The sequence below is a fragment of the Hemicordylus capensis genome, chromosome 11 (genome assembly GCF_027244095.1).
Source record: "Hemicordylus capensis ecotype Gifberg chromosome 11, rHemCap1.1.pri, whole genome shotgun sequence".
Lineage (NCBI taxonomy): Eukaryota > Metazoa > Chordata > Lepidosauria > Squamata > Cordylidae > Hemicordylus > Hemicordylus capensis.
The window spans coordinates 21,463,031-21,533,709 of NC_069667.1; the positions used below are offsets into that span (position 1 = coordinate 21,463,031).

At 44.4% G+C, this 70,679-nt stretch overlaps 2 protein-coding genes across 10 annotated transcripts; both read left to right on the forward strand.

Moving 5' to 3' along the window:
- The first annotated feature begins 22,664 nt into the window (after window positions 1-22,664).
- On the forward strand, window positions 22,665-46,754 carry FMR1 (fragile X messenger ribonucleoprotein 1). 8 transcript variants are annotated; one of them, XM_053273869.1, is made up of 16 exons: window positions 22,665-23,222; window positions 29,248-29,300; window positions 31,070-31,163; window positions 31,966-32,037; window positions 32,267-32,415; window positions 33,332-33,425; window positions 33,509-33,625; window positions 34,827-34,997; window positions 35,096-35,174; window positions 37,560-37,669; window positions 39,350-39,412; window positions 39,844-39,930; window positions 40,603-40,798; window positions 42,097-42,240; window positions 44,246-44,328; window positions 44,868-46,754. In XM_053273869.1, the coding sequence occupies exons 1-16, from the start codon at window positions 23,172-23,174 to the stop codon at window positions 44,976-44,978; spliced, it is 1,674 nt and encodes a 557-aa protein (XP_053129844.1). In that variant the 5' UTR covers window positions 22,665-23,171; the 3' UTR covers window positions 44,979-46,754. The 8 variants fall into 8 exon arrangements, with proteins under 8 accessions (XP_053129844.1, XP_053129847.1, XP_053129842.1 ...); XM_053273872.1 differs by having other exon boundaries at window positions 22,667-23,222; window positions 42,061-42,240; window positions 44,822-44,957; XM_053273867.1 differs by having other exon boundaries at window positions 22,668-23,222; window positions 42,061-42,240.
- Window positions 46,755-50,695: 3,941 nt separating this feature from the next.
- Window positions 50,696-58,847, forward strand: FMR1NB (FMR1 neighbor). 2 transcript variants are annotated; one of them, XM_053274455.1, is made up of 6 exons: window positions 50,696-50,831; window positions 51,968-52,045; window positions 54,333-54,449; window positions 55,130-55,270; window positions 55,854-55,947; window positions 58,535-58,847. In XM_053274455.1, the coding sequence occupies exons 2-6, from the start codon at window positions 51,979-51,981 to the stop codon at window positions 58,701-58,703; spliced, it is 588 nt and encodes a 195-aa protein (XP_053130430.1). In that variant the 5' UTR covers window positions 50,696-50,831; window positions 51,968-51,978; the 3' UTR covers window positions 58,704-58,847. The 2 variants fall into 2 exon arrangements, with proteins under 2 accessions (XP_053130430.1, XP_053130432.1); XM_053274457.1 differs by lacking the exons at window positions 50,696-50,831; window positions 51,968-52,045 and adding an exon at window positions 52,902-52,955.
- Window positions 58,848-70,679: the final 11,832 nt, after the last annotated feature.

Genomic DNA, 70,679 nt, shown 5'->3' on the forward strand with positions numbered 1-70,679 from the left:
CATGAAAGTGATGGCCAGGAAATTTCGGACCAACTAAAGGAAGTACTTTTTCACACAGCGCCTAATTAATGTATGGGATTCTATTCCATGGGATGAGGTGATGATCACTCGTTTGGATGGCTTTAAAAGGGGCTTAGACACATTCATGGAGGTTAGGTCTCTCCATGGCTATTAAGCTGATGGCTAGAGGCCACCTCCAACTTAAGAGGCAAGATGCCTCTAAATACCAGTTACAGGGGAGCAACAGCAGGAGAGGGGGCATGCCCTCAGCTCTTGCCTGTGGGCTTCCCGGGGGCATCTGGTGGGCCACTTTGTGAAACAGGATGCTGGACTAGCTGGGCCTTGGGCCTGAACCAGCCAGCTTGAAATTGTTCAAGAAAAAGGTTAAATGCCGGACTTGTTTTCATTTACCTTTAAAACCAATCCGTGACTGCAATAGTGGGGACGGCAGAGGTGGTAGCAGCTCTTTTCTCACACACCCCACCAGCCCCTCAAGTGATGCAGTGGCCCGTTTCGGACCTCAGTTGGCCACTGCGGCTTCAGCAGGGGGGGTGATGGAGGGGGTAGCATGGACCCTTCTAGCTCCCCAGGCAGACCTCCCAAATGACTGGGCGGCCATGCATCCCGAGTCCCTTTGCTGGGAGTTTCTGCGTGTAATATTCAAAGATATTTCATTTTCTGCAGCCTCTACTTGCCATCGATAATCCAGAAAAAAAGCAATATATAAGAAACAAATGAAATGTAATTCCCAAGCTAATTGCACCAGATGCATTCAGCCCTTTGTCATCTTTAGTTTTCTATTCTATCGTTGCAATATAAAGAGCCAATACGGTTAAAATGAACAATTTACATGGACTCCCCTGCCCCCTGCTTGTACTTGCTCTGCATGGTGTAGCCATTCCCAGAAAATGTTTAGGGCTGAATTATGTCTCAGCCAAGGACACAGGAAAAGGAGGCAGTGCCCTAGGCAGGCAAGGCTTGTGGTCATGGTAAGGGACATATGCTAAAGAGAACTGTGCTAGCTGTTTTAGGAGAACAAGAAGAAAGTAAAACATGGGCTGCATTCGCACATAATGCAGAACCACAGGTCCAACGGATCTGCGGTTATGCACACACACCCCATCCCCCTGCTGTCCCGTCCGAATCTGGACATACTGGAGAGCAGTCTCCCTGCAGTCAGCAAGACTGCAGAGTAGAGGGGGAGGGGAGCTGACTATGTAGGCTTCCTTCTTGACTGAAGGACAGCCCACATAGCTAATTACGTTGGAGTTGAGGGAAAAGCTTCCTCCCTTAACTCCAATTCCATGGGACGCAGCCTGCTGGTTCCTAATCCAGACGTTCCACAGGCTGCATGGAACCTCAGGTTGCAGTCACTGTTACCTCTAACAGGGACTCCCAGATGTCGTTGACTACAACTCCCAGCATCCCCAGCTGCAGTGGCCTTAGGCTGGGGATTATGGGAGTTGTAGTCAACAACGTCTGGGAATCCCTGTTAGAGGGAACACTGGTTTCAGTGATGAAACTTATTACGACCCGAGGGTTCGGATTGGAGTTCCAACTCTGAACCTTCAGTCTCATCACCCTGACAAACCCTATCTGCCCACATTCTAACATAACATCCGTGGAACCGAAAACCCAATCAACTGAGGTTCTATGTTACATGCAAATTAAGCCATTGGGTGGCTTCATGGGGCCGCTGGCGAGACTGGCCAGCTTCAAATCTTGGTTCCAAGTGGGCGGAGAATGCTGAGTGAAAGTTGGTAGAATGCTGGGCAGATGGCTCAGGATTCTCAACTTGGATAGTTTTGCATGATATACTCGCTGGAAGTGTATGTGTGATGCACAACCTTAGGAACATAGGAAACTGCCATATACTGAGTCAGACCATTGGTCTATCTAGCTCAGTATTGTCTTCACAGACTGGCTTCTCCAAGGTTGCAGGCAGGAGTCTTTCTTGGCCCTATCTTGGAGATGCTGCCAGGGAGGGAACTTGGAACCTTTTGCATGCATGCCAGCCAAATAAATATTATTTATTTATCTTATTTGTCGCATTCAGTGCAAAACCTCCTGTATGATTGCATACCTACCACAAACATCAACACGTATTTTCTAACTGAAATTCTAGGCTAAGCAAAACCCTGGTTTTGTCATGGGTGCTCTTGGGTCTTGGGATCTGCAAAGGCACCAGACACGCCAACGGTCACATGATGCCACCAGTGTGCCCACTATGGCATATGCGTGTGCACACACTCACATTTTTTTGATGTCCGTTCAGTTAATTTTAGATCCCACTCAGGTTGAATCAGGAGGGCCCCACTCTGAATGCATGTGTGCACACCCTGCCTTGATACTGCCGCCCAGAACAAAACTCATTCTGCACACAAATTTAAAAAAACCAAAATCACTGGATAACACCCATCGTCCTTTTCTTTTTCTTAGCACACATTTATTGAAATAACTGCAGGGGGGAAATTTCAGGCATCAAATATCAGCTCTTAAATAAAAAGAAAACCAACTAGAAAACAAACATCCGGATCCAAGCACTCACCAAAATATAATTCCATTCACTTTGCACTGAACATGTATACTGGAAAGAAGGCTACTCCATCCATTAAACATCTGAGTCGACCTCTACACCTACAGCTGTATGCATAAAGGGCTCTGGGCTTATTTATTTATTGTGTTTCTGTACCACCTGATATGTGTGTCCCTAGGCAGTGTGCATAATTTAAAACACAACCAGCATAGAACAGGATCAAACGATTAAAATGATTTGACAAAATAAAAATGCAGTTTAAAATCAATTGAATTAACTCAACGCCTGAGAAAGCAGATATTTACTACTACAGATATGTCTTTACTACAGATGCATCACCCCCTGCTAACCGAGCAAAGAGGCACCTTTTAAAAGTGGTGATTCTCTTTATTTAGCAGGAGAGCTATTGACCCTATCCATCCCCAGCACAGCATTTCTCCAGTGGCTGTTGCTGGTGTCTATGCTTCCTTTTTTAGATTATGAGCCCTTTGGGGACAGGGAGCCATCCTATCTATCTATCTATCTATCTATCTATCTATCTATCTATTTTTATTTCTCTATGTAAACCACTTTGGGAACTTTTGTTCAAAAGCAGAGTATAAATTTTCGTAGTAGTAGTAGTACTACTACTACTACTACTACTACAGATATTGATATAACACTATTCAACCAAAGTTCTCAGAGCAGTATACATAGAAAAAGAAATACTGTCCCCAAAGGGCTCACAAAACATAAGGCAGATACCAGCAACAGCCACTGGAGGGATGCTGTGCTGGCGATGGGTAGGATGGAAGGAGAAGCTCTTCTCTTGACGGGCAGTGCCGTCCAGAGCCCTGGGGCAGCCACAGAGAAGGCCCAGCCCTGAGTAGCCACAAAACCAACTGGTGGTAACCATAATGAGACCTTCCCAGATGATCTTAATAGGCAGGAGGGTTCATGACAAAGACAATGTTTGTGAGATGGTTTTCGCCTCTGCCCTCGGGTGGGGGAACCCCATGCTGATTTCACATCTCAGTTCAATACAGAGAGAGCTGAATTCAAAGCAACATCACGTAAGACTTGAGGCAGGGGGGAATCTCCATTAAAAGGGAAATCATTTCAGTACTGTTTCAGCCCAAAGGCAGAGGAAGTTTAGAGGGTGGAGTCCATTCATCATCACAGGTAGTCCAGACCTCGTTTATGACCTCCCATGCACTTGCATAAAGTGATGCTTGCTCATGGCTTTCTCCTTGCTTACTGAATTATCACAGCCGGCCTTCCTTTTCTATACACAGCAAACGAGCGGACTCAAAATCCCAGAGCAGCTCCAGAGCCCGAATGCAGCTGCATTCATTTTCGTCTTGCGTTTTGCGCGGGGATTAGAGGCAAAGAACGCCGGACCCTTTCCTTTATCAAAGGCTGGTTAATAATTCAGCTAGTTCATGGCCTCCCATTATTTATTTATTTTGTAGGATTTATTAAATGTGCCCATCCATCAAGGCTTTCCAGATGCTTTTGCAAAAGTAGGAAATCACACAGCACTTTAAATGACACTTTAAAAAAGTGTCATGCCGGAGCACTCCCCTCTGGGAAATACACCTTCCCAACCTGCCCCAGAGAAGAGAAGAAACAGATGTGCCTTCCAGCAAGAATAAAGTTTTTTTTTTTAAAAAAAGACCAGGCACTCAGTATGTTCTTGTACTGTCAGAACTTCAGGGCAGGCAAAGCGGGCTTGCAGAGTCTCCACATTAATATCTCCACCAGTAGAGAAAGACAATTCATAAGAGGATTATTGTTCCTGCTTTGTGAATTTAACTACTGGAACCAAGCCCATAGGCAGAACGCACAGACCATTCCTACAGTAAATGGGAGACATATAAAACTGAGGAATTCCTAGCAAACAAAAAATGAATAAGAGAAGAGCGATACGATATGATACGATACGATACGATACAGTTGTATCATGTTGAGAATAGCAGATTTAAGTCACGACTTGAGGGTCCATAGCTCAGTGGCAAGCACACCTTTGCATGCAAGATGCTTCAGTTTTAACCCTCAGTATCTCCAGTTAAAGGATCCGGTACTGGGAATGACCCCTGCAAAAGACCCATCAAAGCTGGATGGAACAATAGTCAGGCTCGGTAAAAGGCAGCTTCATGGATTCATTCAAGATCCAGCAGGGCTTTTGCTGAGTTCTTGTGTCCCATGTGTGCTACAGCCAGCAGGAGGGTCCTTATGGGAGGAGAGCTGGTCTTGTGGTAACAAGCATGAATTGTCCCCTTTGCTAAGCAGGATCTGCCCCTGGTTTGCATTTGAATGGGAAACTACATGTGTGAGCACTGTAAGACTTAGGGGATGGATCCTTAGGGGATGGGGCTGCTCTGGGAAGAGCATCTGCATGCAGAAGGCTCCAAATTCCCTCCCTGGCATCTTCAGATCAGGCTGAAAGAGACTCCTGCCTGTAACCTTGAAGAAGTTGCTGCCAGTCCGTGTAGACCAGGGCTGCTCAACTTTGGCCCTCCTGCAGATGTTGGCTTACAACTCCCATAATCTCTGGCTATTGGCCACTGCGGCTGGGGATTATGGGAATTGTAGTCCAAAAAACAATTGGGGGGGGGCGCTAAGTTGAGCAGGCCTGGTGTAGACCCTACTGAGCCTGACGGACCAATGGTCTGACTTGGCACAAAGCAGCTTGCTGTCTTCCTGTGTCCTCCTCCTCCTCGGACCAGGTTTCATCCAGATCTGATTCCAGGTTGGTCATGACAGAGAGGTAGCAGGATGTGGCACAAGCTTCCCCCCCACTCAAAAGTCTCCTGCCCATGAACTGAACCCTCCCAATTCAGTCCAGATTCTACCCTACGCAAAACTCAGCAGCAACTTCTTGCTAGTACTGCTTTATCCTCACAGTCTGCGTTAATTCTAAATGATGTATCTGTCTGCCTATCCAGCTGTCTCAATGTGCTGTGATGGTGGATCGTTTCTGGCCGGCTCCCCTCACTGGTGATCTGCAAGCAGATGTTGCGAATGAAGTCAGGAACCCGCTGCCTCTGGCATGTATTATCCCCAGGCCAGATGGCAGGAGAAGAACGACACTACCTGCCGAGAGAAGGGAATTGTGTTTGACATGTCCTTCATTTCAATGAGCAACGTGGCACTCCTGGCCAAACTCCTCAGCTGGTCCATCAAATGGTATTTGACAGGACCAGACATCTGCCTGCAAGGGTGGCGCGTGTCTGGCGATGCTTATGTGGCATAATGAGCAGAAGTGTGGCTATGCAGAGGGAGCGAGGGAGCAGGAACCCAGCACTGGAGACAGCCAGGAAACAAATTATTTCAATTATTCACCAGGTTCTATACTCTGTTGACCTTTCTCCCCGCCATGTCTTCAATGATAAAAGATTGCTCCTCCCTCTCTCTCCCTCCCCCATCTCTCTCCCCCCCTCTCTCATCAACTTCCGTTCTCTGTTTTGACTATTAACTAACAAGTTGCAGGTCATTACAATGGGTTTGGGGTATCTTTAGAGAGAGGGCTACTGTGTTGCAAGGACTTCTGGAGGGCTGGATGGAGAGATGGATGGGAAACATTTCTGTCCTGCCCATCCAAGGCAGCCAATGACAAAAATTAAAACTATAAATGTAAAACAAGAGAGAGAGTAGTAAGAAGAGGCCGTCAAGAAGAGATCATTAATCAAACCCTCATCAACAAACCAGAAACAAGGTGAAAATTCAGCATTCAAATTATCCACTTAACGCTCAGAAGAATTCAGTGGCCTTCACACAGCACCTCAAATAAGTGTCAATGAGTGGGAAGAAGATCTCCCAATCAGAGTGACATCACTAAAGGGCTTTGTTCCTTCTCAACACCCACATAAATTCCACCTAAAAGGCAGAAGTACCAAGAGAAAGGCCTCTGATAAAAAGCTTAATTAATTAGCCCTGCTAACTGAGATACCTTTTAAAGCTGTGATTATTTTATATTTAGCTGGAAGAAAAGCAACTGACCCCATTCCTATCAGCATAGCATCACTCTGGTAGAAGCATAGCAAACTGCCATATACTGAGTCAGACCATCGGTCCATCTAGCTCACTATTGTCTACACAGACCGGCAGCGGCTTCTCCAAGGTTGCAGGCAGGAATCTCTCTCAGCCCTATCTTGGAGATGCTGCCAGGGAGGGAACCTGGAAACCTGTGCATGTAAGTATGCAGGTGCCTTTCCCAGATCAGCCCCATCTCCTAAGGGGAATATCTTGCAGTGCTCATACATGTAGTCTCCCATTCAAATACAACCAGGTGGACCCTGCTTAGCAAAGAGGACAAAGGATCCTATGGGGGTTTGAAGAAAAGGTTTAAATTTTGTTTTATCTATGCTGACTCTTCAACAGGTTTAAGGGTCCTGCCAGTTCTAAGAAAGCCCACAAAGTCTGAATTTCAGTATTACTGAACCTAAAGCATCCTATTTAGCAAAGGGGATTAATGCTTACTACCAGAAGGTGAGCCGCCTAATGGTGCAGCGGGGAAATGCTTGACTAACAAGCAGAAGGTTGCCGGTTCGAATCCCTGCTGGTACTATATCGGGCAGCAGCGATATAGGAAGGTGCCTAAAGGCATCATCTTATACTGCACGGGAGGAGGCAATGGTAAACCCCTCCTGTATTCTGCCAAAAGAAAACCACAGGGCTCTGTGGGCACCAGGAGTCGAAATCGACTTGACGGTACACTTTACCTTACCAGAAGACCAGCATTCCTGGTGGTTGTTGATGCCTGCCATGTTTTTTGTTAGATGGTGTGCCCTTTGGAGACAGGGAACCATTTTACGTTTGCTTATCTATGTAAACCACTTTGAAAACTGTTGTTGGAAGTGTGATATATCAACTATTTGGGGGAGGGGGAGGAAGAGATTCATTTGGGAGCAGGCAACCCTTCAGATACCCGGTTTCCAAGCCAGATTGGGCTTTATAGGTTAGTACTTTGATTTCAAGTACTTTGATTTCTGACCAGAAATAAATGGGATAAGACAGGGTTTCTTAACCTTGGGCCCCCAGATGTTGTTGGACTACAACTCCCAGAATCCCCAGCCACAAAGGCCATGTCTGGGGATTCTGGGGATTGTAGTCCAACAACATCTGGGGGCCAAAGGTTAAGAAACCCTGGGATAGAAGTTTTAGCAGCACTTCTTCCTAAGAACATAAGAATAGTCCTGCTGGATCAGGCCCAAGGCCCAACTAGTCCAGCATCCTGTTTCACACAGTTGCCCACCAGATGCCCCTGAGAAGCTCACAGGCAAGAGGTGGGTGAGGGCATGCCCTCTCTGCTGCTGTTGCTCCCCTGCAACTGGAATGGAGAGGCATCTGGCCTCCAGTGTCCCCTCTAACAGGGATTCCCAGATGTTGTTGACTACAACTCCCAGAATCCCCAACTGCAATGGCTTTTGCTTGGGGATTCTGGGATTTGTAGTGAACAACATCTAGGAATCCCTGTTAGAGGGAACACTGCTTGCCTCCTAGGCTGGAGGTGGCCTAAAGCCATCATAGTAGTAGCTCTTGATAGACCTGTACTCCATGAATTTGTCTAAGCTCCCACTTCCACAAACCTTAATGCGAAAGTGTGCCCTTGGGTGGGAAGCACCATTCTCTAAGTTTTACAGGTTCCAGGGAGAGCAAAAGTCACTCCCTTGCAAAATGAGTTTGGAATGCTAATCGCTTCTAGAAAGGGCTATGTCCGATTCAATATGAAAATTCTTACTCCTTATCAATATTGAGCGAGCCTCTTGGAAGCCACTAACGAAGGGAAAGAATTGTCATTAGACTCCAAAGGATTTCAATTTTTTTTAAATAGCCTTTGGCAATTAAAGATGGTCTTCATTAAGAATGCAGCCCTTCATCCAACTAAATCCCTGGTAGGATGCCAGTGCATATTTTGTTTCTCCAACAAATGTCAGCTTCTGTAAAGACGTTTGTGCCCATTGAGATATTTCAATGCACGAGATACAAAAATTGATTTTTCTAAAATAAGTATTTGTGCAATTTGGAATTGGATTGTAAGGGCATCTGAATCGCGAGCAAATCCCGAGGAGGCAGCACCTTTATTCATTCACATCTGTATGCAGCTCTTCTTTCAATTCTCACATTCCTGAAGTGTATGATCGAGAGAGAAAATGTAATTCTAATTCGCTGCTGTTGGCTCTTATGAAGTATCAGTCCAACTGGCATTTCATTTCCATCCTTTTCATACTGTCCCTAAAATGAGAAGCAAGTAAAGAAAAGACTATAATGATAGACAAGGGCAATTGTTCTTTTTAAAAGGTATCACAGATTGACAATTGCTTCATTTCGCTATCGGTCAAAGTAAAGGAGGAGGATGCCTGGAAGAACTGACCAAATACCACAATTTGTGAGGATCCGGGGTTTTTTTAATCATTTGAAATGGGATTACTCTACAAGAAGCTGTTTCAAGTGTATAAAGGAGGAACTCTCACTACTGCTACTACTACTACTACTACTACTACAAACATTTATATACCGGTTTTCAACCAAAGTTCTCAAAATGGTTTGCACAGAACTATCAAATGCAACATTAAAAAGATGCCCCCATGTCCCCACTGGGTTCACAATCGAAAAAGGAACTGAAGGTAGACACCAGTAACAGCCACTGGAGGCATGCTGTGCTGGGACTGGATATTTCATGTATTATTTATTTATTAAATGTATATACCACCTGACTCCAAAGGCTCTAGGCGGTTCACGAAAATAACAAGAGGATAGGGCCAGTTGCTCTCCCCCTGCTAAAAAGAAGACAATCGCCACTTTCAAAGGTGTCTCTCTGCTCAGCTAGCAAGGTACCAGAATCTTTATATATATATTCCTCTAAGGCATACCCATCGCTAATCCCATGCGTGGCAACTCTCACAAGAGTTCGCAAGCAGCTGCCCGGATAGCGACGGGGAAGGAAACAGTGATGGCGGCCGGTGGCAGGCCGGAGGAGGTGACAGGCCACCCGGCCGCTGGGATGAAGTGCAGTGGCTAGTGGGAAAAAGTGGTGGGCCGGCCAGCTACCAGGAGGAAGCACTGCAGCGGGCCGGAGGAGGCGACAGACCAGCTGAGAGGAAGTGCGGCAGCCGGTGAGAGGAAGTGGTGGTCTGGCTGCCAGGAGGAAGTGGCAGGCCAGCCGGCTGGCTGGAGAGCAAGAAGGGCGGAGGAGGAGGTGGCCAGCTGGTGAGCCAAGGTGGCCAACAAGAGAGTGGGTGGGTTGCTGGGTGGATGGCCGGCCAGCCGGCCAACAGGAAAAATAAATGCCAGCAGCGAGTGGGATGGGGAGGAGAGAGAGAAAACAGCTGTAGCAAACTAGAGGCGCAGATGCTCTGCGCCCGGCCCAGCTAGTAGCTAACTATTCTCTTTGTAATGGGGCTACTTTCAGTGGTGCACATCACAAATTCACTAGGTGCTGTGGATGCACCTTAATTTTGACATCCCAGCAGGGAGGGGCTGGAGCTGAGTGAAAGAGCACATCTTTGCATGCAGAGAAGGTCCCATGTGGAAGGCTAGTGCCCCATGTACAATGTTGCCTCAAAGCAGAGGACACTCCCCTGCAGATATGGAATTGGCTGCCATTTCAGTGGGAGAAAGGGATGCATTCAAGAAGCATGACGGAGGTATAGGCTAGTCTGGCTCCTTGCCCCAGTGATGAGGATGAAGGTACGGGTTTGCGCTCTCTTGACTGCATTCTGGACAATTGCCGATGCCTCGTGGAACTCAGATGGGAGTCGTGAATCACTAACGATCTGTACATGCTCAGCTTGCATCCGTTATTTTGGCATGACAGGAAGGGGTGGGAGTTAATGGAAGCTTGCCTTCACTGTTCTTCCCTCCTGATAGAGCAGGCCAGCTCAACTTCCGCCCCCCCAGCTATTTTTGGACTACAACTCCCATAATCCCCAGCCACAGTGGCCAATAGCCAGGGATTATGGGAGCTGAAGGAGGAGGGCTGAAGCTGAGCATGCCTGTGCTAGAGGAATCCAGGGTCTGCTCCAGAGTGGGTGAGCAGGCAGGTCCCACAGAGAAGCAATACTGATAAGCTGGAGGGGTGATTTTCAGAGGTACCTGTAAGAACAGATTCCAACAGCAGCTGCTACAGTCACTAGGAAACCACGGGATACCCTGGCGACTGACGGGTTCACAGGCTTCTGCGTGAACCTGACTTGAGAGGGCCCTCTGACCCAGAACTTCTGCAAAAACTTGGACGAGAGCTGAAAAATTAGCTTTTCAAAGTGAATCCTTTATTTCTGCTGGCACAGCTTCTTAGGTGGTAAAATGCTGACCAGGGTCAGTAGCCATATGCTCAGCAGAAGCAAGAGTGGAGTCAGAAATAACCCCAAGGCACTAGAGATTTGTTTCACAATGTATATTCATTTCCCCAAACTGCAGACCCAAGCACCTTCTCTTCTCCTCCCCGGTGCAACAACCTTCTCTCACTGGAGCTCACCACAAAGGCTCCAATGTTGACATTTCTCAGTGTAGGGCTTTTTAGTTTCTGAATGTTAAATATAATCCCTGACCCAAATGCTTCAGTGTTGGGGGAAGCTGAAAGCTGAAGCCAGAACTTGGGGGTCTAGATAGAGCTAACTGGGGGCTTGAGAAGACCATTCTTCCTCTCTTGCAATAGACCAGCATTCTTCATGGTAAAACCTGGAGGTGAGTGGCAACTCCCATCAAGTCTAAGGGCTGCTCCTTGACACATTGGCCACATTCGCACATAACGTGCAACTGCAATTGAAAAGGGCTGAGGTTTTGCAGACATTACATCTGAATATGGGGCACCTTCTTGAGCTTTGCTGAAGAAGGATGTACTGTTACTACTATATCTATATCTATATCTATATCTATATCTATATCTATATCTATTACTTTCCAGTGAAAAGGTTCTCAAGGGGGGTTACACAGAAAAGAACAACAGGAGAAGATTATAGAAGAAGAAGATGGTTCCCCATCCCCAAAGTTCACAGTCTAAGAAGAAACAGGGGAGGCACCAGAAACAGCCACTGGAGAAATGCTGTGCAGAAGTTAAATAGGGCCAGTTCTCTCCCTGCTAAAAATAAGAACGCCACTTTAATCAATCAATACATTCATGTAATGGATAAATTTAGAGCCACACAGAATTTACTCTGGCACAATAGTATTGCTCGGATCAACACTAGGAAAACCTCATGAGGAGTACTGGACCAGATATGACCACAGTATTTCCCAGGTGGGCAGCAAACTGAAGAGGAAGGTGGACAAGTTAGGAAAGATTCTGAGAAGAGCTTTAAGACTCATAAAGCATCCAGACAGCAAATTTATGGACAAGATGAAGGAATGGAGTGTATGTGTCTCAATATGATCTTCAGCGGTGCATCGTGACCCACAACTGGGTTGCATCCAAGTCTAGATGTGACAACATGCACAGCACTACTGCAGTTTTGTGCTCATCATAAGCAAGAAAAAGAAAAAGAACCTAACTGTAGAAATGTTGTAAAGAAATAGGAACACAGGAACATAGGAAGCTGCCATATACTGAGTCAGACCCTTGGTCCACCTAGCTCAGTATTGTCTACTCTACACAGACTGGCAGCAGCTTCTCCAAGGTTGCAGCAGGAATCTTTCTCAGCCCTACCTTGGAGATGCTGCCAGGGAGGGAACTTGGAACCTAGATGCCCTTCCCAGAGTGGCTCCATCCCCTGAGGGGAATATCTTAAAGTGCTCACATGTGGTATCCCATTCATATGCAACCAGGGCAGACCCTGCTTAGCTAAGGAGACAAGTCATGCTTGCTGCCACCAGACCAGCTCTCCTCTCCAGCTTCATTTACTAATCTAGATGAAGGATTAATGTGAATATGCTGATTGGTTTCAGATATTTAAAGGGATTTAACAACTGAGGTGCCTGGGATCCAAACACTTTGTAACCTCATGCAAGCCAACAAAAATGGCTGGTTAAATGTAGCGATGATTCATTACCTCTGCACAGCAGGCAGGATGCCAAATGTCCCCTGCCCTCCCAGGGCACAATCTCCCCCTCCCCTTTTTAAAGGGGGGCAGGCATCTTGCTGCCTCACACACCAACGTTCTGCTGTCTGAGGCTAACCGCTCGCCTCGCCTCATGGAAGGGTCGCCCTGGCTCAATGTTTTTCCAGTTCAGCAGTGAATAGTCTAATGAGCTCAGTCATGATGTCTGTCCCAAATACAGTTCCCTGACATGGCGGGTAGCTTTGCCAACTTGGACATAAGGTAGGCACGGAGAACCTCTTTTTTTTTTTCAGATACAGAAGATCTGCTGTGTGTATTTTTTTTTCCTTTAATGGAAACAGCAACTCCTATATAAAAGAAAACAACACAACCTAAGGGAAATGTTGGCAGAGAAAGGAAAGACTTCATATACTGCATTACATTATATGTCCCTCTGAACTGCAAGAAAGGAGGGGAAATTAAAAACATATATTTAAAGTGAGATAGCACCCCCATGTGGTCCCATGATGAACTGAAAATGTACAGTGGTTGAAGCTCTGTTAGGAAAATGTCAGATGCAGAATAGGATGCTTTAGGCTCAGTAATACTGAAATTCAGGCTCTGTGGATTTTCTTAGAACAGGCAGAACCCTTAAACGTGTCAAAGAGTCAGCATACATAAAACAAAATCTTAACCTTTCCTCCAAATCCCCACAGGATCCTTTGTCTTCTTTGCTAAGCAGGGTCCACCTGGTTGCATTTGAATGGGAGACTCCATGTGTGTGAGCACTGGAAGATATTCCCCTTAAGGGATGGGGCCGCTTTGGGAAGAGCACCTGCCTGCTTGCATGCAGAAAGTTCCAGGTTCTCTCCCTGGCATCTCCAGACAGGGCTGAGAGAGACTCCTACCTGAAACCTCGGAGCAGTCGCTGCCAGTCTGGGTAGACAATACTGAGCTAGATGGACCAATGGTCTGACTCAATTGACAGCAGCTTCTTCTGTTCAATTATCTTATCATTCATGATATTACTGGTTCTGTCCAACTACGTGCCTGTTCAATTGCTCGGGCAAAACCAGGAAAACTGGGCAGAAGAAACGTGGGTTTAATTAGCAATCTTCAGTGCTGATTTACATGCACAGGGAAAACAATAATAGAGGCAGGACCTGAAGAGGAAATATTTCTTGCATGCCCTACAACAACAACAACAACAACAACAATTTATATACCACTTCTCAACAAAAGTTTCCAAAGCAGTTTATATTGATAAATAATAAATTAATAAGATGGCTCCTTGTCCCCAAAGGGCTCACAATCTAAAAATCACAATCTAAACCAGCATCTGTACACTGCCTATAGATTTACATATCAGGCGCTATAAAATAAGATAGATAGATAGATAGATAGATAGGGAAGGAAGGAAGGAAGGAAGGAAGGAAGGAAGGAAGATACCAGCGACAGTCACTGGAAGTACTGTGCTTGGGGTGGATATGGCCAGTTACTCTACTCCTGCTAAATAAAGAGAATCATCACATTAAAAAGGTGCCTCTTTGCCCAGTTAGCAGGGGTCAAATATCACCCCCCCCCCCCCGCCCATAAAAAAAGTATTTCCTGCCACAACCATCTAAGAACAGCAGCTATTCCTTCCCAGATAGGAAGGATTTGGGTGGGTTTTCCATATGCTAAAAAAACCTGAGTTATGCTTATTTAAATAGTATCTAAATGAACTGGGTACAATTCATCAATGTCACTCAAGTTATCTGAGAAAATTCATAGCTGTCTAATAGGCCAGAGGAATTCCTAGTGAGACTTCTCCAGGAGGTTTCACACACACCCTAGAATTAATTTAAATTAAGTGCATTCATGGAAAAGGGTATGATGCATACATTTCTTCTGAGGTCAAAATATGGGTTCTCCTGATATGGAGTGCAAAGTTGTATTGGCGCACAGTACCTCAGTCCATGCCAACAAGCCCATAAATATCTGTGTGATGAGGATGAGGGGCAAATAGAAACTCGCAGAGAGAAAAATGAACAGGAGTGCAGACTCTAAAGAGAAATTCATGCTGACTGTGTTTCCTATTACAAGTTTCTGCTCAGGCAATAAAGACAGATGTCTGCCATAAAACCATTAATGTTATTGCCATCTTTATTAGTATATTTTTACCACAGGAGACAAGATCTTATTCTTTCTCATCTCAAATATGATGTTTAATAGGATCATTCCAGACACGTCTCTTCTGGTTAGCTATTTTACTACATTTGCTGCAGATGATGCAATACTCAATTATCTGCCTTGTTATTGCTGCTGCAGCCTCTGATTTAGAAGCCCAAATCACCATTTACTGGAATAAGTTGATCTTATGACTTATATAATCTTCAGCATGGCATAAAATATTTTCCAGACCACGCCCCTCACTACCACTAAGAAAATGTCTTCCAGCCCTTAAAAGTGGCAACTTCATATCTACATAAATCAGAAAATTTCATGAGTGCTTTCCGCAATCTGGTACCAACCCATGATTTTGTAGGCAATCTTTTTTCTAGGTGGTGATCTGTGCTTGGAATCAAACATCAAATCATCCACAGTCTACATGCATAGGATGCCAGTCCTCATACTGATGGCTGCTTGTTAATATGGAATAACATTAACAAATGTTGGCATAATCTGAAATAGTGTACGATTCCAGTTTAGAAACCCATTTGCTGTGCAGTTTGCCCTAGAATTGTCATCTATACAAGGGTTTCTTAACCTTGGGCCCCCAGATGTTGTTGGACCTCAACTCCCAGAATCCCCAGACATGGCCTTTGTGGCTGGGGATTCTGGGAGTTGTAATCCAACAACATCTGGGGGCCCAAGGTTAAGGAACCCTGATCTATACCGTGCTGAAGTCTTCTGAGAATTAAGTGCTAAGACCTAGTTCAAATAACCCTTGAATGTCTAAGAAGTCAGTTTGGAAACTATTTTCCAATCCATACTCGAAATGTGCTAATTTAATTGTGAAAAGTTGTTGCATGTGTGAAACAGGCAAACTCCAGTGTTCTTTGACCACAAGAATAATTAGTTGTCCTGCTTCCTCTGAGCCATCCACCAACATGGAAACGCCAAATGCACAGTTGATTCATATGTCACCAGGCATACAATGAAACATAGGCAAGCATGCACACATCATTGTGAACAGACATGTGCAGTTTTCATTATCCTTCCGTAGAAAGGACAGCATATGCAAATGTTGATGAATGCCTCTCTCCAGTGTAAATGTATACTTGGGAACTACGATTTATTTTCTGCTATATTATAGGTATTTGATTGACTTACAGGGGGTATTTTTTTAATGTGATTTTTATATTATATTTTACGGTTGTTATCCACTCTGTGGATTGAGAAGAGGTTAAAAAAGGTGGATTATACATTTATTCAGTAAATGAAAGAATATTCTATTTATGAACCTCTGCGTGTGGGATATTTGGCTGAAGGGATGAAAGACAGGATCCGACATCCATGAAGATCTAAAAATAAGCCCCAAAAGAGAAGAAAGAGAAGCAACAATTCTCTGAAGATAATGCTAAGGATATACATTAGGAATGAAAAGCGGCTTATGAAATTAGACTGACAGGCGAGAGACTTCTGTTGATGTTTCTATTTTCACATCTTGTCCTTTTGAGCCGGCTGCATTAAAATCCCTCACCCAATTTTCAGTTTAAATGAGGGACATGAAGGTAGCGAACAGCTCCTTCCTTGATCTGTCCTGCAATAAAGGAAAGGCTTTTCCCACATTACAGAGAGACTCTCACTCATTAAACAACTGTGACAAAAAATGGGCTCTCCACCTCCACCCTACATGATTATTCATACATCTGCCTATACGTCCATAGCTCTACTTGAGGAATAGATTGTGCTGGTTTGTAGGCTCTGGATGTAAATCGAAGATACTAATGAACACAAAGCAGTTCTTTGATAGAAATCTGATTGTTGGTTTCATTATGAACTTCAGGCTTTCAGCTAGTAAATCAATCCACTCAGGCTTAAGTTGATTAACAGGGCATCAGTTTGATGGGACAATCAATGGGAAAACAACAGTAACTCCTATGTACTGGCAGTGAACATTTTACCTTCCTATCATCTTCGGTATCTTAATTGGTCGCCATGGCCTTTTTTTAGAGAAAGAGAGAAGTATTGTGTGTTTTCTTCTATTCTAAGTCGCCCTTGGAACTCTTGTCAGGCAAAATAGGCATATTTTAAACAGAGCTGCCTTAGAAAATTAAAGTGAAGTGTGCCGTCGAATCGGGGTCGACTCGTGGCGCCCACAGAGTCTTTGGTAGAATACAGGAGGGGTTTAGCATTGCCTCCTCATATGCAGTATGAGATGATGCCTTTCAGCATCTTCCTGTATCACTGCTGCTCGATATGGGTGTTTCCCATTGTCTGGGAAACATACCAGGGTGGATTCGAACTGGCAACCTCTGGCTTGCTAGTCAAGTCAGTTCCCCACTGTGCCATTAGGTAGCTGTCCTAGAAATTTAGGGCTGTGTTATTATGCTCATCACATGATGGGAAGCAGAGGCCAAGAGAACAGGGGCTTGAATTCAGCCATCCAGAACTCAGCCATCCGGTGAGTCTCATAGGAACAACCTAGGAACATAGGAGGCTGCCATATACTGAGTCAGACCCTTGGTCCATCTACCTCAGTATTGTCTGCACAGACTGGCAGCAGCTTCTCCAAGGTTGCAGGCAGGAATCTCTCTCTCAGCCATACCTGGAGATGCCCGCATGGTGTAGTGGTTAGAGTGCTGGACTAGGACCGGGGAGACGTGAGTTCAAATCCCCATTCAGCCATGAGACTAGCTGGGTGTCTCTGGGCCAGTCACTTCTCTCTCAGCCTAACCTGCCTCACAGGGTTGCTGTGAGGAGAAACTCAAGTATGTAGTACACCGCTCTGGGCTCCTTGGAGGAAGAGCGGGATATAGATGTAATAATAATAATAAAATAACAATAACAATAATAATAATAATAATGGGAAGGACTCGATGTCTGGATAAAACAAACCAGTCAATAACACCTGTCTGACTGTGTAAACAAGAAATAATAATAATATGTGTAGTTTGGCTTTATTCTGCAGTGTGCCTCTGTATTCATTACCTTGCCCTTTGTTCATGGGTTTTGTGATATTGTTTTTGCATCTTGTACCCATGTTCCCCCCGTTTTTTCTCTCTCTACTATTACTTGTGGCAGCTAAACAGAGCTCTCTCTTTCCTGGAGGCCTTACACCACAGTTCCAGGTCTTCAGTGGCACGTGATTTCATTTTACTTGAGCATTTCTTGCTTGCTTTCACCCACCCTTTGTCAATATCTTCCACTGCACTGGATATCAACATCTCAGGACCTTCCTAATCCTCTTTCGACTTCCAGGTGATGTGGTTCCTAATCAAGTGATGTCTTGCAATTGATTCCCCCCAGCAGCTTCAACTCTGATTGTGTGCTACAGATTCAATAAAGAGGGTGAGCAGCGAGCAAAAGTCCTTTAAAAGCTTAAATGAAACCAACGTCCAAATGTGGATTGCTTTTTGATCCCTTTTGCCAAGAGCACTGGCAGATGCAGCTGATTCTACAAGACAGCTCACCAGTCTGAAAATACAAATTAAAAACAATGAAGGCAATACAGTGCAACACCACAGAACCATACAAACTGGCCTGGCCACACTGATCAATTGTATTTAGAGTTAGGGCTGTCTAATTTCAAAGACACGGTTTTGGTAAATGCGGCCAAGTTCTGTTTTATGGGCTGTAAGTTTCGTAAAGTTTGTATTGCTCAATTGAATGCTATTGTGAACTGTTGATTTTATGCTGGTCTTGACCGAAATAAACTTTGATCTGGTCAGAACACATGAACAGTAAAGAGAACAGCCCAGACTCAAGCAGACCGTTCCTCAGAACAAACCACCAAACCACCAGAGAGCTCCAAAGGCTCTCTGAAAGATGACCACCTGAGCCAACCTCAGTCTGTGCAGAACTCACCTTCCCCCCCCCCAGACAATTCTCCCTCGGTGCGGGGAGCATAGATTGTGCTCCCACACAATAGGGATGTGGACGAACCGAGGTCCATGCTCTGGTTCGGTGCCACGGGGAGAGGAGCGGGGACATTTTTTTTAAAGGAGAGCAGATCCTTACCTGATCTCCGCCTCCACCTGCAGCTTCCCACTCACCCACTCACCGCTCCACTCCCCATGGTGCCGAATCGGTGCATGAACCTCGGTTCATGCACATCCCTACCACACGATCCCTGCTTCTTGAAACAATGTGGATCTCTCTCCGGAGGCCAGGACAATGCGCCCCGGCCTCCAGATATCCCACAATGCACTTCATGATGAGCACAGTGCATTGGAGGAATCCTCTGGGTGTTGGGCGTTCTAGACGCCCAATTCTGAAGCTGTGTATGGGCTTAAGGGTTTGTTTGCAACCTTTACCCTGGCTAAAGGCAAGGGTTAAAAGCAGGGTTAGATGTGCGGGCAGCACCAGGAACCACGCGGATCTCAGCACTGCACACAAGCAGCTGCTCGTGCAAATAGCCTCATTGTCTTTATCTATGAAGAAAGGATGCAGGTGAACTTCAACCAGAAAGGAGGCAGTTGGGTTCAGTGTCCCCTCTAAAAGGGATTCCCAGATGTTGTTGAATGCAACCCCGCTGCAGCTGGGGATTCTGGGAGTTGTAGTCAACCACACCTGGGAATCCCTGTTAGAGAGAACACTGGTTGGGTTCACGGGAAATTTAGTGAGCATTTAGAAACATGTGGACGTACTCAGGTAATTGATGTTTAATAACTAGGGGAGCATTGCATAGCACACACACTACTTTCCCTTCAGCAGGTACTAATGAATATGGATGGATGCTTAATAGGAAAGATACCAGATAGTATCTAACCAGAAGCTGAATGATAACTTCAACAGCCTCAAGACACAGTTGGTTTCCATGGAGTTAGTCAGGCAGCAGGACCCTGGAGGCATTATCGGCAGCAGGGGTGGGGGGCGGGATTGATTATAGATTAATTCAGTTAATTTTCCCTCGAACATCATCAGCAGTTACTCACGATGGTGATCATTCTAAATTACTGTAAATTGTATTAGCTATTTTAGAATATAATTAAAGAATGTGGAAAAATATTAGCATTCCGAAGCCAAAAGTGTATTGACTCATCTTCCCCATATTTCATTTTTAATAGTGCCATAGAGAATGCATTAAAAGGGACGATTTATCTTGGGGGGCCATCTTGTGGTGAAGCTCAACCATTGCGTGGAATAGTCTGCACAGAATTACCATAGTGCTAAGGCAAATGAGAGAAGGATGCAGATAGTCTTACTTACGCCTGCTTGGAAGAAGGAGAATCCACCCTATGTGGAGCAAGAGGACAAGGTGGACATGGCTGGGTGTCACTCTGTTTCTATAACCCAGGCCATCGCTATCTACATTTTCTTTTTTGGGGGGTGGCGACATTTTTTCATAGCCACCTTAAGTGGCACAGTGGGGAAATGCTTGACTAACAAGCAGAAGGTTGCTGGTTCGAATCCCCGCTGCTACTATATTGGGCAGCAGCGATATAGGAAGGTGCTGAAAGGCATCATCTCAGATTGCGTGGGAGGAGGCCATGGTCAACCCCTCCTGTACTCTACTAAAGAAAACCACAGGGCTCTGTGGGCTCCAGGAGTCAAAATCGACTTGACAACACACTTTACTTACTTTACATTTTTTCACGACTGGCTTGATATGTAGGCATTTGTCATACTTGCATATCATTGTCATGCCTCTCAGGGACATGCAGAAGCTCAAGGAGAAATTTCACTTGTCTCACATACACTTGTAGGGTTTCCCTTCAAAATTCTCAGAAGTTTCGCCGGGAGGAACCCTGGAATTCATTTTGAATTCACTTGTTCAGCATGTTGAGGCCAACCCTATCTCAGATCCTTTTTGCCTATACAAATGCATAAGTATAACAAGACGCACTGAAATGACATGGAGGTGCACAAGAAGTATCTATGCCCTTCACAATCCACTGAAGTGAACTTTATGGAGCAGTTCCAGAAGTACACACACAAACCTGGCCATTCTATCTAGTAGCTTTATGAAGAGGTTGGAATGTGGTCACTATATTATGAATGAATTTCATAATTAACGTAAAGACTACCTTCCCACCCACCCCTGGCCAGCAACCCCTGGCCTGACTGGCTGGTAGGATGGCCAAAGAGGCAGGAAAGAATTGATTTTCGTTCAATCTGATTGTAACTTTTTAAAAACATGTTTTTTAAGTTGTTTTGTATTGTACAGTGGGTATTGGAAAGAATCACCGCCTTTGATAGACCTTAAATTCTGGTTCCCTTACATCCTGAAATGAAAACACAAAGAAAATTCCCTTCACCAGCTGTACTGATCCAATGCAACCTATAACATCCAACTGAAAAACATCACAATTACAGTCCAGAAAAAGTGTCAGAAATAAAAAACAAGAATTACTGAGATTGAAAAAGGATCACCACCCCCCCCCATGTCAATATTTTGTTGAACCACCTTTTGCTTTAATAACAGCCTTGAGTCTGTTGGGATACTTCTCTATCAACCTTGCACATCTAGACGGAGCAATATTTGCCCACTCCTCCATTCACCCAGCATTCCGTGTGTGTGTGTCCATCCATGTGTGTGTCCCTCACATCAACTTCTCAATGCCTGGACCAATATGAGCCAAAGTGGGTACAGTTGTAAGAACACACAGGGACACTTCAACAGGGTAGTTTGTGATGATGTCATCCACCCCAATTCAAGATGGCGGACACGTAAACCTTTGAGGTGCAAGTGGGCTAACTTGTGGACCATTCACCTGATTTGAACCAAATTCAATACAGCTGTAGGGACACATAAGGATGCCTCAGTGGTGAAGTTTGCAATGATGTCATCCACCCCGAATGAAGATGGCAGACACATGAGCATTTGAGATGCAAGTGGGATAACTTGTGGACTGTCTAATTGATTTGCACCAAATTTGATACAGTTGTAGTGAGTGACAAACAGGGACACGTCAATGGCTTGGTTTGTGATGATGTCATCCACCACGATTCAAGCTGGTGGACACATGAACGTTTGAGGTGCAATTGGGCTAATGTGAACCACCTAACTGATTTGAACCAAATTTGCTAGAGGTGTAGGGACACATAGGGATGGCTCAAGGGCATAGCTTGCGATTATGTCATCCACCCCGATTCAAGATGGCGGATATGTGAACATTTGAGGTGCAAGTGGGAACCGATTTGGACCAAACTTGGTACAGTTGTAGGGACACATAAGGACACCTCAAACACATAGTTTGTGATGATGTCATCCACCCCAATTCAAGATGGCAGGCACATGAATGTTTAAGGCACAAGTTGGCTAATCTATGAACTGCCTAACTGATTTGGACCAAAGTTAGTCCAACGAATATGAGACATTTTAGTTCAGGATAAATTGTCATCGCTTATCAATGCTTCTTTGAGTCTGAATTGCAAATACATTTTTTTAAAAAACAGATTCTATTCCAGACTTGATTTACAATTTTAAATCCAATTATTCTGGGCCAGACCTCTTTCCCGACTCTGGGAGAAAAGAGGGGCGGGAAACAGGCCTCGCCACAAAGCCACCCGCGAAAAATCCCCACTAAGCCCGCCATTTGCCGGGCACCGCGCTTTTTAAACCCTCGTACTCCCACCCCCTCGCCCCGTCTCCCCTTGATTGGCTTCCGCTTCCCGGACTCGCAGGTCGTTGGGAGGAGCCTCCGTCACTCGAAGGACTTAACGGGGAAGGATTGGACCGAGGGAAGAGTGAAGGGGGAGGAGTCTGGAGGAGGAGGCGGCGGCGGCCAACAAGCCCTTTCTATCCTGCTTTGAGTTTGCTGGCGGCGCGCGGGCGCGACTGAGCGTTCGCGCGCAGCCGCCTTCTCATGGCCCCGCGCGAGAGCATCATCCGCTCTCCTCCTCCTCTCCCCCCCTCCTTCAGGGCGGTTGGTCGGCGGGTGGGAAAGTTCAAGGCGAACTCTCGCGAGAGAGCCGGCCGAGTGTGTGTGTGTGTGTCTGTGTGCGCGCGCGCGCACGCACGCACGCGAGCCCGCCTCCTCCCCGCCAGTTCCCTGGTCGCTCTCGCGCGCTCTCTTCCCCCCCCCGGCCCCTCCCACCCCGGCTGGCCTCTCCTCGCGCCGCCCTGGGGGCCCCGCCGCGTCACGTGACGGCGCCGAGCTTTTAATGTTTACATTCGAAGCGGGCGGCCCGCGGCGGCGCCCCTCCCCGGGTCCTCCTTACCAGCGCCGCCGCCACCACCCCCCCCTGCCTCGGCCGCCACCAGGCCTCCCCCTCAGCAGCAGCAGCAGCAGCAGCCCGGGCCGCGCCGCCGTTTCGCTTTCATTTCCGGGCAACGGGCGACAACGACGACGGAGGCGGCCGAGCCACCCCCCGCCGCCGCAGCCGCCGCGACGACGGCGGCCGCCACCACGACCCGCGGCCGTGAGGAGGAGAGGGAGGAGGAAGAGGAGGCCGTGAGGAAGCCGCTGCCGCGCCGCGCGCCGCCCAGGGAGCCCGAGGCCGGCGGCCCCAAGAAGGCCAAGAAGGGCAGCGCGGGCCGCCTGGGCCGCGGCGGGCCCTCCTCCTCCGCCGCCGCCCTCTCCCTCGCCATGGAGGAGCTGGTGGTGGAGGTGCGCGGCTCCAACGGGGCCTTCTACAAGGTAGCGGAGCGTCTCGCGACGCGGACACGCGCGCGCCTCAGGCGGCGGCGAGGGTGAGAGGGTGGCCGGCGCGGCCGTCTCCTGCTCGGGATTAAGGGCGGCGAAGGCGGCCCCGCCCCCCTCCCCGCGCCCCACGAGGAGGCCTGAGCGCGCGGCCTAGTGCGGGGAGGGAGGGAGGGAGGCCGCGGGTGGCTGCAGCGGGGAGCCCGGCTCTGCGGGCCAAGCTCTCGGGGGGCGGTCGTCGCGTCCTCCCCTTCATTCTCTCCCCCCCCCCTTATTCCCAGGGCTTCGGGTTCGCTCTGCTGAGGCAGGGAGGACACTCACAGGTCGCTTTGGGAAAGGGGGCTGCTTGGAGGGAAGGCCCTGCTCCTCCTCCTCGCATCGGCCCGGATCTGCCTCTTGCTTTTCTTTTGGGGGTGAGGGGTGCACCACCCGCAAGGAAGGGGTGTGTGTGCATGCAAGTGCGCGCACTTCCCCCTGGTGAGGCTCTCTTGAAAAGAGGTTTAGTAAAGGGGCAGTTTTCAGTGGTTTCCCTTCTTGCATCAGTCAGGTTTTGTATATCTTGCTTTTCTCTAATGGGTGGGTGGGTGTACACACCTACAAGCAAGAGTTGTGCAAGTGGACACACTTCCCCCTGCTTTTCTCTTAGAGGGTCGTGTGTGTGTGTGTGTGTGTGTGTGTGTACACTCACAAGCAAGAGGGGTGTGTGTGTGTACAAGTGCACACACCACTTCCCCTGGGGTAAGGCTCTTTTGAAGAGTTTTAATGGGGCAGTTTTGAATGGTTTTCCTCTCATCAGCCAGGATTTGTATCTTGCTTTTCTCTAAGGGGTGTGTGGTGTGTATGCACCCTCAAGCAAGATGTGTGAATATGCAAATACACACATTTGCTGCAGGAAAGGCTCTTTTGAAATCATTGTGGGATGGAGAGAAGTGGAGTTTGTGGGCTTCCTGATTTGGGGACGGGGCTGGGATATCAGTGGTTTCCTTTGAGGGGAGGAACAGAGTAGGATTTCTGTAATACTTCATTTATTTTCAACTTATTTCCAGTAGCTGACATGATAAAGAAAACTACTCAAAGTAGCCCCATTGAAATTAAAAGGGCAAGTTAAGCATTGCTGTCCTATTAATAGATGTCCTATTAATTTCAGTGGGGCTGCTTTGAGTCATTTTTCCTCCTATCAGCCAGTGTTTGTATCATGTCTTTCTGGAAGGGGCATGTATACACACAAACAAAAGGAGTATATATACAAATATATACACTGTGAAGGAAGGGCTCTTTTGAAAAGAGTTGTGGATCAAGAAAGTTCCAGACTGAGGGATAGTTAATGGAGTAAGCTGGTGAGAAGGGCTTGGTTTTATTGGTTTAAGGAGAGAAAGGATTAGGTGGTAAGGGGAGGCTTTCTTTATCTGCAGTGGTAGGGTCAGCATTAAGAGAGTCTTAAAAGGGCTGTTGCTCCCTTTGAAAAAAGTGAAACAATGGGATCCAAAAAGTGGCCAGTAGGAAGCAAAGGGAATAAGTATTCCAAAAAAAGAAGTCTGAAAAAAGGAAAGATGAAGAATGAGGGGGCTTTTGTACTTTAAAAGGCAGATATGCCTATCAGGTGAGTGGGTTCTAGTGAAGGAAATGAAAAGAGATTTGCTTTGCAGCATAAGATCACCTGCAGTAAAGTGCATCCAAAAATGAGATTTTTTGCTGTTTTAAAATAGGGCCACTGAGCACATGAATAGTGTAAAGTAATACTATCACTTGCATCTGTGGTTCAGGGCTATAAGCTTACATGGTCTAGGTTGTCTTCTGCTGATGCAACAAATAGTTGACTTCAAGCTGTTAATAACTTTCTGCAACAGAGTTCCACTTTACTGGCCCCTTTTTCTGCAGAATCTTCTAGGTGTGTCTTTGCATATTATTCTCAAACAAACATGAATGTGTGGGTTCGTTAATTTGGGGCATATGTTGAAATCTAGATCTGTATTTTTGTGATTCAACTTTGCTACCATATTGAAGTATTATGCTCCATTTGATAGAGTAATGGACACATAAAGTACAGTTTATTGTGAATCAAATTCGTATAGATGACTACAGAGAATTCAGAGATGCTGTCTTAGCTTATCTTCTAGACCTCAATTTTCAAGGCACAATATGACAAGAGGTTGCCGGTTCGAATCCCTGCTGGTTTGTCTCCCAGACTGTGGGAAACACCTATATCAGGCAGCAGTAATATAGGAAGATGCTGAAAGGCATCATCACATACTGCGTGGGAGATGGCAATGGTGAATCCCTCCTGTATGTTACCAGAGAAAACCACATGGCTCTGTGGTTGCCAGGAGTCAACACCAACTCGACAGCCCAACTTTACTGTTATAGGTGTGCACAGAACTGGTGCCTGCTGGTTCAAAGGTGGGGTGGGTGGAAGTGCCACTTGAAGTGGCTGGAAGTGCCACTTCCATGCACACCGGGCATTTCTTATCTGAGGAGGCACTGGGGGTGGCAATATCCCCCTCCACACCTTTGAACCGCCGGATGTTCAAACCGGTTCGGACGCTTGTAAAGGGGCCTCCGAACCGGTTCGTGCACATCCCTATTTACTGTAGTTCTGGTGAAATTGTGCTGGAAAATGTACTAGTAATCCTAAATTCAAGATTCTAGGCCTGCTTGGAACATTGGGTAATGACTTGCCTAGCAAGCATGAGGTTGCTGGTTCAAATCCCCTCTTGGTATATTTCTCAAACTATGGGAAACACCTATATCAGGCAGCAGCGATATAGGAAGATGTTGAAAGGCATCATCTCGTACTGTGTGGGAAGAGGCAATGGTAAACCCCTCCTGTATTCTACCAAAAAAAAAACAACCACAGGGCTTTGTGGTCGCCAGGAGTCGACACCAACTTGAGGGCACACTTTACCTTTTAGGCCTGCCTGAATCTGAAGATGACCAAGTGATGGTGCTTAAAATAGCTTGCCACTTCTTGTATTCACATTTCTTTAAAATAAAAAAAATCAGAAGACATCTTTTAGAGCCAACATTTAGATATCTGTTACTTGCTTATTGCCTCTCTCTGTGTTAGTATTTGGGTAACTTCTCTTGGTTTGAAACCTTCACCGTGAGAAGTAGTACCTGGCTACTCAGATTGGCTTCTGACTTAAGACTATAAAACAGATCAAACTGGTCGGACCTAGCCAGTAAGTTAGATGGAAGCTGCCTACTGCAATTCATCTGATGGAATTTTCCACCTAAAGGATGCAAAAAGAAACAAGGCAGAGGACATGCAGGCGAGTTCTGCTGTAGTTAGCCTCCTGCTCATTTTGTTAATGGGGCTTGATGTTTCCCAAACAATATGATTGTTTGCAAACATCAAGACAGTTGTGTCCAAACAAGATAGTTGACTATTAGAAGTTGGGCTATTTCTTTATAATATCTGGTGAAACTGACATCATTGTGTTTTAGAGAGCTAGTTTCTAACAACCAGTCTTAAATCAGGACTTGATAAATTTCCTTTGACTTTAGGAGCCAGACTTCCCTCTGCTCCATGCGTTGGGTAGGGGTAGACTCGCAGCTTGCCCCCAGCAGTGCCCTCCACTCCATGTTGGGGGCAGACTCTTCACCTTGCTTGTTCACACCTCTTGATGGCAGGCAATGGACAGACACAAATATTCATTCATTCATTTAATTTAAGACATTTATATACTGCCTAAAATAAAAGTCTCTGGGCAGTTTACAACAAAACAATAAAAACATAAAAAGATGATAACATTACAACAGTTAAAATATTAAATGTTGAAACTATTAAAAACAGGAAACAATGAGGCGACTCTCATGATCGGGCTAAGGCAGCCTAGCCCGATTTCGGCCGAGCGTGAGAACCACTGGGTTCACGGGCAAGCCTGGCTTCTCCAACGCAGGTGACCCGCTTTTGTAGCCCTCCCCTTAAACAGGGTTAGCGGAGCAAGTGCTCCGCTAACCCTGTTTTTTTAATCATGTATTGGCATGGCTCCACATGAGGAGACCCCCGGCCGGGAGGCTGTAAGCAGCTCCCAGGCTTGGGGGTCTCTCCAGCATGCCCTGCACACTCGCGTGGGGCATCCTGGAACTTCCGGGAGCCATGCAGCCCCCGATCCCTGCTAGCTCCATAATGGAGCTGGCAGATGTGTGGGTGGCAGATCCAGCTGCCCAGGGCTGCCAGCTTGATCATCTGGGGGCAGCGGGCTAAGCCCACTCTCCCCACAAACCCCCTTCTAGTGAGTCTCACTGATCGTGAGACTCTCCTCAATATCTAATTAAAAGCTTGGGTGACCAAATGCGTCTTGGCTGCCTTTTTAAAAGTTGTAAATTATAGTCTCGTTGGAGGAATGAGCAAGGAAGGGGGCGGGGGGAGCTGGTTACTCCTTCTCTTCCTGGCCCTGTCCATCTGATTCATGCAGGTGGTGAACCGATTTGACCAGGAGGAGCAGGAAGCTCCTCGGGTACCATTCTTAAATTTCCAAGCTTTGTCAAGCCCTGTCTTTAAAATATTGCTATGTGGAAGTTCTCAAGGTGGTGTATTCCTCAAGAATGCTGTGAGTTTTGTTTTTTCACTTTGTCAAGGTATATATTTCGCAGTATCATTCCTTGTCTTTCTGTATCTTGGAATTATCAACAGACTTCACTGTGAATAACATTCATAAAAATGTCATTCTATAATGCTTTTCTAGATCATGTATTTTCAGGGCTTTAGAAGTTTTTTGCTTCATGCCGTATGATCAAATTAGAATTGGAGCAAAAAAGCCCCAGCACTCAATGTGCTGTAGGATTCACTCCCTCCTTTTATTAAACGCTGAAGGATTCAGCCCCTCATTCTCAGTTCCCAGAGATGAATCAGTTCCTGAGCCTTCTCAGTGGAAACCTTATTGGAGAAGTCCACCAACAGTCCTTGCTCTAATAGTGGTAGTTTCTTAAGTCCCAGAGGGCAGGGTGTGGAGGTACCTGAGATCAAGATAGGTTAAGCTCATATAATCTAATGCCCTATGTTGATTTTACATTTGTTTTAAAAGATTATATTTAAATATAGGTTAAATACCTATCATATAGCCACCTAATGGTGCAGCGGGGAAATGATTTGCCTAGCGAGCAAGAGGTTGTTGTTTCAAATCCCCACTAGTATGTTTCCCAGACTATGGGGAACACAAATATCGGGCAGCAGGAATATTAGAAGGTGCTGAAAAGCATAATCTCACACTGCATGGGAGGAGGCAATGGTAAACCCCTCCTGTATTCTACCAAAGAAAACCACCTGGCTCTGTGGTCACCAGGAGTCGTCACCAACTTGAGGGCACAATTTTACTTTAACTACCACACAGTTAGTGACAAGATAGTTAAACGCCTGTTTTAAACATTTGTGCCAGTATAAACAGTTCTAAGATAAGGCCCCACACACTGCCAGCTTAACTTCATTCCTTGTGGCATGATGCTGTTGATACATTTCATTCAGAGCATTTCCTGTGTTCACTGATCCTTAAACCTAGCTTTGTTGCTGACCATTGTGAAGGCTTGCTTACCGTGTGTGGGCTGCCGTGGAGTGGGAAGGCACATTAAAAACTTCTAAACTGTAACTCAAGCTGTATTGCAAAACTGTCTGCACAGATGGAGAAAAACTACATATTCACTGTGCTCTAGTTGGAAGCATGTGCAGTGATACTATACTTGTTTTGTGGATGTTTCATTAAAGAGCGCTTGCCTTGTAAATCCACAGGAACAGTAACTCTAACCAAACTTTTTAAATGTAACCAATTAATAATGCATTATACCTTTGATAGCTAACTTGTACCCCTTGGTTCATTTTTTCCCTTTTCCAAGCTTGTAGCATCTTCATTAAAGGTGCTTATAGTATGCATTGCCGGAAATAACTAAGACCTCCAATATTCTGTCAGTTAAGTGCATCTAGAGTATACACCTGGGGCTTTCATTTTATGGTGCCATTAAACATATTTTTGGTAGATCTTAAATTTACAGATCCTGCTGTAAACTTTCTTTTCTTTTCTTTTTGCAGGCATTTGTGAAGGATGTACATGAAGATTCCATAACAGTTGCATTTGAGAATAAGTATGTATGTTCCTGGTTCTATTTTACCAAGTTATTAAAAGATCTGTTCCTGAATTATATATAATCCAGACTAGAAATTTAGTGGTGTGCAGGTGATATTGGATGAACTTAACCTGTTAAGAGCTTGATTTTGATGGAATGGGATTGTAGCTCAGTGGAAGAGCATCTGTGTTGCCTGCAGAATGCCCCAGGTTCAATCCCTGGCATTTCCAGTTAGGACTGGGAAAGACTCCTGCTTGAAATTTTGGAGAGCTTCTGCCAGTAAGTATAGGCAACACAGAGCTAGCTGAACCAATGATCTGACTCCGTGTAAGGCAGCCTCCTATCGTTCTTGTAGATAGTGTTGGGGGTAAGTGATCCCAGTGCTTGGTGTCCCTACCGTGCCCAAAAGAAAAACCACATGACAATACTGAGCTGCTAAAATACTGAGCCGCGTGGCCATGCTGATTTTTCTAAAGAGAAAGCATTGGCTCTCACTCCTCTTGCTGCTGTGAGTGCCTTTAACTTGGCATGTTTCTTGAAAGAGAGCTTTTTTGCTCAATTCAAGGCATCAAACCAGAGGTATAAACTCCAGTTCATTATTTTTTTAATACATTTTATTTATTTTATTCAAAAGGAGCACATTGCAAATGCACTGAGGGGGAAAGAATTTGTCAGTCATAATACAAGCTTAATGCATATGGATAGCGCACATTTCTGGCTTTTCTTCTTCTTCATGTACTAACAAAACTCAAAAACTGGGCTATGTTATGAATACGAGAGGCCTAGTGAAAACAAACTTTTACACAAATCTTTGCCTCCCCCCCCGCCCCATCTCTCTGCAATCTGTTACTCAGTCATCTCTCTCCATCCTACGATATTCTTTTTCTGTTCTGCACCACTGCAGCTCTCTCTATGGTTCGTTTCTCTATCACCTCCTCTTCTTTCCCCCCATTCCAAAAGCTTCCTAGCATCCTTGTTATCCCACTCCCCCTCCTCTAACTCACCTCCTGCCACAGAACTGGGGTGAAGGGAGAGCAATGCAGACGTATGTGGCCCACATGTCATGCATTCTTACAGAGCCAATCAGCTGCAGAGCAGTGGTCCCTCTAATTTTTTCCATCTCTGTGCGGAATGAGTTTTGTTCTGGGTGGCAGTATCAAGGCAGGGTATGCACACATGCATTCAGAATGGGGCCTTCCTGATTCAACCTGAGTGGGATTGAAAATGAACTGAGCGGGCATGCAAAAACTTGTGAGTGTGCACACAGTGCTGCAGAGTCTTAAGGCAGCCCTGATGCTGGTAAAAATGGGCAGTAGCACAAGCAGCACTTCCACAGTTTCACACACACACACACACACACACACACACACACAACTGGGGGTAACTGCAGAAGCATTGCTAGTGCTGTCACCTGTTCTTACCAGCACGGGGCTGCCATAGGGCTCTGCAACAGCTCTGGAGCGCAGAGTTATGATTCCATAGTGCTGGCCATCATTTTGGTGGCCATCACAAGCATTCTCTTATCCCCCCACTGTTGACAGGCCTGCATGTTCCCACAATACACTTCTGTAGTTCCACAACGAGACTGGAATGGGTTGAAAACGGTACATGAATTACAGAGATAGAGAAGGGTTCACAATTGCCTCACAGGTTGTATGTTCTTTTCGTCTGCATTAAACTGTAACGTGGCCGACAGTGGAAGGCAAAGAGAATTAATATAGGGACATTTTAATGAACTGCTCATTCAGTTACTTTTTAATAGCTTGGGCTCTTATTGTGTATTTCAGCTGGCAGCCTGAGAGACAGATTCCATTTCATGATGTCAGGTTTCCTCCACCTGCAGGGTACAATAAAGATATAAATGAAAGTGATGAAGTTGAGGTAAGATTTTTATTTTTTTTAAATCCCTATTTTAAGCAAGGGAGAAACAGCAATAAAGTTGGTTAGGGAATTGTACTTTTCAGACAGAGTGGCTGTGGTGCTACTTTAAGTTCTCCTATACTGGTTTTTCATACAGCCGTGCAGGCTTAGTTCCTCTTAAGCTATCAACATGTTCAAGAATTAGTACACTATCACCTTAATCTGATTGAACAAATAGTTCTTACCAGGTAGGTTTTTGTAGAGTTCTGAGGATGGTAACACAGCCTTTGGACTCCAGAAACATAACTGTACAGTCAAAGAATTCTGTTTAAATTATTTTGGCTAGGTTTCCAGAAGCAACCCCCTCCCCCCAGCACCACCAAAAAAATAACCTGGTTGTTTGTGGTTAGAACAAATGGCTGAGAGGGCCTCCATACCTTACCTTTCTAATGGGCAGTATTGTGGCTGGTGCACCTTCTGCATAGTTACTGTGTAGCAGTATGTACATTTGCATGACATGGATATATTGCTGGATTCAGGGCAGATGTTAAACTCAGTCATCCAGATTATTTTGCAAGAAGTAAGGTTTCTGAAGTAAACAAGAGTAGGTTGAACATATTAAAGATTTAGGTGTTTGATCAGGCATGTAATATATCATGATAGTTAGGGAACAGTGTTGGGATAAAGGCAAGTATGTAGCATAAAGATCTCTTTTGAAAACAATACAGCAGTGGTGGTATTGCAGTGGTGTATTGCCTTTCTGTTATATTTTGATGTCTATCTTGCATTTCTGTTCAGTGCTTTACATTATGATTTTGTTTAGGTTTATTCCAGGGCTAATGAAAAGGAACCATGTTGCTGGTGGCTGGCTAAAGTGAGAATGATAAAGGGTGAGGTAGGAATATATATATTTTAATATTCTGGCATTGATATTAGGTAGCCTACTTTTATTTCTTGGGGGAGGCCCTATTAAAAAAAATTACTAGAATCAAACTGCATTTTTTTGGTTCAAGTGTATTCCATCAGAAATGTAAGCAACAGACCCCTGTAAATATAACATAGTCTTAGCATATCATGGTTTCTCAGTTAAACAATCTCTTGGATCATTCTGTTCTTTTTATTAGTTTTATGTAATAGAGTATGCAGCCTGTGATGCTACCTACAATGAAATTGTCACAATTGAGCGGTTAAGATCGGTGAATCCCAACAAACCTGCAACAAAAGATACTTTTCATAAGATCAAACTTGATGTGCCGGAAGATTTAAGGCAAATGTAAGTACAGAGGGTTTTTTAAATGGTGTTTAAACTATTCCACGTGTAAGCAATTGCTTCCAAATGTATTGCAACTTTGGCAGTTTATGGCTGAAAGTCTGAGTTGCATGCAAGGAAGATGTATTTGCCTGGAGGGGAGGGGCAACTCTTGGTGATTCCTGCCCCCTTTCCTCTGTAACTGCTTGTTGCTCCTGAAAATATGTTCCTCAGGTTTTGGGACCCTTAGAGGTATATTTTGGGGAGGCCCAAATGACTGCAAAGGGTGGGGTAGGTTGTCAAAAATTGCCCCTCTGCACATGCCGAATCCTTCCCTGTATGTAACTCTTAGCTTGGATGTAGGCCAATATGTACAGTGACATGACATTTAAGTAAACCTTATTTATGGTATGGTGTTTATGGATGCAAACTGTTAAGATCCTAGACTGCATGTTTGCTAAACACCTGTTTGTGCCTGAACCAAATAACGATCTACTTGAAACCAGCTAAATAAGCATGAGTGTGACTTCCAGTAATGGTTTGTGTACCATTTCAGTGATGATTTCAAAAAATTGTTTCACAACATCGATGGTGCTAACACAGCTGTCAGTGAGATTCAGGTTTTGATACGATAGTGATTGAACCCTTTCTCCAAACCATGTGGTGCTTTCATTGTTGCATATTGATGAGGGTCAGCTGGGAGATGGAGCAGAGCTCTTGGGCTACTGACAGCACTTCCTTTCCCTGCCTCTCTGAATGATGCAGAAAGGGGGGATGCAGAGGCCAGCACTTCAGACTGCCTACTATGTAGTTCACTACATTATGTAATTGCTTTTCAGTAATTTGACCAATATGTAGATCAGGTATAATGTGCACTGTTGGATAAGCAAGTAATAGAATCACATAAACATTTCATATATGTAGAATAATTTGTTTCCAGGTGTGCTAAAGAATCTGCACACAAGGACTTCAAAAAGGCAGTTGGGGCATTCTCTGTTACATACGATTCTGAAGCTCATCAACTTATTATTTTGGTAAGTACTTTTTTGTGTTGAGAGTATTGAAATAGTCAATGCTAGAAGCGTTTATCAAAGATTCATGTTTGTTTTTTTCCTAGTCTATCAGCGAGGTAACAACAAAACGTGCAAATATGCTCATCGACATGCACTTTCGAAGTCTTCGCACCAAGTTATCATTGATAATGAGAAATGAAGAAGCAAGCAAACAGCTAGAGGTATGGTACTTATCCGTGAAATCTGAAAATCTGTTCTGAGGATTCTGGTACTGTCTTGTTTTCCTAAACTACATCTCGATTGGGGACTTCCTTTAGGCCGCCTGCTTCTAAATTTTTATTTCAATTCCTACAAAGAGAAGATCCATTTCAAACAAGCTGGAGAGCAATACTGAAACAGTTCAACTATATTTGACTAAAATGCAAACCTTACAATATTTTAACAGAAAACTTAATTTTAGTTTCAAGTAGAACCATTTCTCTAGAAAGGGAAGGAAAGCTGGTCTTGTGGTGGGGAGCATAAATTGTCCCTTTGGCTAAGCATGGTTTGCCTTGGTTTACATTTGGATGGATGACTTTGTTTAGCACTGTAAGATGTTCCCCTTAGGGGATGGGGTTCTAGCTCAGTGGAAGAGCATCTGCGTGCTTTGTTTCGTTTGCTTGGTGCATTTATTTATTGCCCAACACAAGCGACTCTTGGTGGTTTACAATTGGTTAAAAACTTCTCAAAACATTAAAAGCAGTTAAAACAGACAAACTAAAATTACAGTAACCCATGAGGCAGGTTGTTTTTCCATTATACAGATAGGAAATTGAGGTTGGGTTAGGGAAGAGAGAGCTTTCAGTCTGTAGAATTGGAGTCCAGGTCAGTGTTTAGAATAGACTTACTTTGATTGGATTAAGTGCTGTCAAGTCGGTATCAACTCTTCACAACCACATAGATAGTTTCTCTCCAGGATGATCTGTCTTCAGCTTGGCCTTTAAGGTCTCTCACTGGTGCATTCATGGCTGTCATAATTCATTGCTGTTGTAATCAAGTCCGTCCACCTTGCTGCTGGTCGTCCTCTTCTTCTCTTTCCTTCAACTTTTCCCGGCATTATGGACTTCTCAAGGGAGCTGGGATTTTGCATAATGTGTCCAAAGTATGATAGTTTGAGCCTGGTCATTTGTGCCTCAAGTGAAAATTCTGGATTGACTTTACTGTGCCAGTAAAAAGCATTTGCTGAGACCGGTGAATACTTTAAAGTGCCAATGAATTATATGTACATAATAATTGCTTTGATTGATTGATGTTCTACACAGAATACGTGAACCAGAGAGATGTATTTCATACTCCCAAATGAGCAAGGTCTCAGTTGTTTGCAATTTTTCTGCTGATTGTGCACAAAGTTCCACTTCTCACCAAGCATACCTCTTTCTGCAGAGCTCAAGGCAACTTGCTTCACGATTTCATGAACAGTTTGTTGTCCGTGAAGATCTAATGGGTCTGGCCATTGGCACTCATGGCGCTAATATTCAGCAAGCCAGGAAAGTACCAGGTGTGACAGCTATTGATCTTGATGAAGATACTTGTACATTCCATATTTATGGTGAGGTAAGTTGCATCTGCTGTGTTGCTTCTACAAAATGAAACTCTAATTCTGAAACACAGAAGTTTAATAACCATTTCCCTCCCCCCCCCCCCAAAAAAAGGATCAAGATGCAGTGAAGAAGGCAAGAAGTTACCTTGAATTCGCTGAAGATGTCATTCAGGTCCCAAGAAACTTAGTAGGTATGTCAATCAAGTTCAAGTAGAAGATGTCATTCAAGTTCCAAGAAAGTTTGGTTTGTTGAAGCTAAGTCAGTATTATGTTCCTTAGAAACTAAGGATGAATTCAACTAGAAGTCTTCGTTTTGAAAAATGATTTAAAATGAAGTTCTAATTGTGCACAGAATGGTAAATCTACTTATCTCTTAAACTGAATCATGACAGTTTGTCAGTCAGATAAAAATTACAGTATGTCTGCTTTTCTTCATAAAAAGAACAGTAGGGTAACTTGATTTTATTTATTGCATTTTTAGGCTGCCCAAAACTAGTGTCTCATGGCGGTTTACCAAAAATAAGCCATTAAAACAAAGGTTTAAAATGGTTTAAAATAATTTGAAACAGCAGTAACAAGACGACCAACCTACAGCTGGTCAAAGGTTTGATTAAATAAATGGGTCTTAAGGAGGCTACCAGAGATGGGGAACAATAACAGGGAAACTGAAAGCCAGTTTGAAATGGGTTCTGGCTTTTGAGTTTAAGCAATTTGAAATTGTAGTTATATATTATCAGTCAATCTTCTGCATGCAGAGATTAGCAGGTCATCATAGGCCCTAGATCCAGAAGACATCAATTTGCGTGTTGCATGTTTTATGCCCTCCAACTGTCTGAACTCCACAACTTATTCAGATCTCAAATTATGAATACTTATGACACTACTAACCAGAGGTACTATTTTGCCCAGTAACTACCAGCTCTTTCTTAAGAAATAGTCTGGACTTGCTGTTATTATTAATAGTAATATTTGTATACTGCTTTTCAACAAAGTTCTTAAAGCAGTTTATGTAAGAAAATGAATAAAGTCAACCCTGTGCATGTTTGCTTAGAAGCCGGTCCCACTTGGTTCATTTGGACTTGCTTCCAAATAAGTGTGCTTAGGGTTGCTGTTCTGGCCTTCAAGAGTTTGACTTGCATCTTATCCTTGGATTTGTTCAGCAGGAGCCAAACTGTTTCTAAGCAGGTATAATTCTGCAGTGTGTCTGGGCCACATGACCAGAGGTTTTGGATTATGCTCCTAGATCCTCTTTGCCCATTTAGCCCTGCCAACTGGGCAAGGAGGTGCCTTTTCAAAGTGGTGACTCTTATTTTTAGCAGGGGGAGAATATCTGTCCTTATTCAGCCCAGGACAGCATCTTTTCTGTGGCTGTTGCTGGCGCCACTCAGGTTTCTTTTTAGATTGTGAGCCCTTTGGGGACAGGGAACCAACCTATTCCTTTTTTTCTCTCTGTAAACCACTTTGAGAACTTCTCTTGTTTAAAAGTGGTATATAAATAATAGTGTAAATGTTAAAGTAACCAGGTAGTCAGACCCTTGGCTTTGCTACCTGAGGTTCTTATAACAGGAAATGCATGGATTGCCTGGTGACACTGTGATTTCCTGACCTATTCAACATTCCTTTGGAGTCACTCTGGCACCGCCCTCTCTCGCTTGTGTCTGTGTCTCCGCCCACCGTTTCTAGGGGGAGAGAGACTGCACCCAGCATCTTGACTATGCGGGCCTTATGTGCAGCCGCTGAGCTGCACTGCTGGGCTGTGGGTTCCCATAAATGTTAGACCAACGTTGAGGATGCACTCGTGTATTCTTTATGACATTAAATCAACACTTATTGTCCGGTTTTCTATTAACCAAAAGGACAAGCTGTTTCTCATTTCCTATGTTACTTTTATCTCTGTACTTCTCGGTGTGCCTCAGCGTCTGCAGGTTGTCTCCCCTTTCTGAGCAGATGATTAGTGTGCTCTCTAGACATCACTTGCAGTGGTGGGGTTGCGGGACGGCAGGGTCCACAAGCACTGCAGTAAGCACATACCTGCAGCTGCACCTGAGAACTGCTTGACAGTTTCCAAACAAGCAAATGGCACTAAGCATGGGCAATTTTGCCCCACACAGCAACCTCTTGTAGGAGCTGTTGGAGTGTAATCCACATCACAACTAGGTTTGTGTACAGATTGCTCCCTGCTCTATTGGGGCCAAACATCAGTCTTCACATGCTAGGTCACTACTGTAAATTGCCAGGCAATGAGTTTTCAGTCCAATTTAATAAACACTTGCTTCCTACAAATACAAGTGTTGCTTTTGCGTGAGGGAATGGATGTTTTTAAACACGGAAACCTTAAAAATCAGTCCGGGGGGTGCGTTTTAAAAGACCATGAAGGGGAGAGCAAGGACCAGAGTCCTGTGTGGTGTCTGTAGGCATGAAATCCAAAATGCCCCTGGTTGAAGTGGCATCAACTATGTGGCTTCAGGTGGCTTCAGAGGACTCTTCTACAGTAAGTTGACTGTCTCCAGTTTATGATGATGCTCTCAGTTATCTGAGCAAAATCCTTAAGTCTGGATGTTTGTTTTTTTCTATAGGAAAAGTTATAGGAAAAAATGGAAAACTCATTCAGGAGATAGTGGATAAGTCGGGTGTTGTAAGAGTAAGAATTGAGGCTGAAAATGATAAAAATATCCCACAAGAAGAGGTATGTAAAGTAAATAAGACCTTGTTGTGTGCTGATGTTTCATATTTAGCAAGGAAAAAAGACACTTGTAAAACATGTTTCATTTGGGGGCTTGTAACTCTGGCTAATTGAGTTTTGAGACAATTTGATAAGTAAGACTCTTTAAAGTACACAGTGATGATAATAGTACTTCAGTGTTTAGAATGTTTTGAGTCATTATAATCCTGTGTAGGTAGGCCACTGTTCCCATTTTGAAGAACGGTATTTGAACCAGAGGCTATCTCTAGCAATGCACAGTGAGTCCAGCAGACATAAAAGCCCTTAAACCCAGATCTCGCAGTTTCCAAGTTAGGCAGTAGCCACTGGGCCATTTTGGCATGGTAGTTCAAAATAAAAGGCACGGTATTTTGCATTTGCACTATACACACAGGTGGCCTTCATTTTCTGAGACTGGGTAATATAGACAGTGTTATAAAATGGACAAAATTAGCCTATCTGCAGTTCCTGGGTGGCCAGAAATGACTTCCGGTGGCATTTCTGGCCGCCATTTTGCAGCGTGAACAACCATTTTGTGGCTTATTAAAAAAAATTAACATTTGGAGGTTTGCGGGGGGTGGGCTTTCTGGAGAGCAAGCTACTGTGCTTTATTAACTTTATTTCTGCTTTTTTGGACCTTTCTAGGCTCAAAGAACCTAACCCTCCAACTCCCATAGACTCAAGGTCTCGTTATTCACTGTTTTGTTTGCTGCAATTGTAGGCTGGAACAAAACCACCGTGAATAAGGAGGACCACCTCTAGTAGCTAAGGTTACCTGAGTAGCCTTGATCAGGGAGGGCTCATAACACAAAATAAATTATTGCAACTTCATGAAAGTGGGCATTTGAGGCAGGTATATAAAAGAGCCTTTTCCCATATTGCGAATGTAAGATGGTTATTCCACAGCTTAGATTTTGAAGTTCCACATAGAAGTTAAAATTAATCTTTTACAAACTTTGTCCCATTTAATTTGTCTTCAGTTAGCAAACAACTAGATTTGTGTTTAAAAGTATTTTAAAATCTGTTATATTATAATGCTAGTTATGCTGGACAAATAAGCATCTCTTTGGAGTTGTAAAATGCAGTCAGAACTGAATACCTAGCATTCTGTTTTTGGAAGTTATGCAACTTGTGACTGATCAAGCTGCACGCAGTCCAACCGCCTTCTATGACAGCTTATCAGGAGCTATTGTATACAAGCCTCCTCTTTTTTTTCTGTCTGCCGGAGATTACAAAAAGGAATAGAGGAAGGTACCAAGTGTTTGGCTGGTAGGCTGCATTCAGCTTGATGGATCACAAATCCTGGAGGCCTGGTTCAGAAGTGCTCTTCTATGTTGAGCTATAATCAACTAATACATTGGCAGCATGGCTGTAATCCAGAATCACAGTGTGTCTCTGCACAATTTTCTGATGGTATGAAGAGGTACCCATATAGATATACTTGCAAAACAAGCAAGCAACTGCTACAGAGAGGGGCCCGTGTTCTCCAGGTTCACGGCCAGTGTAACATATAAAGTGGGCGTACGCCTCTTTGCTGCTTTTGAGTGCAATTTCCAAAGGTGGATTGCAAGACTTTTGTCCTGTCAAGTCTTGAGTTGAAGGTTCTGTGTTAACTCCTGTGTATATTTAATGACATCACTAACACGTGCATTCCTTACGCTGTAGGCGTTAGTTGTGTCATCAACTGTAGCAGGGAGAAAGCAAAAACCTGAACTCAAAACTTGGCAGGTAAGAAATATTTATCCTCCTCCACTTCTTTGTTAAAGCTGTAACCTACTTGTCCACTAAAAATAGATTTTGAACCTCACCAATGTTTAGTGGTGTTGTGTTTTGTAAGCTTTTGAAAAGGTTAAACCATTGTTGTTTTCATACCTTGCATTTCAAGATGATTGATGCAGAAAGGTCACTTTCTCACTACGACATGTAATCAAAGCTTCTTAAGCCCTACATGTAAAACATGTAGGTCTTAAGAAGCTTTGATTGTGATAGAATCTGAAGGATTGCAAATATGTTGTATTCATAGTACTTTCCAAAAACATGACTATAAATTGTCCATGGATTTATGATTTGGTGTGTCATTGTGAGGACCCAAGTTACTGATTATGTACTGACATTCCATTGTATCCCTGAAGGTCTCTGATTCTAAAATTTCTTTCTAGGGGATGGTCCCTTTTGTCTTTGTGGGCACCAAGGACAGTATCACGAATGCCACAGTTCTTTTGGATTACCATCTCAATTATTTAAAGGTAAGGAAGAAGGAAAGGATCATACTGAATTGCTATTTCTTTTCTTTTCTTAATGTTAGAACCTAAGAACAGCCCTGCTGGATTAGACCCAAGGCCCATCTGGTCCAGCATCCTGTTTCACACAGTGGCCCACCAGATGTTAACTTAAGGAGAATTATTTCAAACTAGCTAGGCCGGACGCAGAGCATCTGGACCTCCGGCCAGCTTCCCCCACCACTTGGCCACGCGCTTTCTGGCTGGAAGGTCAGGTGACCCCCCCCCTTTGCTTTTCTGGCTGGCAGACAGGAAACTGGAAATCCAGCCCACCACTTCTGCCCGGCAGCGGCCACCGCCTCCTGCTCCTGGTGGCCAGGCTGGCATCCCTATTTTCTCCCCCATCACTACCATATCTGGCAGCTGCTCGCGAACTCTCGCAAGAGCTGCCACACATGGAATTAGCGATGGGTATGTTTAAGAGAATTATATATAAAGAAGATTCTGTAGCTAGAATACAGAGTTCTTAACCATGCTGAATGCTTATGCCTGGATCTCCAGTCTTAAGCCTGTAATGGGAGAACTGCTTAGTCATCCTTTTCAAGACAACTAATTTTGAGCAATCTTGTTGGTATACATTAAGCAAGATTGGTCAAAATTAATGAGCAGCTTGCTTTAATTAGCTTCTCTTTTGTTCAGGAAGTGGATCAACTACGTTTGGAAAGATTGCAGATCGATGAACAGCTTCGACAGATTGGGGCAACTTCTAGACCACCACCAAACCGCACGGATAAAGAAAAAGGATATATGACTGATGATGGCATAGGCCTTGGAAGAGGTAGCCGACCCTACCGAAACAGAGGGCACAGCAGGCGTGGGCCAGGCTATGCTTCAGGTAGGTAACTTTAGAATAGGCCTCTGTCTTCTGCTGCTTGGCCTTCTTAAATTCAGTTTGCTAACTCTTGGAATTCTAATAAAGTGATGAAGCTGTTGTGTGAACATGTGAATGAACTGCAAATATGAAAATGAATGTTTGGTCCATCCAGCTATGAAACAAACTACATCATTGCTTTTTGTTAAATTTTTATTTCACTGTTCCTCCAAGGAACTCAGGGCAGTCTCCTTATCCTCTCAACTCTCCTGTGAAATAGGTTAGGCTGAAAGTTGGCTGGCACAAAGTTACCCCGTGAGTTTCATTACTCAGTTGATGCTTGAACCCAGGTTCAAGTTGGCATTCCCATTATGCTGTTCTGGCTGTAGTGCAACTTGCTTGTTGTGTTTCCAGGCATTTATCTGCACCCGGGTATTCCATCTTTAATCAGATGGGTGTCTTGAGATATTATGGACAGACCAAACTCCAGTACATGGCTGTCCTGAATGATGCTAAAGGTAGAAGGGTGGTATATACATCTTTTAATAAATGATAAAATAAATAGTAGCTTTATGAAGATTGCATTCAACTCAAAAGGGAGAACACTATGCCTAAAAATCCCGAGTTCTTGTGGGTTGAGAACCTGGGATTTTTAGGCATAGTGCTTGGCTATATAATCAATTGCTAATCTCTGCTAGTATCAATACACAAATGACTTCTTGCTTGATGCTGTGCATGCTACAGTCAACCAGCAACAAATACAGGCAGCAAGCGTACTGAGAGGTTTTCATTTTCATCCTAAAACAGTGATGCCACATGAGCTGTATTAGCCTGCCTTCCAACAGTTGTGGACAGCATTTGAAGTGCATCCTATGCTCACCGCTAGTATAAACCTCCACGTGGTGGCTGCAGTGCGGAGAGTAATCGTGTGGCAAACCGTTCTGCACATTACTGTTGCTATGGAACAGCCACTGTGCACATGACCTACCTGGATCTTTACTGTAGTTGACTCAAAGCAAGCTTTCTAAAAATTATCTTTTTTCCCTCCTAATGTAGTTTAATAGCACTGGGATCCATTTTCAGAAACGGATGACCTCCTTATATTAATTCAAGTGAAAGTACAATAACATTTTGCTTTCTCAGTGGAGGAGGGCAGCACAATCTTACAGCAAGAATCAGAAATTATTAGTCTTGGAGACTAGTTTGAACTGGTTCTTCAGTTGGTTTTTCTAAAATATAATGAAAATAGACTGTGGTGTGTTTTGGTTTTTTTAAACTCTTGATAGGAACTAACTCTGAAGCATCAAATGCTTCTGAAACAGAGTCCGATCACAGAGATGAGCTTAGCGATTGGTCGTTAGCTCCAGCAGAAGAGGAGCGTGATAGCTACCTTCGCAGAGGAGATGGGCGGAGGCGTGGCGGAGGCACACGTGGCCAAGGAGGAAGAGGTCGGGGAGGTTTCAAAGGTAAGCAGTGTGGTAATACCAAATATCAGTTGAACTCATACCCAAGCCCTGTACATGAACACAGGAACCTGCCTTGTACCAAGTCAGACAATTGGTCCATCTTAGTCTACACTGACTGGCAGTGACTCTCCAAGGTTTCAGGCAGGAGTCTTTCACAGCCCTTCCTGGAGGTGCCAGGGATTGAACCTTCTACATGTATGCTAAAGCTACAAGCCCAATCCCCAAAGGTGGCATACTGGGATCTTCCATCCAGGCTTAGACCACACCAAGACCTGCTTGGCTTCAGCAAGGTGGCTGTGTCATGGGCCATTAGACCATGCTCTGACCCGTACAGTTGGGTGTGTATGGAACTTAAAGCATTGCTAAAACATATAGTAACAAAAAAGCCCTTTCAGATTGAATCAGAGGCCATAAGTACACTTCATATTGATCTGCTGGTAGTCTGGGAAAATACAGAATTACTAGGAGAGTATTTCAAGGCTATAATTGGATATGAAATCTCTCTGGAACCTATTTCTCTTTTCATTTGGACATTTAAATCTTTGTTAGAATTGAGCATAGGCGGTTGCTGTGTCAAACTTATTAACATCCAGAATGTTTAATTGCTAATATTGGAAACAAGATGGTCTACTAGATATGGGAATGCAATAATTGAAATGTGATGTTAGTGTATATGTTGTGTTTATTGTGGGGAGGATGTGAAAATGCACGTGGCAACTTGTTGACACCATGGACTCCCTTCATTCATTAATGCCTCAAGAATGTCCATCTAGAAATTTCCAATTTGTAATAGGCAACTGTGGGAATCAGAAATACATTTGCAATGCAGAAACATATGCATTTCCTTTTTTGGATACATGATTTAATATGATGTGGTATTGATACCTTTTATGATTATAACCATGTGTGTATAATCGGTCCTGAAATGGATTTTTATATTGGCATTGATACCAAATAATTAACAATATATTTGAGAGGAAAACTGAAAGAGGCCTGAACTAAAATTGATGTTTTCTGAGGAAGGTGGACTTCTCAGCAGTGTCCTGCCCAAATTGTTGCTGGGGCAAGTGATAACTGCCGTTTGAGGGGAGTGGAAAATACAGAGTAGAGCTGAAAGCAGTAAGGGAAGTTGCCTCCTCACAAGGAAGCCACTAAGCATGACTACTTCCTCTACAAGCATATACTTTATCTCAAAAGTTGCACAGTGTGGTGCTCACTGAGGCAGATCTAAAAGCTTCCTTGTAGGTGGTTGTGCTAAGGGAAATGCACCCATCCTAGGTAGCTGATGAGAGGTGCTTTCCCCACCTGTCCTAAAACTCTGTGATATGTTAATGTCTTGTTTTAGATATGTAACACATTCCTGTACAAGTGGCCCTCATTACCCGCTGTTCCAACAACCGCAGTTTTGCATATCTGCAGATGGGTCTTAGAGACCTGGTTTCTTTATCCATAGTATTAAAAAGGCTAAAATTTGCCTATTTGTGCATCTGAGTGGCCAGAAATGACTTCCAATGTCATTTCTGGCCGTCATTTTACAGTGCAGAGCCATTTTGTGGCTCTGTGACATGGCCCTATGTGCTAGTTAAGTTAGGAAGGCCGGGCTTGTTGTACTTTAAATACTGCAAATGGGAACCATCTTGAAGACTGACGGATCATCCAAATCATGTATAGCTGCACTGTGTGCACCATGATATGTAGTTCTTTTGTCAAAATCTGCATCCCGTATAGCATCCTAGGCATGTGTTTCTTGTTTGGGCTGTAAGATGTGGATAATGGACAGTTTTCAGAGGTAAATCAACTTTCAAATCAAGGGTTTTTTTGTAACAGCATAACTTGCATTTTCTTTTGTGCCTGCAAAAAGTTGGCCAAATAGAATGATACTTATACAGCCCACAAAAGCAAAGGGGCGGATATGCCAGAAGGGATGCCAGATGTTGATTTTGCACTGAACCCATGAGTTTAAATGTTAAAGACCTTTCTAAAGATTGTCAAACTCGATGTGCAGGAAATGAAGACCAGTCACGGACAGATAACCGTCAACGTAATTCCAGAGATACTAAAGGGAGGGCAACAGATGGGTCACTTCAGGTAAACTCCTTTTGTTGCATTCATCCAGTTGTCTACAATCCTGTGTATAGGTGAGCATTCGTAGGTAGCATTGCCCTTTCCACTGTGTGGTGTAGCCCCCCACACACCACATCCATGCACTGATTGGAGTCCCTGCCACCCTCAGAGATGTATTTCTGGAAGCGTGAAGGCTTTTGCAGGAAGGAGCAAAAATAACTTCCCCACCCCAACACACTCAGCTGTGGAACAAGCCCTTCACCGCAGCTACTCTTCAGCCTCTCTGAGAGGGCAAAGCCCTTACTCCACCCTCCTACCTCTGAATGCTGTATTAAAAGCAATACCTGCTTTGCTTCCCTGATAACTGTGTGGTTATTATTGGATGCATTTCATTTGGAGAAGGTGGAGAAGGCTTTTTAGAAATGCCCCCTCGCACAGCTCGATGAGTGTTCCCTCAATAAAGCCATGAAGCATCGAAAGGGTATACTTTATATAACTGTAACTTGTTTCAGATCAGAATTGACTGCAATAATGAAAGGAGTGTCCACACTAAAACATTACAGAATACCTCGAATGAAGGTAGCCGGCTGCGCACGGGTAAAGACCGTAACCAGAAGAAAGAGAAGTTGGACAGTGGAGATGGTCAGCAACCGTTGGTGAATGGAGTACCCTAAACTGCATAGTTTTGAGAAGTCATATTTCCTAAACTGTTTCAGTAAATCTTATTCCACATTAGAGAAACTTGTTAGGCCAAAGACACGTAGTAGGCAAGATGGCGCAGGGCATGAAATGGATTTAAAAAGTTCTGTTAGCCTTTTTTAACATCAGCAGTATGCAGTTTTTTGTTTTGTTTTTTTCAAAATAAGACGTTATACTTGCATTAAAATATCTTGGATTTCTGAAAAACATGCTTTCAAGTACATATTGCACTTCAAACAATGAGAGAATCCTTTTGTTTTAAAAATACTGAACTGTGCATTGGTATTTTCTGTTCAGTTGTACCATTTTAATGCATCTGGTCAAAATCACTGCTAAATTTCAATTTTCAGAATAAATAGTGTTTGCGGTAATCAAATTGGGCTTCTGTTTTCAATTTATTAAAAGGTCTTCATTTTAAGAATAATACTATGTTTTATGTCCTGTGTCAGTTCACATTTTTGGTTCACTTTTTCAGTATTTTAGTGAACCTGGATATATGTGTAATGTAACTAAATGTCATTTTCATTAGCAAAAAGTTGTATGATCTGTGCCTTTTTTATATCTTGGCAGGTAGGAATACTATATTTGGATGCAGAAATCAGGGAAGATGAGTTGGAAACACTAAATGTACAATATATGTAGCAAAACTTGTCCAACAATTAGTACTTTATTAGAAGAATGCATGCTTTCCATAATTTTTTCCTTGCATAAACATCAAGTTAGGCAGTTTATAAGAATAGGAGATTTATTTTGCACTGAAGATAATGACAGATCGTGTTACTGAGATGGTGTGTTTTTGTTTGCGTTTTTTCCTTTTTAGACAGGACAAGAGAAGTTTTTTAACCGCATATTTCCATTTGTGATAAACTAAAACAATTCATGGTTACTGAGGGAACAAATTGTAACTTGTTCATAAGCTAGTAGTGTGTGCCTGCTGTTTGGCCAGAGGACCAATTTAAAATAATAGCTTTCTTTTCAGTTCCCCTTCAGGTTTTTTGTATTTGTTTAAATTTGGAGCTTCTCGGATGAGATAGGAAGATAATTGCTATATGTGACGCCTAGCTGAAATTCAGGGTTATTATAGCTGAACGCATTGGAAATAGAACAGACCTTATGTCTTATTCACAAGTAAATTCAAAACATGTGACCGAAGTTGATGTAAGTGTAGTTGCCCGTGATGGGGGTGTGGGAAAGGGTTACTCTATTTCCGATCATGAATGAAATTTACATGCAAAAAACAAGTGTGGTAGGGCCTTGATTTTAAGCTATTCTATTTTTATTAAAATTACTCCAGTAGGAGTGTTGCTGATTATGTACAGAATTGTACAAACCTGGCCCCTCTCTCTGTGTCGTATGCGTTTTGTTTCTCTGCTTTTTTCATTTCATTTTTTTCCTTGCATACGAGCAAGCATATAAAAATGGCAACAAACTGCACACAACTTAACAAATATTAAAATGTCTTAAATATTGCCAAACTTTAAATGTTGATTTTTAGTTATTTATTTTTGGGGGGAATGTATAGTATTTGAAAACTGAAATTGGTACCTTGCACACATCATCTGTAAGCTGTTTGGTTTAAAATACTGTAGATAACCAAGGTAGAATGACCTTGTAATGTAACTGCTCCTGGGCAATATTCTCTGTACATATTAGCTACAACAGATTGGATTTTATGTTGACATTTGTTTGGTTATAGTGCAATATATTTTGTATGCAAGCCGTTTCAATAAAGTTGGATCTTCCTCTGCTAACGGATGTTGATGCAATCTTTATAAATGATTGCTTTTTAAAAAATCAACTTTAAAAAAGCAAGTACCTATTTTTTCTGTGTTAAATTGGAAACATTGTTTACTCCAGATGTGTGAAAGCTGAAACACTTTCAGTTTCAAGAATTGGACTGGGTAACATGCCGTTACTGGTTGAATCATACATGTTTAGCTATTATATGCACTAATTTTACACTCAAGGCTGACTTCAGTAAGGTGCTAACTAGATTTGACTTAACTAAATCTGTAATAGGTTAATCACATTTTCAAATGACATTTTGCAGTATTTTTGTGCTTTAAATGTATATCCCTTTCAATTCAAAAATTCACTGTTTTTAAGTATTCGTACATTTTAAAGAATTGTAAATCAAAATGTAAGATTCCTTTTGAGAAATCATGCGTGTTACAAAGGTTGAAAGTGCAGCAAATGTCTGATGTTTGGGTTCACTTCCTTATTGGTAACTTCACATATGGTCTAATGAATTACAATTATTTTGAAAAATAAAGTTTTTTTAAAGAGTGAAAGGTTATCTGTGAATGGCCACAAAATTCAAATACTGTTTGGTTAGACCAACCTCCTCCCACCACAGAATTTAGGAACACAAGAGCAAATCGCTTTTTTCTTCTCTCCCCCTTGTTTGCATGTAAAAGAAGGGCAAGGATGAAGAAGACATTTGGGGTTTAAAGTTCTACAAACTAGGAAGTTTGTGATCCTTTTTGTTTACCAGTATCTTAGTAACACTTAAAGGTGGAACTGTGACCTCAAATTTAGTTTCCCAGCAAACACCTTCTACAAGATGGTCCAGGTTTTGTACTTTCCACATCTTAAGCACTCATTCCCGTTGGCTTTAATAGAATATATTCATACAGCATGTTTAGGAGTAAGACCTCTTTTTCTACCATCGCTCCAAGAAAAACTTCATGATTGACCAGCTTCTAGGTGACATTATTCCTGCCTTGAGAACACCTGAATATTCAAATCGTGGAATTGGGATGATTATATTTTTCCCTAAGACACTTCCTTACTCTCCTTTTCAAGTTATGTAATGGAATGAGAGGAAAATATGTGAGGTGTTCATTGTCTTGGTTGAATCTGCTCCCAAGAAGGCAAAGGTACAGGTATAGGCCTACAGTATGTGCCTATACAGCCTGAATCTGTTATGGATGCTCCTGATCCCATATTTCTCTGAATGGAAGAGTGTGTTTTTAAACTGCCTCACCTACAGAGGAGTTGCTGTAAAATACCTTCCCGAGAATGTCTGCCTACAGACTTCCTTCCTTCATCTGATAACGTTTTGACTCTGACTCTGGATTTGTAACACAGTTGGAGAGTAATGTTTTTGCCTTCAGTTAGTGCTAACCACTTACCAGCCCATTTTCTGAAAAGTTGCTGCTTCATGTCCCTGTGCCCACAATACAGAGAGCACAGAGATCCTTTTATATAATCTCTGTGGAAGGAAAACTGGGAAGAGTTGGAGAATGGCAGCATACTACTTCTCCGCTTTGCAACCCTTTTGAAAGGTATAACTTGGAGCCAATGGATACTGCTTTGCATAAATGTATCTCTTATGTGTATTAGTATAAAAAAACCTAGGCTCCATTTTACTTAAAGTATATATTTTGCAATGGGCTAAAACAACCACAAGATGGGTGTTCCTGGCAAATTCCAGCTTGCGGTGTTAGCCATGATCATCAGTAATCAATTTCTGAACTCTAAGCAGGTTATTTTGGATCTGTTACAGTTGCATCTTTGATGCCTCACTTCCAGATATAATGTTGCAGAACATCATGACTCAAAATTAGTGGAAGTTAAGGGTATTTTTTAAAGTTTTAAACCAAATAGGATAGGGGAAGATTGTCAAGGTGCTAAACAGAAGACATGGTCAGTGAGATTACTGCTTTTTTATTTTAAGAAAATCCCCTCTTGTCTTAAAAGGCCTTGTTAATGTTGCACGGTGCAGGTGGTGGTTTACCAGCTTTAGGGTATATTTGTTCATCAGCACAATCACCACATGGTGGCTCACTTGAAACTGAAGAGGAGCTTCAAGAAGTATGCTGTGCTATGGTATTGGTGGTGAAGGGGGTGTCTGTTCAAAGGAAAAATAGGGTCATCTTTGAAAGCCTATTCTGCCAGTGCATCAGTTCATGAGCTCAGTGAATCCCACACATTGGCATGAGGGGTGGCAGGTGAAGCTGTTGGATAGAAAGGAGTGGACAGCTTATGCTTTCTAGAAAGAGACAGATGTTCCCATGGAGTTACTGCACAGAGCACCACTTGAACAGGTATGTGCAACCCTTTTCCATTATCTTTTAAACATAACCAAGATGTTGGTTGGAGTCAGATGTTTGTAAAAGGCAAAGTACTGTAGATGTAGATCAAGGGTCTGAAACCGCCGCCCTCCTGCAGATGTTGACTTCCAGCCGCTGGAGAGCTGTAGTTTGAGAGCCTGGCTGTAGATGTCATTGGGTTTAACCATGTTAAGTGCCTGTCTGCAGGAATTCCTGTTGATCATGAGAATGCAGCCTTCCCTTGGCTTCCTTCATAATTTGGTCGTGATAACAAAAAGCAGTGGGCAACATTGAGACCAGTCAGTTATGACGGACTAAATTAGAGAAGTTTAATTGTAGCTAAAGCAAGTCCCCCTAAGTTCCATGGGACTTAGTCATGTCTAACTTTAGTCTGGATGTTGTTCCCTGGCTGGCATCCTAATCAAGTGCACATATCAAGTGACTTTCTGGGACAGTGCATGCTATTGCTCCAGAGCGAAGGTTTCACAGTACACTGATTCTTAGTGATGTGATTCTCCTCTAATGGAGCATGGGCAGTGCTGGGAAATCTTCACCATCTGGCACATAGGATTGGGGGAGTTGTGTGTGGGCTTCCATGGCAGCCCCACAGAGCCCCTTTATGTGTGCTTCATTAGGGGGTTGGCCATTGTTTTTTTCTCAGTTCCATAAATTCCTTTGTGTTAATTCCTTCCAATGGCCAACACGCCGTGGTGAAATGGAAGGGTTGAAAGACAAAAAGGTAACAAAGTAATTTACACCAGGGATTCTCAATGTTGGCTCCCCAGATGTTACCGGACTTCAACTCCCATAATCCCCATCCTCAGTGGACTGTGTGAAACAGGATGCTGGACTAGATGGGCCTTGGGCCTTATCCAGCAGGGCTGTTCTTAAGTCCAAGGATATCTGGGGACCCAACATGGAGAATCCCTGATTTATATTTTCCTTTAAGCCAGTTATTAGTTGTTGTTGTTATTGATTTATTTGATTTCTATACCACCCTTCTAAAAATGGCTCAGGGCAGTATACACAGAGATAATAAATAAGATGGCTCCCTGTCCCCAAAGGGCTCAATCTAAAAAGAAACATAAGATAGACACCAGCAACAGTCACTGGAGGTCCTGTGCTAGGGGTGGATAGGGCCAGTTACACTCCTCCTGCTAAATAAAAGAGAAGCACCACATTAAAACGTGCCTCTTTGCCAAGTGAGCAGGAAGTTTGCTAAGTGGTGCCTCTTTGCCAAGTGAGCACTAAGAAAGCTCACACTGTTGATGCCTCTTCTCCCCCCCCCACCCCATTCTTGGTTGCTTCATTGCAACTTCCGTTGTGATTTCTTGATCCCAGGTTACATCATTGCTTTACAATTTCTGTTACCAAATGATAGAAGTCTCACCTTGAGACTAAAAATGTATCCAGGCACAAGCTTATTCCACAGAAAATCTGTTTTAGTCCGTATAAAGCTGTGCGCACCTTTTTGCTACAAGAGGCTGACACGGCTACCCCTCTGGAAATTATTACCAAATGAAGAAGTCACAATAGGGATTCCCATAGTGACACTAGACTTCATAGCTTCCTGGAGCATCCTTAACCGGCATTGGTAGCTTTACAGTGACTTAAAAAACACAGAGGTGTTCTGGCTTGGGACACAGGGCAATTGGGTGAAGAATAGAATTGCTAGCGTGTAGGAAAGGGAAGGTCATCTGCGTCTTTCTTGCTATAGGGTGGTTTTCAGTTTTTATTGCTCCAGTCATTCCATTACTCAGAACCTTGCATTAGGTGGGTATTCCTAGAATCGTAGAACAGAATCATAGAATGTTTACATATCTCCGGGGGCTTTTAATCCAACCTGCTGATCAGTACTGGTGGCCCTCGTTATTCAAGGGGGTTCTGTTCCCGCCAATTTCTGAGGATAATGAAACGGTGGCTAAAGAAAACAACCCAGTGGGGGTAGGTAGGTTCCTAAGCACACTGGATGGCTTTAAGAGGGGTTTAGAAAAAATCATAAAGAACAGGTCTATAAATGGCTACTAGTCTGGGCTCTAGGCCATCTCCAGCCTCAAGAGGCAAGATGCCTCTCAATACCAGTTGCAGGGGAGCAACAGCAGGAGAGAAAGCATGCCCATACCTCTGGCCTGTGGGCTTCTCAGCAGCATCTGGTGGGCCACTGTGTGAAACAGGATGCTGGACTAGATGGGCCTTGGGCCTGATCCAGTAGTGGATCAGACCCAACGCGTGATCAGTTCAGCCCAAAGCCTGATCAGATCCAGTTGCCTGAAGGATGCTCCTGACTAACTTGCAGCAGATTTTAAAAGAAAAATCTTGATTATTTTGCAGACAAGAACATATGAAAACAGCAAGTGGCAGCCATCTCAGAAGAGGCGTCTGGTTATCTTTCTTGCACATGAGAAAATACGTCTTCTAAGACTGGTGGCTACTACAACCCCGGCATGCATAATCTAATAATAGAGAAAGTGTCGGGGTTTCTTCTCAGAAGTATTTTTGACCATACACAAATCCATGCAAACTTAATTAAGCAACTATAACTCATATGTGACCAATCAACTAAAATTTCTATAATCCGGAGGAGGCCATTGTTAAATCATTTTCTGCTATTTGTTTAAATTTCACCAAAAGAGTATGGAAGGAACTGTCTTGCGAAGGCAGGGAATTCGGAATTTTGTTAAGCTTCCTAATCATGATTGCTGGAGGATTTGTCAACTGCATTTCTACTGTCTGTGTTGAACCACAATGTGTGTTCCTTTCCCTGTGCACAGAATCTGTTGGTGGTTCACCATGTTAATCAGCACCTGTTCAGATTTTTCTGTCAAGCCAACCCCAAAATGGGGGGGGATATTGATGGATTGATTGATTTTAAATCAACATAAATGGGTTGTTGGTATTTTCCATTGCAGGACCCATATAAATGATGATTTCTGTGAGCCGGCTTTTGACCAAGTGCTTGTTTTTGATGTATCCTTCTGTCACCCTGAGTGAGTATTGGAGAGGGTATTTAAATACAGTGAGCAATTTGGGCAAGGAGGAGAGAGGAATAGAATTGTTCTGCTCTTTCAAGACGCTTCCAGAACTTAATTTTTTTTCTCCAAATGAGATTCCTGCAAACTAGCAGTTGACTGTTTCCAAGTACCCTGGCTCTTTTATTTTTATTTTCCACCCATTTAAATGGTAGGGCTGAAATGGGAAGACTTATTTAAGGGTAAAAGTTAAGTGTGCCATCGAGTCGGTGTCGACTCGTGGCGACCACAGAGCCCTGGGGTTGTCTTTGGTAGAATACAGGAGGGGTTGACCATTACTATTACCAGCGTAGTATGAGATGATACCTTTCAGCATCTTCCCATAGCGCTGCTGCCCAATATCAGTGTTTCCTATAGTCTGGGAAACATACCAGTGGGGATTCAAACTGGCAACCTCTGGCTTGCTCATCAAGTCATAAAGGTAAAGTGTGCTATCAAGTTGATTCCGAGTCCTGGTGCCCACAGAGCCCTCTGATTGTCTTTTGGTAGAATACAGAAGGGGTTGACCATTGCCGCCTCCTACTAAGTATGAGATGATGCCTTTCAGCATCTTCCTATATTGCTGCTGCCTGATATAGTACCAGCAGGGATTTGAACTGGCAACCCTCTGCTCGTTAGTCAAGCATTTCTGCACTGTGCCAGATGATGTTGAACTACAATGCCCATCACCCCTAGTTACAAGGCTATTGTAGCTGGGCGTGATGGGAGTCCAACATCATCTGGGCATCCAAGGTGGGGAGCCCCATCTCCAGATTACTTCTCCCCATTCTTTTTCTCTCCCCTTCACTACTACTGCCTCCACGGTTCTGAAAGCTGGACCAGCCCATAGTGACAGTGATGCTCTTTTGTGGAAAGGGAATCCAACATGGTGGGTGTTACCTAGCAACTCCTGTATTTACCCAAATACAAGGCGACTCTGGATTTAAGATGACCCCCTTAAAAAGCACAAGTTCAGTAGAGTTTATACCTGTATTTACCCCAAAGGAAGAGGACTCTGGATTTGAGAAAACTTCCCAATTTCTATCAAACAACTTGGGGAAAAACTAGTCTTGGATTCAGGTAAATACAGTAGTAAAATGCCCATCATGATGGTCAGGATGCGTTTGGGCATGCTATCCTGACTTTCCTCAAAATAACTCAGAGGGTCCTCCATTGGAGGGTCAAAGGTCTGAGCTTTTTGACTTTCCTCCAAAGAGCTCAGATTCATGGTTTATGCCCCACCACCCATTTGAGCCTTGCAACAGCCTTGTGAGGTAGATTAAGCGGAGAGTCAATGACTTACCAAAGATCACATATGAAATGTTGAGGGTGAACAAGGATTTGAACTCAGGGGTGCCTAATCTAGATCCAGTATTAACCATGATATCTGCTGGTTGATATGGTGGGAAGGGCTTCTTCATGGACCCCCTAGCGGGTCCAGGCAATCTGCAGGCATTCCTATCATTAAGGGATTGTTGCTTGGGACTATGGGAATTGTTGTTCAGCAACAGCTGGAGAACCAAAGTTGCCTACCCTTCTCTAGAGTGTGACACAATGTTGGGAAATGGCCATAATGCAACAGCCTTTCATATTGTCTACTGCTTCAGGATTTCTGCACACACATGCAGACAGTTAAACAAATAAGAGCACTAAAGATCTCTACATACTCATTGAGATCATCAGGAGCGGTCCATCTTCAGGTACCATTGGTTCATCTGGTGGTGACCTGAGATAGGGCCTTCTCTGTTGCTGCCCCTGGGTTGTAGACAGGGTTCCCTCTAACAGAAAATCCCATATGTTCTTGACTACAACTCCCAGCAATCTCAGCCAAAGCCCCCTCAGCTAGGAATTCTGGGAATGGTAGTCAACAACATCGGGGATTCCCTCTTACAGGGAACACTGGTTGTAGAACGTGCTTCCTTGGATATAAGAAGATTGTCTTCCATGAAGGCTTTCAGAAGAGCCTTGAAGACCTTTCTTTTTGGCCTGGCTTTTAATGATATCTAGTTTGAATGTTATCTAGTTTTAATTGTAATTTGAATCTACTTTTAATTGTTTTTTTTTATTTTGTGTGTTGTTTTTTCAACGTAAACTGCCCTGAGCCACCTTTGGAAGGGCAGTATACAAACCAAATAAATAAAGAAAAGAAAATTAATAATAAATAGTGTGGGTCAGAAAGCAGATAAATGCAGTTGGAGCTGCATTCTGCACTAAACCGTCTCCTCCTCAAATTGCCACCTTGAGTTGATTGATCTGAGTTTTTCAGGTTTTGCAACACCAGCTTTGTACATTTCCAGTGAACCTGAAGTCTCTCCCAGCAAGCCAAGGGTGAAACCAGAAGTCGCATCAGGGCAGGTGGTGGTCGATTTCTTCAATCCAGTGAGTAAGTGTCCCTGTGACCACAGCAGAATTATCTTATGTTCTGCCCCCTTGCCGAGTAGATTTGAAATGTTGAACTTATTACTGCAGAACTTCACTGAAATATCACTTGGCTGGACTATATTGAAGGAGCCGTTCTCTGCTATTAACCTTGGGAAATCCTCTCTCTTTTCCCTTCCATTCTGCAGCGATCTGTCATGCTGAATTATAAGCTCCTGGCTAGCATGAGCCTTTTAATCTCAGCGTCATGGGTTCAAGCCCCATGCTGAGCACACATATTTGGGGGTTGAGGTCTAGGTCAGTGGTAAAACATCTGCTTTGTATGCATGCAGATGCTCTTTGGATTCTCTGCCATGGGACGTGGTGCTGGCGACCAGCTTGGATGGCTTTAAGCAAGGTGTAGGCAAATCCATAGATGACAAGTCTATCAATGGCTACTAGTCCTGATGGCTATAGGTTATCTCCATGTTCAGGGGCAGGATACTGCCAAATAGTGCTTGCAGGTGTGCAATGGCAGGAGAGGGGGCACACCTTCATCTGGTAGTGTGGCACGACTTTGCATAACATCCAAGGCCTCCGGTTTTGTGGAGGGAGAGAGAATCAATCAATCAATCAATCAGTCTTGGAATTGAAATCTTCTATTTTGTTCTCTCCCCCCCCCCTCCCACCACCACTTCTTTAAAGCATGTCAACCCAAAGAAAACCAAAAGGTTTCAGCTTGCCAAGCCGGAGAGGATTTCAACAAGACGTTGTGCCTGAAACACAACTGTTGTGTGCCTTCCAAAAAACATGCCCAGTTGGACTGCTACATGCCATTCCCAGACCGTAAGTGGCGTTCATTATCATTGTTTATTTATTTATTTCATGTAGCATTTGAAAATGTATTCCGTTCCCTCACCTTGTAGTGGTACAGTCAAATCTATTGTCACAGGATTCCTTTTTGCTCGAGGTTCTACTGCATGATGTATATATATCCTAGATTAGGGGGGTCAAACTGCAGCCTTCTAGCTTCTGTTGGCTTCCAATTCCCATCATTCCTGGCTACTGCCACTGTGACTGGGGATGATGGGAGTTGTAGGCCAACGGCAGCTGGAAGGTTGTAGTTGGACATCCGTATCCTAGATGTTATTTTAGACGATACGTCCGCACAGCAAAACTCAGTATTTAGATCAGATACAAGCCAAGTTTCTTTTACTTTTAATTCCAAAATTTTAACTGGAAACTCTTCAAATTTGTAATTTTAACTGTGTTTTTAGCCTGGCATTTTAGCTTGTTTAACTTTATTAATCTGTGACTTTACACGGCATGGGTTTTGTTGATGTGGCAAGCCGCCAGTAGTGTACTGGCGGTGGGCTGGGTATAAATGTTTTAATTAAATAAATACATTCTTTTGATCAAACTGTCACAGGACCTCAACGGATCCTCCGGCTGTTCGGTATTGGAGGAATTGGCGTGTTGTTTATTGGGTGTCTTCCGTGTTGCTGTTGTATAGTGGAGAAGAGGTAAGTCATGGTGTTTCCCCTGGAAAGCCACTCACTACCCCTTCCACTGTGTTAGCAGGGATATGAGATAAGTGGGGGGACAGAGTTGTGGGCCCAGCCCAAGAGATGGACATGTGGGCTGCCATTTTAGCCCCCCAGCACATGACACCGGCAGACCAATCTTGTGCAAGGAGTGGCTGCATAAGCAGTTGGCTCCGTTGCTCTGTCTTTGGAACCACAGGCTGCTTGCCCTGGAACCAGAATTGAGAGAGGAAGCTCCTCCCTCCACTCCAATATGATTGGCTGTGTGGGCTGTCCTTCAGTCAAGAAGAAAGCCCACACAGCCAGCAACCTCTCCTCTCTGCAGTCTCACCGACTGCAGGAGGACCACTTTCCATCTCTATATATAATTCTCCAAAATGTACCCGCCACTAATCCCACGTGTGGCAGCTCTCGTGAGAGTTCATGAGCAGCTGCCCAGATAGCAACAGGGAAGGAAACAGTGATAGCGGCCGGGCAGGTGGCTGGTGGGCTGGCCAGCCAGCCACCAGGAATAACCACAGCGGCGGGCCAGAGGAAGCAGCAGGCCGGCCAGCTGCCAGGATGAAGCGCGGTGGTGGGCCAGAGGAGGTGGCAGGCCAGTCGGCCAGCTGGCAAGAAAAGGTGGCCACCGGTGGGAGGTGCTGGGCTAGACGATGGGTGGGAGGAGGTGGCTGGCCATGGTGGAGGGGAGGTGGCCGGCTGGCTGGCCAAAAATAAGCACCAGCAGGCGGGCAGGGTTGAAAATGACTGAGGCAAACTAGAGGTGCAGATGCTCTGCGCCTGGCCCACCTAGTTACATCCTAATTCAGACGGGATAGTGGAGTGAGGGAATGCGGAACCCGCGGTTCCGCATTCCATGTGAATGCACCCTTTATCTCTGGTCAGTGACCATAATAAAGGATTATGATGAAGATGAACCCTCACCTATTAGTGAGAGGAACTCCCGCGTGGTTCTTTGGATCCTGGCCACTGGGTGCAGTAGATACGCTGCAACCCTTTTGACATCGTACTATAAAACATACCAACTCCTTGCACAAACTCGCTGGGCTATCAAACCCAGTCACCATGAAACGAAATTGCCCTGTGTGTGCATATGGAAGGCGCTCCCACACACGCTTTCTCCCAGTCCGCCAGATGGTTATTTGTTGAAAGTTTCCACACATACACCTCCTGCTGAGGGAATCGCCACTTTTACTGCTTCTTCTGCTTCTTCTGCTCTCGGCACCCAGTCTTTGAAACTGTAGGATATCCATGCAGAGCTGTTGGCAAGGCTCCAAGCCAGAGCCAAGAATTAGTGAGGAATTGTCTGCTCAGATAAGCTCCAGCAAATGAGATTATTGGGACAGAATTCACATCAGTGTTGAAGTGATGGAGGAGGGAGTGGGGGCTTGGGAGAAGGTGGACGGCTGCCATTACAGCTAACTAAGAATATTGCCGAACGTTGCTTAAAAAGATGTTTTAGGCCATAATTAACTGGAGGCTAAATCATTTTAATTCCTGGCATTCAGGCCAAATACATCAAAAGAAGCAGCACAGTAAGACAGTTTTCTCTTTGCAAGATTCAAGATGGTGCTTGTTTCAGTCTAGGGTTTACAATAGGATCTCTCGATACATCTGCAAGGGCAATAGTATTTATTTGGAATGCCAGAGCTGAATGCCTCTTTTTTAGCTGCAGGTGTACTGCATGAGGAGAAAATTCAACATCTTGTATTGAATTTAGCTTTCCGAAGGCCAGGCCAGATGGGATGGAGCCCTTATTTGTGTCTGCCCCATTCACATATAAAGCCGGGAGCGAGTTCTTACAGTTAATAGAAGAAAGCACAAAGATGTGGATACTTCTCTGCTTTGTACGATATCTCCCTGCCTTTAGTTTCTCCATCAATTTTTCTCCATTCCTGCCCCTAGCCTTGAAGGGAGTCAGGAGTGGAGAAAAGGGGGCTGGAGCTGAGGGGAGAAGTGTGGTGTAGGAAGCAGGAGGATGGCCCTGTGTGGTAGCAAGCATGAATAGCTACCTTTGCTAAGCAGGGTCCACCCTGGTTTGAGTTTGAATGGGAGACGTGAATTGGAGGCTACAGGTGTGAGCACTGTAAGATATCCCTTTAGGAGATGGGGCCACTCTGTGAAGAGCACCTGCCTGCTTGCATGCAGAAGGTTCCAAGTTACCTCCCTGGCAGCATCTCTAAGATAGGGCTGCGAGAAACTCCTGCCTCCAACCTTGGAGAAGCCGCTGCCGGTCTGTGTAGACAGTACTGAGCTAGATGGACCAATGGTCTGACTCAGTATATGGCAACTTCATATGTTCCTTTTCTCTCCCACATGTTCCTTTTGTTAAAGTTAAGACTTCTGCCCCTGCTTAATGCGTGAATGGAATGGACAGTGTAAATAAAATTCAGCCATCCCAGGTCCTTGGGAAGGACTCGATGTCTGGATAAAACAAACCAGTCAATAACACCTGTCTGACTGTGTAAACAAGAAATAATAATTAATAACAACAATGTCCCTCCACTGTTCACCCAGAAAGACACAAACTGATCTCTCTCTCTCTCTTTATTGTGGTATTGTGTAGCCCATGTGCCAACCCTTTGCGAAGAGCCACCAAGGAAGAAGAGTCAGAAGAGGAAAGTGACGATAACAAATATGAGAACGAGGGCAGCAGTAGCAAAAGTGACGAGTATGCAAATTTAGTTCAAAGCGATGCAGAGAAATCGAAGTACAAAGAGAACCAGCACAGGTAAAACCACTCCTTGCTCTTCCTTGAGTTCTTCTGGAGTTCATTTGCCATCACCGGTGATAACATCTCTCCACATGTTGGGGTTTCTGGGTCTCGATCTCCATCTGCTTTGGAAAATTGTACAGGAATGGACAACTCTTAATGCCACCATGGCTGCTCTGAATAAAGTGGATTAAGAATTCTCACTCGGTTATTGATAAGAACATAAGAACAGCCCTGTTGGATCTGGCCCAAGGCCCATCCAGTTCAGCATCCTGTTTCCCACAGTGGCCCACTAGATGCCTCTGGGAAGAGAGGAGAGCTGGTCTTGTGGTAGCAAGCATGACCTGTCCCCTTAGCTAAGCAGGGTCCACCCTGGTTGCCTATGAATAGGAGACTAGAAGTGTGAGCACTGCAAGATAGTCCCCTCAGGGGATGGAGCCACTCTGGGAAGAGCAGAAGGTTCCAAGTTCCCTCCCTGGCAGCATCTCCAAGATAGGGCGGAGAGAGATTCCTGTCTGCAACCTTGGAGAAGCCGCTGCCAGTCTGTGAAAACAATACTGAGATAGATGGACCAAGAGTCTGATTCAGTATATGGCAGCTTCCTGTGTTCCTATATTCCTAAGCTCATAGGCAAGAGGTGAGGGCAGGCCCTCTCTCCTGCTGTTGTTGGGATTCAGAGGCATCTTGCCTCTGTGGCTGGAGGTAGCCTATAGCCATCAGACTAGAAGCCATTGGTAGACCTCTCCTCCATGAATTGGTCTAAGTCCCTTTTAAAGGCATCCAAGCTTGTGGCCATCACCACATCCCATGGCAGAGAGTTCCATAGATTGATTATGCACTGTGTGAAAAAGTACTTCCTTTTGTTGGTTGATGGTGTTGACATGTTTGAGCACCGACTGTGGCCCACATCCTGGCAGGGACCCATCACTAATGGAAACACCTTGGCCCTTGCTGCTCCTAGTGACACTCACGCTACTTGCTTGCATTCTCCATCTGGTCCAGATGGGGCAACAAAAGAGCAGGGCCAGGCAATGTCAATAGTAGGAGGGAGGAGGTGAGCCCACCAAGGGCATCACACAAGAGGCCACCCAAAAATGGAGTTCTCACTCTTCAATGGGTTAATGAGTTGATCATCCCCATTCAAGCTGGTCTTCTGGTACCAAGCATGAATGGTCCCCTTTGCTAAGCAGGGCTCGCCCTGTTTGCATTTGAATGGGGGAGATGGGAGATCAATGGAAGATATTCCCCTTAGGGGATTGGGGCCATTCTGGGAAGAGCATTCTTGGAGATGCCCTCCCTGGCAGCATCTCCAAGACAGGGCCGCCAGAGACACCTGCCTGCAACCTTGGAGAAGCCGCTGCCAGCCTGGGTAGACAATACTGAGCTAGATGGGCTAGTGGTCTGACTTGGCATAAGGCAGTTTTCTATGTTCCTATGGTTGACAGCAAAGGATTTCTGAATTCTGCATGTTTTCCCATTTTAAAAGCATTAGATGAACCAGCAAAGGAGGGATCACAGCTACTTAAAACACACACATGGCATGCAGAAGGTTCAATCTCAAGTATCTCTAGTTAAGACCTCCAGAGGGTTGGGAAAAGCCATTACCCAAGACTTAGGGAAACCACTACATAGGAAACTGCCTTATACTGAGTCAGACTGTTGGTCTATCTAGCTCAGTGTTGCCTACACTGACTGGCAGCAGCTGTCCAAGGTTTCAGGAAAAAGTCTCTCTCAGCCCTACCTGATTGAAGCTGGGACCTTTTGCATGCAGATGCTTTCCCACTAAACTAAAGCCCCATCCCCTAAGAATAATATATTCTGGTGCCCATCCAAATGTAAACCAAAGCAGACCCTGCTTAGCAAAGGGAAAAATTGAAGCTCACTACTATAAGACCAGCTCCCCTTCCCCGCCTCCACTTACAGTTCAGACACAGGACCGGGTTGGATAGGATCAGCCATATAACTCAGTCCAAGGCAGTAAGCCTTTAAGTGCCACAGGACATTTTGCTGAGTGTTGGCATAACAGAAGAGCCTTTCTTTGAGCTCTCTTGGGGGAAATGGTCTTGGGTGCCTTTTGAATTAAGAGCCACAAGATGGTGCCATAACCAAACGATCGTGATGGTTTTGGATGCTGTCCTGAGTAGCTGTGATCAGTAGTACCCCTGTTGTTGATTTGATTTTCTTACTCTGTGGTTTATCCCTCCACATGAAGACAGATATCCTTCTTTCAGCAGAAGAAAGACTACCTGGCAGTGTGTGATGGCAACATTTAATGCAATTGTGCATTAATTGTGAAGCCTCTACTTCCGGTTCTAAGAAATGGGTCAGCCACATTTATTTAATATTTTTATGTGTATATCACACTCTTCCTCCAAGGAACCCAAAGCAGTGTACATGGCTGTGTTTATCCTCACCGCAACTCCAGGAGGTAGATTAGGCAGAGAGAGAACTGACTAATCCAAAGTCACCCTGTGAGTTTTATGGCTGAACAGGAATTTGAACTCAGATCTCCCAGGTTACAGTCCAGTACTCTAAAGCACCACCCAGCCAGCATTAAGCACCACTGAATCCCATCTGATTTCTGCAGAAAACAAAGCATGTATGCTTAAATTCAAAGCTGGATCATGCCCAACACATGTTAAATTAGAGAGAGAGAGAACAGTGCTCTTTTTTTTTTAATTTCAAGGTGTATATAGGCAATGTTTATTTGTTGCCTCTGTGGAATCCTACTGTAGTAGTAACTGCACATCTGCAGGCAGGTCTCCTTCTGTGCAATTCCCAATGTGGGACTGCAGAGAGATCCATGTGATGAGCATCAGTTAAAGGAAAGTGCATTCCTATTTTCCCAGCTAAGTTTCTGGGAAGTGGCTAGCAAATTAAAATTACCAACTATAAAGCACACTTAGAGGTTGTTCTCATGAGCAGGGCAGTCAAGGGAGGAAGAGAGCTGGTCTTGTGGTAGCAAGCATGAATTGTCCCCTTAAGCTAAGCAGGGTCTGCTCTGGTTGCATATGACTAGAAGTATGAGCACTGTAAGATATTCCCCTTAGGGGATGCAGAAGGTTCCAAGTTCCCTCTCTGGCATTTCCAAGATAGGGCTGAGAGAAACTCCTGCCTGCAACCATGGAGAAGCTGCTGCCAGTCTGTGTAGACAACACTGAGCTAGATGGACCAATGGTCTGACTTGGTATATGGCAGCTTCCTGTGTTCCTCTTTCAGCCTAATTTTCTGTGTTCCTATTTCAGCCTAATTTAGGCCACAAAAAGGCTCAGAATGGAACACAAAATCTCTGGGACATTTTGTTGGAACAACCAGTTGAGCTGGTTGCTCCGATGGAACAACCCCATTCCAAACTGGAACATTTTGGACTTCAAAATGGCACCCGTCAGGCCTCTGCACATGAGTGGCAGCCATTTACTTGGTGGTGCTGGCCACGCAAATGGCTTCCATGCATGCGCAGAGGCCAGAAATGTGCCATTTTGGAGTCTAAAATGGCGCTCGGAACACTCGGAACATTCTGAGTCAGAACGGGTTCATTCCATTCTGAGCCCGGAACAGGCCCTTCATTTGAAAATTGACTATTCAATCAATTTCAATTGAAAATTGAAGGGTGTTCTGTTCCCAGCTCAGAACACTTGAAATGGCCCGTTTTGAGGTGGAACGTTCTGACCCTGGAACATTCTGAACATCCCTAGTATTCAGCTTTGGCCAAAGCTTCACACAGGCCCAAAAAACAGTCAGGGAACCGCATTTAGGGTTAATGAGGGCTGCCCCTGGCCTCCGGGCCTTGCAGTGAAGGACAAAGCAACGTCCCATTCTATGATATTCTTAAAGGTACTATAAAACTTCAAGTCATAATGCTTGCTTCGCGAAGAGCAGACATAAAGCTCCACCAAGTCGCTCCAGCTATAATATATATATCTGAACAACCCACTAAGCCAAAAAATGGCCACATGGCCAGATCCCAAAGAAGTACTGAAGTTAAAAGCAAGTTCTCGTCTCTCCAGCTCAAATCTCCTGGCCCAGGAGGAGAGCAAATCTGAAATGGCAGCTTTAGCGGAGCTGCGATATCATCCCGTTTCGATCCTGCTGGCACGTCTGTTCTCTGCCAACCGCCGCTCCCGACCATTTGCCTACCTTCCCTGCTGTTGCTCTGTATCGAGATTAGATGCCGGGAGAAGAGCAGGCTTACGGTTTCATCTGTTGGCACCGCAGGAAGAGAACGTAGAAGCGCAACGAGCAAGGCGGAAAGAACTTTGGAAATCGATTTTTTTTCCCTCTTGAAAAAGCGTGTGTGTGGCATGGGGGAAATGGGAAGGAGACGGGGGAAAGGGATTTCCCACTGAGGGGGGAAAGTGTGTGGGGAAGGGGCGGGGGGAATCTTCCTCCAGCCAAGACACATCAAAGGAATTTATGTATTTCATTTCTCGGCAAACTTGATCGGATGAAAACGCACCACTTGGTGAAGGGTGGTACGGATTAACTGCTATTTGCCCTGTGTGTGGTGGTTTAAAGCAGGTGTTTTATGGCTGGGGTCCAAATCCTATGATGTGCTTGTACCAGCAAAGACATGGTTAGGAAGGGAGAGAGGGAGGGGAGGGGGCTGGTCTTGTGGTAAAGTAAAGTTGTGCTGTCGAGTCGGAATAAAGATAAGGTGCCGCAACTGAAACGACTCTTGACCTTTTCAGAAGCATAATAGTGTTAAAGGTGAAGTGTGCCCTCGAGTCGGTGTCGACTCGTGGTGACCACAGAGCCCCGTGGTTGTCTTTGGTAGAATACAGGAGGGGTTGACTATGGCCATCTTCCGCGCAGTATGAGATGATGCCTTTCAGCATCTTCCTATATCGCTGCTGCCTGATATAGGTGTTCCCCATAGTCTGGGAAACATACCAGTGGGGATTCGAACCGGGAACCTCTGGCTTGCTAGTCAAGTCATTTCCCCGCTGTGCCATTAGGTAGCTAGGAGGAAACTAGAACATAAAAATTCTGATAAACTGGTCCAAGGGTTGATCCATTCCAGGGCTGCACAGCGTTGCCACACTGTCATCTCCAGCCACAGTGACCAATGATCAAAGGTGGTAGGAGTTGTTGTCCATCAACAGCTAGAGCACTGATGTGGTGTAGCCCATGGGGAATCTTCACATTCCGAGGTACCGGGGGCTCCGGGAAGCCCCTAAGCAAGAGATGAAGGCAACATCCAGTAGCATGGTACCTCTGAACGTGAAGATTCCATTTAGCCATCGTGGCCACTAGACATTCGTCTGTTCTCACCACCGTTAACTGTGTAGGACAGGTGACCCCCACAGCTTCAAGAGTTGTGTGCATTCCTGGCCTTGTGGGAGCAAGCATGAACTACCCCCTTGGCTAAGCAGGGTCCACCCTGGTTTGCATTTGAATGGGAGACTACTTATGTGAGCACTATAAGGTATTCCCTTTAGGGGATGGAGCCGCTATGGGAAGAGCATCTAGGCTCCATGTTCCCTCTCTGGCATCTCCAGATAGGGCTGAGAGGGAGACTCCTGCCTGCAACTTTGGAAAAGCCACGGCCAGTCTGGGTAGCCAATACTGAGCCAGATGGACCAAAGGTCTGACTCAGTTGATGGCAGCTCCTTATCTTCCTATGATTGCCGGTAGTGTGTGAGTTAAAGGCTAGGTCGCAGGAGAAGAAAGTGATATGGTGTGGGAGGTGGGCCCAAGTTCCAATGGCGTTTTCTCCTACCTTGGTAATATGCTAGGTAAAAGCGCTGGGTAGTCCATATGATGACCAACTTCTAAGCTAGGAGGTCTCAACCTTGGGTCCCCGGATGTTGTTGGACTACAACTCCCATCATCCCCACTTCTGACCATTGTGGCTGAGGAGGCTGGGAGTTGTAGTCCAACAACATCTGGGGACCCAAGATTGAGAACCCCCTTTCTAAGCATGGAAAATATGGAAAATATAGTATGGAAATATTTTTCCAGTATATTTTCCAGTATGGAAAATAGAGAGTTAAAGCTACGACTTGCACTCCTACCATGAAGCACCCAAGCCTTTACAACTCAGAGGATACAAGGGATTTTCTTCCTCTTCTTTTTTGCCCACCATCTGCTGTAATTTAAAACTATAGTTAAGGGGTATACAGGTAGTTTCATCCATAACTCTTTGAATCTCCCTTATTTTATGGGCTTCTGCCAGGACTCTTACTGTTACTTTAATGGAGTCTTTTGTAGTTTAATTTTATCTCTATATGAAGCTAGGCACTCACTCACAGGTAGAGTTGCTGGTAATATTGCTTCCTTGTGAGTCATTAGTTGTTTCATATGAGCTGGATATACGATTTACGCGTTTTTACTCAACTATAAAAGACTCTGGAAAATTCCCAGCCAGACGGGTTATCAGGCCTCCTGAAGGCACGGCAGTGTGATTTCAGGAAATAAATAGAATGCAGGAATCACACAAACTCTTTGCCCTTCATAGTTTCCAAAAGCTTCATAAACATCCTCTTAAAAACCAGATTTCGCAGCACTTTGACATTACTTTATTAGAATAGAGCTCTCCCCCTCCCTAAACCATTTCAATACATCTTGCTATCAAATCCTTGGGGTTTTTTTGGTACAATGCATGTGTTGAATAAAGAGAATCACGTGTGGAAAGGAAAGTGGTTCTTCTCCAGATGGATGCACAAGGGCTTGAAAAGATTTTGCACTATTGACAGCCCCTGCAATTCTGAAAGACTGATTAAATACTGCAGGAGTAATATGGTCTCCGGGACATCCCGGAGAGCAACCTGGCCAAGCAGTTTGTGCCCTGCCTAGAAAGACTTTGCCAAACCCCCTAAATCCTCCTCTCCTTCCATAGTCTTTATTCTCTCATGCTTCTTCAGTGCAATGGAACATAGAAAGCTGCCGCGTCAGACCAAGGGTTCATCTAGCAGAGTGCTGTCTTGACTGACTCAGAAGTCATCCGATAGCCTAACATGAATGACGGAGTTGACCTAGGCTGATATCTTAGAGCTCTAAAGGCTCTTCTCAGACAACCCAAAGTTAAGCAGTGGAAATAACCTTCCAGGCTGTTAACATGCAAAAGAAAGGGAGAAATGACCGAAGCCAGCTCTGTTCCATATTATGCAGAATATAATCATCTTCCAATTTTCCTTGTATGGCTGCCTACACAGCTACAAACATTTATATACCGCTTTTCAACAAACATTTCCAAAGCAGTTTACATAGTGAAATAATAAATAAATAAGATGGCTCTCTGTCCCCAAGGGGCTCACAGTCTAAAAAGGAAACATAAGTTAGACCCCAGCAGCAGCCACTGGAGGGGTGCTGTGCTGGCGATGGATAGGGCCAGTTGCTACCCCCCTGCTCAATAAAGAGAATTGCCACTTTTAAAAGGTGCCTCTTTGCCCAGGTGCCTATTCAAATCTTAAATCCAACTTTATTTGATGTTGCAGATCTAGCCCCCAATGTATAGTTTATGGTTGTATTTGATTGATTGATTGCTTAATTGCTGTCAAGTTGGTGTCGACTCTGAGCAACCACATAGATAGATTCTCTCCAGGATGATCTGTCTTCAGCTTGCCCTTTCAGGTGTCTCAGTGGTGCCTTCATTGCTGTCATAATTGAGTCCATCCACCTGGCTGCTGGTCGGCTTCTTCTTCTCTTTCCTTCAACTTTTCCCAGCATGATGGACTTCTCAAGGGAGCTGGGTCTTCGCATAGTGTGTCCAAAGTATGATAGTTTGAGCCTGGTCATTTGTGCCTTGAGTGAAAATTCTGGATTGATTTGTTCTGTGATTCATTTGTTTGTTTTCCTGACTGTCCATGGTATCCTCAAAAGTCTTCTCCAGAACCAAAGTTCAAAAGCAGCAATACTATTTCTATCTTGCTTCTTCAAAGTCCAGCTTTTGGAGTGTCATGGGGAAAACCATTGTCTGAACGGTTCTCATCTCTGTAGGCTTAGACACATCATGGCATCTAAATATCCTTTCCAAGGCCTTCATCACAACCTTAGCAAGTGCTAGTCTGCAGTGTCTTTCTTGACTGCTGGATCATTTACTGTTGATGGTCAATCCTAAAAGGCCAGTTGTATTTCGGGATGCACATATCAGGTGGAATATAAACACGACAAATAAATAAATATAAATAAATAAATATTTGGACTGTTGTCTGTAGACATTTTAGCTGTCCTAAGTAACATTTCTTTGGTTATCTGCTAGTGTCTATCTGTTCTAATTTAACTCAATACATAACGACAGCCAGGTAGATATACATTCCAATTGGCATTAATCTGCATTTTGCCCTGGTAGACCCGCTGGAACACACAGAAACTGTAAAAATTAATTTTGAGAAACCTCGATCTGCCTGGTATCAGTTAACCCCTACAGTGCTGTACATAAACTATCTGCGGTAGAACCTTCCCTGCATAGATCTTGTGTGCTGGGGATAGCTCATTTCCTCTTTCCACCCTTGAGAAGCCCAAAATAGCTTGACTAGAGTTTGCAGTTTCCATACAGGTTTGCCAGACAATTCTGCAACCATTTTGGTGGAACCAGACACCAAAGTATTTAAAGGTCTGAGCCCTCCAAGAATCACTTGTGGCTGGCTGGGCATTTGCCAGACACCATAATGTTGTTTTTTGAATAGTTGACTTCCGGTTGTTCTCTTTGGCATAGGATTCTGAAATCCCTTCATACTTACTGTAACCCAGTTGGGTGGCTGAGGCTAGTACCATGTGAGCTGCACATATTGTAAAGACGTGGCTCTTCAACCAGGCTTTTAAATGAAAGTATTGGGTTTTTTACTGCTGCTGCTTTGTGTTTTATGTATTATTGTTTTCAATGGGTTATTAAGTTTTTAACATACAGATATTATTTTTATATTTATATTATCTGTACTAATGAGATTGATTGATTGGTTGGTTGATTAAGTGCCGTCAAGTTGGTGTTGAAACTTAGCAACCACTTAGATAGAAGACCTCTCCAAGATTATCTGTCTTCAATTTGGCCTTTAAGCTCTTTCAATGGTACATTCATTGCTGTTGTAAACAAGCCCATCCACCTTGCTGCTGATGTGTATATATATATATATATATAAATTTACACTTATATCCCATTCTTCTCCCTAGGAGCTCAGAGCGATGCACAAGGTTATTTTTATTCCCACAACAACTCAGTGAGATAGGTTAGGCTGAAAGATATGTGACTGGCCCAGAGTCACCCAGTGAGTTGAATGGGGATTTGAATTCAGGTCTTCCCAGTCCTAGTCCAACACTCTAACCACTAGGCTATGTTGGGGTTGGTGTGTGTGTGTGTGTGTGTGTGTGTGTGTGTGTGTGTGTACACAGAGAGAGAACCTGGGTATAAATATTTTCAATACAACAAACAAACAAAATAAACAAAACAAAACCCCAGCTAATTTGGCAAAGAGGCACCTTTTAACATGGTGGTTCTCTTTATTTAGCAGGGGGAGAGTAACTGGCCCTCTCCACCCCCAGCACAGCATCCCTTCAGTGACTGGTGCTGGTGTCTATCTGATTTATCTTTTTAGATTGTGAGTCCTTTGGGGACAGGGATCCATCTTATTTATTTGTTCTTTCTCTGTGTAAACCGCCCTGAGCCATTTTTGGAAGGGCGGTATAGAAATCGAATTAAAAATAATAATAAAATAAAATAAGCATTCCTCTTTCTTTTGCATTCAGCAGTTCTGAATACCTTGGGGAAAATTTCGAGCTTATGGCATTGGGCTGCCCCAAGAGGACCACTTTCCCTAGCAGTCGGTTTTCAAGGCAACAGCTCCTAAATAAGAAGAGCTTGGGTGAGAAGGTGAGAAGCCCTCGGTGGACAACTCAATCTCCCCAAGTAATTGTCGCAACAACTCCTGGGTGTATGTGTGTATGCTATGTATACAACCAACTTAATTTGGAAGGCATCATCGTTTATATCTGCCGGAGAGAAACAAAAACTCAAATTCAAGGCCGCAAATGACAAAAGATACTATTTAGAGCCCAGATGGCAGCATAAAATAAATAGCCATTTCCTCCATAGAAGCGCAAGCAATTTGGCTGTGTGAAACTACATTTCCAGCCGAGATCCTTGAAACAGATGTCGAGATTGCTTGTGCCTGGAAACTTTTTAGTGAAAAGCAAGATGTTCAGGTAGAAGGAAGGCACAATAACAGACACCCTCAGATTTCTTGCTATCTGTGCAGGGGAGAGGAGTATTTACAACAAGAAAGCAAGCTTCCTGAGGCTTGGCACATCAACAATTCTCTTTGGGTACAGGAGGCGCGATCTGATATACTTTTAGAAGCTTTCACAATGTTCCTCTTTTTTTTATCTATGTGCTGCCTGTTGAGGGGAAAGGACAAAACTATCCAAGGGGAACCTAACGGAAATCAGAACATTGAGTTGAATATAGAAGGAAATGTAGTCAAGTTGTGTATTCAGACAGTGGCAGAAGGAGGCTGGTGGCAGGCCGTGTTCAGCCGGCACCGTGGCCCCCTGGCCCTGCCCTCCACGCCTGACATCAGGAAGACCATAGGCATGGCCTTCCTCCCAAACGAAGCTGTGCAGCCCCATCTGGGAGGGAGATCGGCCCTGCTGCATTGGCTCTCCCTGCCTTTAAAAGGGAGAGGTGTCTGGGGCCATGAGGCGCGGCCCCTGGGGGCGGCGGCCTGGTTTCTTTGAACCCGGTTGCCCAATGGTGGCTCCACCCCTATATTCCGAGCCTCTAGCTTTGAGTGTGAGTGTGTGAGTGTCTAGCTTTGAGAGTGTGTGTGTGTGAGTGAGTGAGTGAGAGAGAGAGAGATATATCTGTATGATGGGTTAGAGCCAATGGTGCTCATCTGTATGTGCTGAAGGGGCTGCCTATCCACTCTCCTTCCTCTCTCCCTCCACCCTTTGGCTAATGATATCACTGCCCACTGACGCATGCTGGGTGATGATGTCATTAGCCCTCGCTGGAGCTGGCAAAGCTTTTCTCCACTCGGCCTCATGTGCACAAATTCTTCACTGGTACCCATGAAAAATGGGGGTGGGCAGCTGCAGTGGCGAGCAGTGCAGCATGCAGCCCCCACCCCAGCCCTGGCCCCATTGGATAGCCTGTGTTCACCCGACACAGTCCTCCAGTGGTAGTCCCACCCTTGATAAAAGTGAAGCCAACTCTAGCTAATTTATTTTGCTTATACAGCCTCTTGGACAAGCAAAAGTGTGAGATCTGTCGGCGATGTGACTCCATAAGCATCAACTTTCAACACCGATAACTCCTGTTGACTGCTGGGAACATTAGGAGTGGAGGTAAAGTGTTCTCTCTTCGCTCTTGTATCTTTGCTCTAAGTCAGTGCTTCCCAACCAGGGTTCCTCCAGATGTTGCTGAACTACAACTCCCAGCATCCCCAGCCACAATTAATTGTTGCTGGGGATGATGGGAGTGGTAGTTCGGCAACATCTGGAGGAGCCCAGGTTGGGAAGCACTGCTCCTAAGTCTCTTCTGCTTGGAAGACTAATATTCTTAGGACACTCCCTTCTTCTTTGTAGTCTCTGTTTCTTTCTTCTTTCTTCTACCACGAGGTAGCTAGGGCAGGGTGCAGACTTTCGATCTAAGTTTGTTACTTCTTAAAATAAACCTTTAGTTAGTTTGGAGTTGAAGCAATTGCCTCCAGATCTCATTGGTGAGCTCATCAAACTCTGCTGAATAAGGGGTGCATTCAAATCTCCCTACAAGATCCACCAGAGACCTGACCTCTTATGGCACATTGTAGGCAGCAAAGACTAGATGACTAGTTATATGGCCATTTGGACTGCCTATACTAGGGGTATAGTTCATCCCAAACCAATTCACCTCAAACAGGGGCCAGTACAAATATTCAATCAGATTCCCCTTTATAAGTATCCCTTACTAGATTCCCCTTTACAAGTATATCCCCAAAACCAGTTCGGCCCGGTTTGGTGGTTGAACAAGACTAGAGCTGGTTCGGCCAGATACGGGACCAGTCTGGGTTGGTTTGAATCTGGTTCG

Excerpts from the sequence above, each read along its gene's own strand:
- FMR1 (XM_053273865.1), top strand. The coding sequence starts at position 23,172 with ATGGAGGAGCTGGTGGTGGAGGTGCGCGGCTCCAACGGGGCCTTCTAC. Across the intron at positions 31,164-31,965 it reads ATGAAAGTGATGAAGTTGAG|GTTTATTCCAGGGCTAATGA; the intron begins GTAAGATTTTTA and ends GATTTTGTTTAG. Across the intron at positions 35,175-37,559 it reads GGTCCCAAGAAACTTAGTAG|GAAAAGTTATAGGAAAAAAT; the intron begins GTATGTCAATCA and ends TTTTTTCTATAG.
- FMR1NB (XM_053274455.1), top strand. The coding sequence starts at position 51,979 with ATGATGATTTCTGTGAGCCGGCTTTTGACCAAGTGCTTGTTTTTGATG. Across the intron at positions 54,450-55,129 it reads CGATTTCTTCAATCCAGTGA|CATGTCAACCCAAAGAAAAC; the intron begins GTAAGTGTCCCT and ends ACTTCTTTAAAG. Across the intron at positions 55,271-55,853 it reads CTACATGCCATTCCCAGACC|GACCTCAACGGATCCTCCGG; the intron begins GTAAGTGGCGTT and ends AAACTGTCACAG.